At 37.9% G+C, this 72089-nt stretch overlaps 1 pseudogene; it reads right to left on the minus strand.

Annotated features, from left to right (window-relative positions):
* Positions 1 to 27139: 27139 nt before the first annotated feature.
* On the minus strand, positions 27140 to 29312 carry LOC110695138 (annotated as a pseudogene).
* Between the last annotated feature and the right edge of the window lie 42777 nt (positions 29313 to 72089).

Genomic DNA, 72089 nt, shown 5'->3' on the forward strand with positions numbered 1-72089 from the left:
GCAGCCGGAAGGGGCAACCAAAACGGCAGCTGGATCAGCCCCTGTCACCCGAGACAAACTCATGAGGTTCATGACGAGTTTCAAGGGTGAAATTACAGAGCTGATCACCAAAAGCAGGGCTGGCCCTAGTAAAGGTCAGTCGGCAAAGAAGACTCCTCTAGAGAAGGGGAAGTCAGTCAGAAACCGGCATCTCACTCCCCATCCAAAAGAGAAGGCAGCCGGGACCATTGATTGGTAAAAAATTCTCCTTCCTGGAGGGAACACCAATAACACTCGCCGGCCTCTGCAGCCGGTGAGAAGTAAAAAATCAACTCTTGATGCCCGGGAGAATATTAACCGGAAGAGAAACCAATCGCTGTCTGAGTCGGCTTTAACGTCGAACTTTCCAGACAGCTTCAACAACATCTCTGCAGGGAGTGCACCCTCCTTGCATGAGAGCCAGACATGCGGTAATACCATCAATTCTGGCCCTCATATGATTGGAGTCGTCCCGTATGTGCCTACTCAGGCTTACGGGCAGTATCCTCGTCACTTCATGCAGCCGACCTTCTTTGGGGGTCAGGCGGCGTATCCAAATGGCCAGCCATTGGACTGGCAGCTTCGCCTGCTGGGCCTGGGTGAACAACCTTCTGCGTTTACTCGGGAGATAACCGAGGCCGCTCAACCGGCCAAGGTTAAGAATGTGTTGGTTGGTACCTATGATGGTACCACCAATCCGGAAGACCACCTCATGGCTTACACCAACCTCATGTATCTGCAGGGGTTGGATTATGCCACTTGGTGTCGATGCTTCCCGACTACATTGAAGGGCATTGCCCAAAAATGGTTTGGCAACCTGCCAGCCGGGTCCATAGACAGCATCAGGAAGCTTGCCTTCCTATTTGCTTCCAACTTCTCAATGAACATCCCTGCTAAGAAAACAAGCCTTGATTTGAGCACTGTTAAGTAGGGAGAGAGAAAAGAAGGGCTGCGCTCATATGTCAGGCGGTTCAACCTGATCAGAATTTAGATTCAGGGACTGTCTGATGAGGTAGCTTTTACAGACTTTTTTAAAGGTCTGAGAGACGGGTCGACCTTTAAGTTCGACCTAGTCAGAAAAGGGGCTTTCACCCTCCAGGGCGGCCCTGAGGGAGGCGGAAAGCTATATTCAAGCGACCGACCTCTGCTCGCCTGGTAGCCAGTTGGACTCTAAGAAGTCTGACAAGCAAAGAGACAACCGGCCTGCTCAGCCGGCAAAAAAGAAAGAAGAGAGCAAGAAGAGAAAAAGAGGTCTGGCGGTTAGTGACTCTGACCAGCCGTCCTAGAAGAAGAAGAAAGAATTTAAACCGTACGTCCCAAAGTACGAGTTTTACAAGGACTGCAACTCCATCCTCGTGGAGATAAAGGACCGTCTGTCCCTTGAGAAGCCGAATCCAATGAAAAGTTTCGTTCAATCCTGGAACAAAAATAAATTTTGCCAATATCATGAGGAAGTTGGCCATGACACCAACGACTGCTTCAGCCTACAGCGGATGTTGGACCGTCTTGCTGACAAGGGGATGCTGAAGTCCTATATTTCAAAGTCCCCAGCCGGGGTAAAAAAGAAAAACAAGGGTCAGTCCTCCAAGACTACCCCCCAGCCTGCTAGTAGTTCGGATACCGACAAGGAGCCGGTCTACAATATAACAGGCGGGTTTTCATGTGGTGGCCCTACCATCAGGGGCACCAAGTGACATCTTCGAAAGATGGACAAAGATGATGATGAGCAGGCGGAAGCCAGCTCCTCCTTCCTAGACATCTTAATCACTAAGAAGGACAGGGGCAGCGTCCGCCGCCCGCATGATGACCCAGTGGTTATTGAATGTAAGGTTGCCAACCAGCTGGTTGGACGAATCCTTATTGACACCGGCAGCTCATCAGACATCATCAGCCTCCGGTGCTTGCAGAAGCAGAAATACAATATCAGCAGCATGCATCCGGTCACCCACCCCTTGGTTGGTTTTGGGGGTGGGATGGTCTACCCAGCCGGAAGAATTGATTTACCCATCCGTCTGGGAGAGAAAGGCTAGGGACGACATATTGTCATCAGATTCTTGGTCGTTGAGGAGCTGACCACCTACAACATTATTTTAGGCCGGCCAACCCTCAACGTAGCCAAGGCAGTAATCATCCCATATCTCATGCTCATCAAGTATGAGAATGATGATGGCACTGTTGGTTCCCTGAATGGGGATCAGAAGACGGCTCGGGAGTGCTACCTCTCAGCCGTCAAGGACACTGTAACCCCAAGTGTTCAGGAACCAATAGACCTTGACAATGTCAAGGATGCCGATCCAGCACCCGCCCCACCAGCAACCGGTAAGAAAAGAAAGGAACCTCTGCTGGTGGAGGTGAAGAAGGAGAAAAAATAGCAATCACTGACCGGTGAGTGGTCAGATGAGCTCCGTCCCCAACCGGCTGGCGAAAGCATTGATCTCGTCCTGGATAACAGTCGTCCAGAACGTACTGTTAAGGTTGGGACGGTTGCTCATTCTACTTTGGGTGCAAACTTGCACCTTCTATTGAAGGAATTCAAAGACATCTTTTCCTTTGAAGTGGAAGAGATGCTAGGCGTCAGCCCGGATCTCGCTGTCCACAAACTCGCCGTGGACCCCAAAAAGAAGCCCATCCGGCAAAAGAAAAGAAACCACGGCGAGGAAAGAAGTCAGGCGGCAGCTACCGAAGTCAAAAAGCTGCTAGACGCCAGGTTCATTCGGCCTTGTAATTTTCCCGACTGGGTGGCCCATGTGGTCCTTGTTAAGAAACCGAATGGGACCTGGCGCATGTGTGTTGATTACACAGATCTCAACAAGGCGTGTCCAAAGGACAGTTATCCGCTTCCAAAGATCGACATTCTGGTCAACTCTACAGCTAGTCACGCCTTGATGAGTTTCATGGACGCCTACTCCGGCTTCCATCAGATACCCCTGTGGAAGAAAGATCAAGACAAGACGGCCTTCGTCACTGATCAGGGGCTATTCTGTTACACGGTGATGCCGTTTAGCTTGAAAAATGCGGCGGCTACATTCTAACGGATGATTAACACTGTCTTTGTTAATCAAATTGGGAGGAATGTAGAGGCATACATTGATGACATGATATTCAAATCCAAACAGCAGACGGATCACCTTGCTGATCTCCGAGAAACCTTCACCACACTCAGGCGGCATAAGATCATGTTAAATCCTAAGAAATACGTCTTTGGTGTTGAGTCTAGGAAGTTTCTCGGATTCCTGATTGATCAAAGGGGGATAGAGGCAAACCTTGAGAAGATACAGGCGGTGAGTGACATGAAGTCACCCCGCACCGTCAAGGAAGCACAGAGACTAACCGGTTTCCTGGCCGCTCTGGGGAGATACCTCAGCCGGTCAGGTGACAAATGCCTTTACTTCATCCAGGCAATCAGGAAGAAAACCAAATTTGAATGGGGGGATGAGGCTGAGGCGGCCTTTCAACGGCTGAAAGAACACCTCCACTCTTTACCAAGACTTGTTAGTCCATTGCCTAGGGAGGTGTTATACATGTACTTAGCTGTCTCAGATCATGTCCTTAGTGTCGTTCTCTTTGCTGAGAGAGACGATGTTCAGCTTCCAGTCTATTTCATTAGCCATGTCTAAAAAAATGCTGAGCTCCGGTACCCCATGGTAGAAAAATTTGGCCTTGCCCTGTATATGGCTTTCAAGAAATTGAAGCCATACTTCCTGGCTCATCCGGTGGTAATCTACACCGACTAGCCCCTCAAGCGGCCAATGTCTACCCTGGAGTCATCCGGAAGAATGTTGAAATGGGTTATTGAAATGCAAAGTCTTGAAATCACTTTTGAACCTAGGAAAGCAGTGAAAGGTCAGGCGTTTTCCGACTTCATTGTTGAAATGACCCGACCGGTGCAACCGGAAAATCTTGACCAGGTTTGGAAAGTGTATGTAGACGGAAGCTCAACAAAGAACGGCTGTGGTGCAGGAATTATATATGAGTCCCCAGAGGGGGACAAATTTGAATATGCACTGCGGTTTAAGTTTAAAGCCTCAAATAATGAGGCAGAATATGAAGCCCTGCTAGATGGAATCCTCATGTGTAAGGCGGCAGAGGCAATGAAGATTGACGCCTACTCTGATTCACAGTTGGTCGTTAGCCAGTATGAGGGAACATATGAGGCAACTCATCCGGCTATGATAAAATATCTTCAGGCAGTCAAGGAAGAGACTAGGGCACTTGAGAAATTCCGTCTGAATCAAGTGCCCAGGTCAGATAACAACCAGGCGGATGCCTTGTCCAAATTAGCTTCATCCGCCTGCTGTGATACTCCTCGGTCGGTTTTTTGGGAAGTTCTTGAAAAAAGAAGCATACATGAAGAGCCCATTGGAACCTTAGACCGAGGCTTCACTTGGATGGATGCCATCCGGGCTTACCTTTCAGACGGCACGCTCCTTGATTCACCACAGGAAGCAGCCGTCCTGAAAAAGCGAGCCGCAAGCTTCGAGTTGAAAAATGGAGAACTCTTCAAAGCAGGATTTCTTAAACCCCTGGTGAAGTGTGTCACCCCAAAAAAGGGGAAGGAAGTTCTCGAAGACTTACACTCGGGATTCTGCGCCTCTCATATAGGCGGCAGGTCCCTAGCCGTCAGAGCTAGATGACATTACTTTTGGCCCACTCTTGAGGCAGACGCCAAAGAGTTGGTGAAGAAATGTGACAAGTGCCAAAAATTTGGCAAACTTAATCACCGATCGGCTACTGATTTGACGACCATCCACAGCCCAATCCCGTTTGCGAAATGGGGAATGGACATTCTAGGTCCTTACACGCCTGCTCCAGGCGGAAAGCGCTACATCTTGGTGGCTGTGGATTACTTCACCAAGTGGGTGGAGGCTGAGGCGGTCAAAAAACATCAAGACCTCAGACGTAATTTCCTTCATTTGGAAGAACATTATCACCCGGTACGGGGTACCTATGTCTATGGTGTTTGATAATGGTCCTCAGTTTGAGACGCCTCAGCTAAAAACTTGGTTGGGAGATCAGGGGATCTCAAGCTATTTTGCATCTATTGGCTGGCCCCAAGCAAACGGCCAAGTTGAAGCCTTCAACAAACTCATCTCAGACGGCATTAAAAAGAAAATAGAAAGAGCCGGTGGCTTATGGGCAGAAGAATTAATCCATGTCTTGTGGGCCATCCGGATAACAGCGAAGGGGGCAACCGACGAAACCCCATTTCTCATGGTATACGGTGCTGAAGCTGTTTTTCCTATTGAGCATTATGAGCCGACTCTCAGAGTTTTGCTCTATGATGAAGAGGCAAATTGGGAGGCCATGCGGTTGGCATTGGACTCCCTCCCAGAGCGTAGGGGCAATGCTGTCCTGCGCCATGAGATATACCGTCTGAGGATGACCAGAGCCTATAACAAGAGAGTGCACAAGCGTCCTTTGAAAGTTGACGACTTAGTGTTACGGAAAATGGAGGCAACCGGTAGGGCCAATGAGCTGGGAAAGCTAACTCCAAATTGGGAAGGTCCCTACCGGATCTTTGAAGAAGTAAGGGATGGCACCTACCGCCTGGAAACTCCAGAAGGCAGGCGCCTGCCTAGAACTTGGAATTTAGACAATCTAAAAAGTACTACTTCTGAGAATGTAAAGTTTTTGTAAACAGTGAGTCAATTAATGAAGATTCAGACTTTGTTTGCAAAATTGAGTTATCGTTTGATTATCCTTCCGGGTAATATCCAGGCGGATTCCCCATTTACCTAACTAAGTTAGACACTTAGTGAAGGTTACATTTGTTTATCCGCCTTGGTAATACTCGGATCTCTTGTTTATTTAAGTTTAATACTTTGTTTATTCAACTGCCTGACTATCCGCCTGGATAATACTCAGACGGATTCTCTATTTATCTAACTAAGTTTGATACTTAGTATGATCAAATATTTTCCAGTCCGTCTGGGTAATACCCAGACAGACTCGTTTGCTTTAAAAACTAAGTTCAATACTTAGTGTAAATTCAATACTCTGACTAAAAACTAAGCGCAAAAACGTTTAGTGGCTATACAACCGGTCTCAAACAAGGCCTGAGGCCAAAACGGCCGGATGGTTTCTCATTTTATAAAATCGCCTGTCCCAACATGGACAAAGGCGTCCGGCGACGTCCCTCCGGGTGCAATCGTCGCAGAGAACGGACTATTTGTCGGTTCTACCCATGCAGACGACAAAAATTGAACGACCAAATTGGTCAACTCATAGCCGTCTGACCAAAATAACCTAGGAAGAACGAGTAAGTTTCCAGATACCGGATGCCCATAGGCATCAGTCGGTCATTGATAGAGATTTTGGGTTATTTATTCCAAAGTTGCACTCACTTCCCCTATTGAGGCAAAGGATTGTGTAATGGCTACGCGTTAACCCCAAACGGAATATAACCGTCTAGGTAAGAAGCTCAAACCACCCGCTTTTATGGCCGGCTGTGCACTTGGTTTGGGGCAATCACCATTGTGATTGATTGGCCTAAAAACACTCCATACTTCTCCAAGTATCAAGTGTTTTCAAGCCAATCAATCAACCTGACATAAAACCAACCACACAGCCGCCCAGGGGCAAGAGCACCGGGATTGCAAATTGCCGCATGCTTTTTTAAGTTAGGAAAAATACTATAGAATTGCAAACAGAGGAATAAAAATTCAAATCGAAAAAAAAAAACTCAAGACATATATAAAATCCGACTGAGTCGGAATACTTCATTCATATAAAATGGCACAAAGGCCAGAATAATTGTTAACCAGACACATCCGGTGAAGTAAGAAAGTGGAAATGTTAATCCAACCCCATGGTTGGTAAAAAGATACAACAAAACACGGCATGCAAGCCGGTAAAAAACATGGGTGGCATTCTGCCGCAGAAAGGGGGAGGACCGCCTATGGCTTAGGTAGGGTCTTCTCCGGCTGAGCTTGGCTGGTTTGGCCCTCTTGCTGATCATCTGCCTGCTCCTCATCATCATTAGAGACTTCATATCCCTGCTCAGAAGCCCAATCTTTGAAGCAAGGCGGTAGAGCATCACCTAGTTGATGGGAATCACACACCTTAGTGGCGTAATCATACCTATGCTTATAGACCTTAAAGTCTATTTCAGGGTAAAGGAGGCCCCAGGTGATCTTCAGCCGGGCCAAGTTGTCCCGCTCATTCTCCTCGGTTAGCCGGGTTTTCTCCTTGGCCAGCTCATCCGCCTGCTTGTTGCGCAGGGTCATGAGCTCGAGCCTCAGGCGGCCATTGTCAGTCCGGAGTTGGGCATTCTCTTTGTCAGCATCCTCTAATGCCTTGAGATCAGACTTGGCATCCTTCAGCTGCTTGTCAAGGTCATTAGCCTGGCTGTTAGCTTCATCGTTTGCAGCCGTTAAACTCCGGATCAACTCCTCCTTTTTCAACTCTACTGCTTTAATCTTTAAATTACACATATAATTAGAATGTTCAGCAAAGTTGAGGTTTTCTAGGGCCCTCTGTTTGGCGTCATTTACCTCTTCCTATTTCCGCCTGAAGGGGCCCCAGAGACTGTCCACTCTCACCATGGCTTGAATCAATAATAGTCGGTTTATGAGTAAGTCAGGATAAAGATTAAAGACATCAAGATAAAGGAATCATGTACCTCAGCCAGAGAGCCCATTATCCGGTTGAAGTCCACGACCTGCAGATCAGGTATGGAAGCCTTCTCAGACCGGGTGAGGGTCCTCACCATCCGTTTCGCGAAGCCGGCGAGATCCGGCGGGTTAGGAAGCAGATCTGCATCAAAAGTAGTTCTTTGTGAGATAGAAGCAGCGTAGTTGGCATTCATTCGTTGTCGGCTGCTGACTGACCCTTTTGAAAAATCAACCTTGGTCTTGACTGTCATAAAATAAAGTGGCCAAGGTATCTCAGTTTGTTCCTTAACGTGAATTTCCGGTTGGGTCTCCGGATTGTTCTCCTCCCCAGTGGTTGCCGCACCGCCTACAACCTTGGGTGTCTCGCCACCCTTCGAGGCCGTAGAGGCTTCCGGCGCTTTCTGCTGTTCTGAGCTTTCACTCAGTTTCTTCAGAACAGCAGGGGACATGCCCCCAGTCGTTGGACGTCCGGATTTGGCAGAGTTTTGTTTTTTGCGAGGGTCCTTTCTTGCGGCTTTGGAAGCCGGAGTCTTTTCCAGACCATCTCCTTGCCTTTTGAGAAGCTTGGAGAATGACCGAGGGATTCTCTTGGCGGACTCCTGAGAAAGAAGCAAATATGAATATACCCAACCGGTATATATATATAAAAAAATGCCAACATTAAGTCAGGCGGTCTTACCCCGCCTTTCTTGTTGTCTTCGCTTCGACGGCTACCTTTTTGGCAAGAGCCGCCTCCTTGCGCAATAGCGCAGCCGATTTAGCAGGAGTCTTGTCTTGGTCAACCATCTTCAGGGCTTCTTCTGCAATAACAAGAATTCCAAGTTAGAAAGAATTAAAGCAAGTTTGCAATAAAAAGAAAATAACAATTGTTCCGGGTGAGAAGTATTCTACCCCTGGGAAACATTGTGCTCAGTCCGCAGGCGGACAAAAAGCATTCATCTTTGAAGAAGTCCGGGTTGGGGATCCGGTTCTTAGGAACAATAATGTGAGTCCCATCCCCCATGGGCTCAATTGTAGTTTCAAAAAATCCCGGCTCCATGATCTGCTCCCGGGCTTTAGTAGATAGTTCCGGGAGAGGGCATTTGCGTCCAAGGAGAGCCGGCTCAGTGTTGTACCGGCGCAGTGTCCGGTTGTGTCTTAGGGTAGGGGAGGAAATCAAATAAAACTTGTCCTTCCACCCAGACCATTTGGACACTTTATCCAAAGTCATTAAGTATTGGGGCAAGGTAGTCAGAGTATACCATGCCCCATAGCCGCATGGAGCCTTGCTCAAATAGTGCATGTGAGCAAAGGCAGTGAAGCTAGGGTTCAAGTTTTGGAACTCACAGGCGGCAATGTAACTTAAAATGTTCACCCACGAGTTTGGGGTGAGCTGTCAAACCCCTAGATCGTACCCCTTTAGGATTTTCCTAATCCCGGGGTGGAGGGGGAACCGGAGGCCGGCTTCTATTACCGCCTCATAGCAGATGAAGTAGTCGTCTGCATGATCAATGTCGTCCCCCCAGGCCATTACAGCATCAGCCAGAGGGACAATAGCTTCTCATCCCCTTCTAAAGGGATTTTTCTCCTTAAAAGCCCAGAACCCGTTGTTAAGAAGGGCAATGTTGCTCGGCAACATCCGGGTTCTCTTTGGGTTGGGATTGTCAGCTACTTTTGGTGGCTGCTGAAAGTCAGCCGCAAAATCCCCCTGGTCAGAGCCGGAAGATTCTGCTCTTGTTCCCTAGGCGGCCTCAGCATCGCCAGCTTCATTAGAGGAGGCGGCTCCCTCGCCGTCCACCTCTCTCATCCCAGAGCTCCCGGATGTAGAAGGAGCCTCTTCGTCGGATCCACTCTCCTCCAAATCCCTCGGATCCCCATCCGGGAAAACCTCATCGGAAGGCACTCTCATGGTGCGCCGGCTGTTAGACCGCCTGGTCGTTTGTTTTTTTCTGGCCATTATGTCCTGCACAGACATAGAGAGGGAGGAATTCGGAGATGAGAATATTGGTTCCGACAATCCAGAAGAGGCACCCCCTGTTCTAGACATAACCGTTCCTGGGGATCGGCTAAGTGTCCTAGGCAGTGCCGAGTGGGTGGATTGGGAACTCATTTATGTTCTATTAAGAAAGCCGGGTATGCAGGCGAAAAATGGTATGCAAATTGAAATGGAGAAAAGCTAAAATGGTACAGGCGGTTACCTTGCTTTAACTCTGGAAAATCTGAAAACCGCTACAGCCGGTGAGCCGGGTGATGAACTGCTAAGTACACGGAAGCTTGAAACTCGCTGATTATGCAGGCGGGAGCAGAGAAAAATCTCTCTAGAATCTCTCTTTTTCTCTCTCTAAAAAGTCAATGTAAATGTAAAGTGTGAATAGGAGGGGAGATAACTTTATATTTATAGAAAGTAAAAGTGGGGGGAAAATTTTGATTTGAAATTCAAAATTTTACCCCGTTACTGCTCACCTATGAGAGGTGGACACGTGTCACAGGCCCCACGTGACATGCACGTACAACCTGTGAGGGGCAAATGTTTAGGGTATTTTTACCCTAGACACGTGGACCAATGAGAGGTCGCCACGTGTCGAGCTTAGGATGGCCCATGTGGCTCAACATCCTCTTGACACTTGGCGCCCTCAGATATGTTTCCAAAATGGCGGCTTAAAGGCCCAAATTCCTAAGCACGCCGTAAAACGGCACAGCCTACTAAAATCTAGGTCAAGTGAACTAGGTAGGGGCGCATTTTCCAACGACCCTATAAATAGGGAGATATTTCCCCACTTTGGGGGACACATTGAATCATTAATTACACCCTTATTCTCTTACATTAGAGAAAGACCTGAGCTTGGAATCCGAGCAGATACCCACCTAAATTTCCGTTCTCTCTATTCCGTTTCAAGTTACTAACTTGTGCGTCGGAGGCGGAGCACCACCCAACCAGTGTCTCCGTTTATTTTGCAGGTACAGCTCACTGCGGATCAGTCTTCGTGTTGTAACTCTCCCAAGGGACAAAAACACCCGAAACACATTCCTAATTTCATTAGGAGTGATAAATCATATTAAGCCCTCCCCTAGATCATTAGGCCGCATATAAAGCTCAAACCGGGCCCAGTTTAGTAAATTAGCCATAACTTCCTCAATATTCATCGGAATTAGGCTTATAATATATCGTTGGAAAGGTCTTTGCAAGCCCCGTCCAACTACACTACTTTTGGACCCATATCATAAACCAAACAAACTGGATTGGCTGTTTTCTTAAAATAAGTTTTCAAAACAGAGAGAAGAGAAAAGATTTAAAAACTATCCGCAACACTAGACTCTCCACACTTTCGCTTCATTCGATTATGATTCGACGTGAAAGGTACTTATCACAGGGTTTTGTTTTGGGGAGACACAAATGGGTGTCTACAGACGCCCCCACTTTGACTAAGTTTGGAGAAACGCAGGTTTCAAAAACAAAAGCATAAGTATCGATAGGGACGGAGAATGATTCAGAATATTCTGCGATCCTAAACCAATCTTGTAACGCCGATACCTGCAAAACTGGCGTTAGTTAAACAGATAAAAGAGTTAAGAAACGCGTATCTTGCACCGTCGAGCACACGTCTCTGAAAGTAACCGATTGTTTTGATGACCTCCTGCAAGCTAGAGAATGCCATCCCGCTTGAAAACTGCGACGCTCGTAACTTCTTTCAAATATAGAAGATTGCTTCGCCTGAAACGATCCTCCTCCGCATTGATAATACTCCACGTCCAAGGAAATACTATCGAAGATTATTTCTCTTGAAACAATCCTCATCCGCATTGATAATATTCCACGTCCAAGGGAATACTATCGAAGATTATTTCTCTCGAAATAATCTCCAGTTGTTTGTGACAACTCTTCACAATCTAGGGAACGCCACCTTGTTGTTTCGACGTTCACTCGTCTTTGAACACAGAGCTTCTTTTTGATATATTCACCAATTTTCGCTGTCATAGTCTTCGAAAAGATCACTGCTTCTTAATGTTTGCTATGCCAGTACGTCGACGCTTTGCTGCTTGTGAACCAGTATGTCGACAATCCTCTTTTATTTGGGAATAGTTGCCAACACAACTCTTGTGTAATGTATTACAATCCGATTTAGGGAAAGTTGTCGATGCCACGTAACAATCCATTCTTGGAAATGTTGCCACGATGAAGCGACAATCCGTATCTCGGAAAATTTGCCAAAAATCCAATCTTTGGAAAAGTTGCCAATGCTTCGTAACAATCTTTCATAAGAACTTTGCTACGATCGACAATCCATGTCTTGGAATATAACTCTTGAAAGCAATCCACCTTGGAAATTTGCCAACGCTATGCGACAATCCTTTTGGGAAAATATTGCTACTATTGACAATCCGCGTCTTAGAACATTTGCAAAAAGAGTTGACCGACAATCCACTTCAGGAAAATTTGCCACTTATTGAAATGAATGACAATCCACGTTGAGGAACCTTTGCCGAAATTTATGATGAATAGAGACATACAACAATCCTTTGGGAAATTTTACCATATGGAACTAGGTGTATGACAATCCAATCTCGGAAAACTTGCCAACGAGCCGATGAATGTATGACAATCCGAACTTGGAAAAACTTTCCAAACAAAAAAGGAGCACGACAATCCACGCTTGGAAACTTTGCCAGAGATGACAATCTAATCCTGGAAAAATTGTCGTTGCACGACAATCCAGTTTTGGAAAGATTTTCAGTTAGGGATGACAATCTAATTTTTGGAAAACTTTGTCGTTTAATAAGAATACGCGACAATCCATATTTGGAAACATTGTCGTTTAAGTGCTTGCTTTTGAACCAACTGCAATGAGCCAATCTTTTAGGCGCTTAAGCTAAGTGAGACGATCTTTCGTAAGGTCGATCACTTATTGCAATAGTAATCAAACCGACTACTTAATCATGTCAAATTGTTTATAAGGGCTAACTGGCGTACCAAGGAACCCGAAATTGTTGTATGAAATCAAAATCACCTTTTGGAGAGGCTTTGAGATCTGTCACTACTGAAATATCTCTGGCGCCAAGAATTGACTCTGTCGCCGAACACTGTGATAGAGTCTTCCCTGTTCTGCTACACCTGTATTTATTTTGACTATAGAACTTTGCCAATCTTTTTAATTATCTTAGGGTTGACCTAAGGTTTAGCATTTCTTGACTTATTGACTTGACAAGACTCAAGGTATAAACTTGACTCGCTGTGATTGACTCGAGATTGACTCGACTCAAAGAGTTTGACACATGTGTTAGAATCAAATCAAAGTGATATGACACGACATGACTTAATGTGTAAATGACTCGTGTGTGCATAGTAATATGATTGTGCGACTCGAAAAATGCAAAAAAGCAAAAAATTTCCGTCATTTTTGTGGAGGGTACCGACTTTCTCCCGAAAAAGAAAGACACGAAAAAAGAATCGAAGTATTTAAAGGTGCATGTTGGATGAGCTTAGTTAAATGTCATTTGATACTATCTCTCAAGGTGCAAGGATTAACCCATCCTAGGCTATCTCAATGGTTGACTCAATGAAGAAAGTATTTAGGTAACTTTGGCACGGAGGCTAAGTACTTCATACTTCGTGATGCAATGACAATTATGATTGATGAGTGATGTGACAAGGCATGCTTCAGCGTTGTGTTAAGATTTCATGACAAATGGTTCCTAAGGGAAGTATATTTGGTCATGTATCTGTGATGTGTGTGAAAGGGACAATAAAGTTAGGCCGCAAGAGCTAAGTGTGTGGAAAAATATTATTTCTTGAAAGAGTCAAATGATGGTGACTCTAAGGCTAGGTAAGCTAATGATGTAGGGATCAAGCCCCCAAGTCTAGCTCTAAGTGAATGGGGATGAGCAAGGGAGATTCCTTGATATGATCATGGTGTGAGTGTGTGAATGTGAATATGAATGCATTTTCATTATGGTCGCACCTCGATGTGAGGTTGCCTAAGTATCCGTTAGGAATCAGGCCGAACGTAGCTCTAGCCGAACCTCGCAAAAGTGTGTGTATACCTCAAAAAGGTCTTTTTAAGGGTTGTAACGTGTTTAGGATAAAGGTTATAGAAGAAGGGGATAAAGGCTCAAGACCTTAGATAAGCCCCCAAGGTGTGCGACCTTGCTTTTGAATGCTTGAGTTTCTACTTTTTTTTCTCTTTTTTTTTTCTTTAGCATCTATTTTATTTTTATAAGTGTGGGCAATCCCGATCATGCGGTCTATCACTCAATTGGCATTCATCTTTCTTAGGCACGGTACCGAGCACTCGATAAGAGACGCAATCCGAGACGTGTTCTTATCGAAGATATTTTCATATCAAATACATTGGAACACTTGCCCTTTTGTACACTTTTATTTATTTATTTTTTGCTTAATTTTGCTATTTTAATTTTTTTTGAAGTCACTCAAGCTTTTATTCTTTGAAAAATTGCATAAGTTGCACACCATCCCATCCCAAGGTTAGGTAGATGTAGGTTTAAAAAAGAAGGGTCTATCATTAGACGAGGCTCAAAGTGGTTTATGAAGAAAGGATGTATAATTAAAGGGTGAAATGAGATATGATGTGGCTACAAGGGGTGCCTCAAATCATTGGTATACCTTGTGCTTAATTCGACATGGATTATTTTTTTTTTTTAATGCAATGTAATGTGATGATCATATATAAGGAAATAAATGCTCATTTTTATTAAAAGAAAATAAAGAATCTACAAAATTAATCTAAGGGAAAAGAAAAGGTGCCTATGCTAGACTTATTGGGGGAAAGAGTAAATAAAAAAGAAATAGAAAAAAGAGGTCACGAAATCTCATCGTTGAAGCTCGCCTGTTGTCTGGTGTCATTCGCTTCATCATCACCCAGTCTTCTCGCTAGCTAGAGGCAATGGGACCTTGTTTGCTTCTATGAGATCTTGAATGAGATTTTGAAACCTGTACCATTCATCAGTGGTATGACCGTTTCCTCGATGGTACTTGCAATAGGAGTTTGGATTCCATCTCGAAGATCGATTTTCTGGTGTTGGATCCTCGGTAGGGCCAATAGGTTTGATTAATCCTCGATCGTAGAGACGATCGAAAGCAGCATCGTAAGTCGTTTCGATGGGTGTGAACTCTCGCCTGGGTTTCCTTTTAGATCCTTGATTGTCCATGGCTAAGACACCACTATGGTCAAAGGTACTAACATTATTACTAGAGTGGGCGTTTTCGAAAGAAGAAGGATTATCGTTCTTCTTTCCTTTCCAGCCACCGTGGTTACTATTGTTAGTAGCTTTTTGCTTTGCGAGGTCATCTTCGATTTAAAATCCGATGTCATAAATGGCCTTGAAAGTATTCAAATTGTGTTGATATTTCAAATGCTTCGAATACTTCTCTTGAAGATTCTTGATAAACATCCTCACAGACTCCTTTTCGGTGGGGACCTCAATCATCTTGGCGGAAGTTTCCCTCCATTTATTAAAGAAAGAAGTAAAACCTTCATTCTCTATTTATCTTAGCATCTCAAGTTGTCTATAATCGGTTTCAACTTGAATATTGCACTTGTATCTATCAACGAAAGCGTTTACTATCGATTCCCAGGTAGAGATTTTCTCCTTGTCAAGGGAGAAGAACCATTTTTGGCAAACGGTTTCAAGAGATAGTGGGAACAGAGAGGGGAAAACCTTCTTATCGATACCCTTAATACTCATTATGGTTTCAAAAGCTCTTAGATGAAAGTAAGGGTTGTCCGTTGGCTTGAATTTTGGGATGTCGTTGGCATTGAACTTCTGCGGAAGAAGATCTTTATCCTCCGAGACCCCTTGTAATGTAAGCTCTTGAAACATGTAATCGCTAGACACCTTGCTTAGGCTCTCTTGCATAAGGTCATCGATCTTGAGTGCAAGAAGCTTCAGTGTCCCAATCACGGTAGTTAGTTGGTTCTTAAGATCATGGACTTCTTCTTGAGTTGCCATTATCTTCTTAGCCTTCCTCTTTTGACGAATCGGTTTATCAAAAAGCGAGACCTAAATAAAGAGGTTGTCCTTGATTAATCGCCCTTCTCTCCTTGACCAAGTACTGTGGAAAAGGAATTTGGGGATACTTATTGTTAATTATTTGACTCAAACTTTATTCAACATGCAATGGATGGAGGAAGTGAAGAAAGATTGGAATAGAATGTGAAGAAGATTTAGATGGAGGGATATGAAGAATTAGGAGTAGAATGTACCCCCAACTCAAATGACGGAAAGACCGACTCATGCATGAACCTAAGACATGGTCAAGGTGACATATACTCAAAGTGTATGCTAAGACTAGTGAGTGTAGGTGACATGTTGAGACTCGTGTCATGGCCATGTGGCTAGACTATGTGACTAAGACTCGACTAATGACTCGACAAGGTGGTATTGACAGCGAAAATTAACTGAATTAATTACCAAACTGGTTAATTAGACACTAGGTGATGATTCGACCAATAATCCGAAATGTCGGCAAAACAACAGGACTGGCGTCACACCATGGAGCTTGGCGCCAGATGAAAGAGCTGTCGTCAGGCGCTACACTTCATAGTGTGGCGCTACAGCTCTGACCTTGGCGCCAATATTGGAGCTTCGGTCTGGGACTGTTTTCGGTTTTATTAGTCAATTGGGGTATGCCTAAAGTCATACTAGGTCAATTCTAATTAAAATATTAGACATTAATGACTCAAATTAATTAATTAATTAATTAATTAGGCAAAGTTCTTTAAGCCATTAATTTATTTAGTCTCAACACAAGTCAAACAAACGGTTAAGAGAAACATAGAATATATGCACAACAAAATGATGCACAATTAGTCAAGTAGGCACAATATGATGCAATGAGTTTGCAACCTAACTATGGCTCTAGTTCTCTAAAGTTCGGGATATGGTTTAGTCAAAGAGGGTCCATGGTTAATTGTCCGGATGAACTGCGCGGAAGCCTAACCATGAAGGGTTGGCGCGAGTGGATGGGACACCGCGAGCTTTAGAAAAAACTCGCTTCCATGGTTTGGTGAATTCAACATCTCGGATGTACCCTTTGTTGCACGGAGCATTCAATCAGGTAGATGGAGCATGAATTCCCAGAGGGTTATGTCCATATGTAGAACACATATGGGTTTCAGAAAAGTGAGAAAAAATTCAATCAGGAAGTAGGATCGAGCAAACAATACGAAAAACCGGACGAAATTAGAACGCATATTTCTTGCTCGGTATTGGGGGAAATTGGCGCCAGCAATCAGAGACTGGCGCCAGCTTTTAACTGTAGCGCGTGGCGCCAATACTGGCGTCTGGCACTAGGACTAAAATGCTGGCGCCAAGCTTTGGCCCCTAACGTTACATTCCACATGCCTCAACAGCTTTCTGTGCTCGATAAAATTTTCCGGTTTCGCGCGGTGTTATTTCAGTCCTAGTTGTGAAAAACATTTCTCAAATTTCCTACATGTAAAATCCTATGTTTTTAACTCATTACGGATGGTCTTTCCAATGAGATATTTTTTATGCATATGAAAAAATGTTAATCAAAATTACGCACATGAAATACTTAGAACGTTTCGAGTCTCATCCACTCATTCTAAATCATTGCCGAAACAAATTCAGGAATTAAAATAGAAATCCTCCCTAGTGGAGTCGCCAAAAAACTGTGGGGAATAATTTCAAGCCTTTAAATCCCACTAGCTTGAACCCCACTGTGATCATACACTGAAGTACGGTGGCGTCCGAAAGGGAAGAAAATAGAGCAAAAGAGTCTCCAACAAGTTATAGGAACTTGTAAACCATTCACGAGGTGAAGGTTATACCCCTTAACGATCCAAGAGATCGTCAACTCCATAAGGTCTAGAACCAAATAAGGGTTCGGGGATGAAGGTACAAATCCAACCTAAAAGAGATTGAACCTGCAATCAATAGGATTAACTCTAAACCTGTTTATCTATGTTGGTTAAATATTAATGCACAAATAAATCTATTATTGGCGATCACTTGAATTATAATCAAATTAACCCTAACAAGATTATTAAATATCTTAATAAGCGTGATTACAAGTACAAATTCCTTTTAAACATGCATCAAAGGCGTGATCAAGCAATAATTATCATCAAGCAACATAATAAATAATCATAATAATAATTATAATAAATAAAATAATCATCATCAAAATAATGATAATAATATTCATAATCATCATAATCATAAGTTATAATAATTATAATCATAATCATGTTCATGTTAATATTAAAGCATAATAATAGTAAGATCCTAGGAATGATACTAACATGATTAATAACAAACCCTAGCATGTCACTAAGCAATTAAAATCAAATCTTTAACCCTAACATGATACTAACAATCATAAAGATTAGGAACAACATAGGAAGCATCGCAGGAATCATATTTAATATTAAAGTTACCCTAGACATGATACTAGGAATATCATAATAACAATATAAACATGATGTCTACCTCATAATATCAATAAATCAATTAAAGTACTTACTTTGATGCCTCGTACCTCTTTCTAATAACAAAATACACACGTTAGTAACTTCAAGGAAAATAACAAATGAACAATTAAATTAAATAATTGAAAGAGAGATTTGGGACCAAACCCTCAGAAATTAAAACCTTTCACATCTAGGGCGAAGGCAACCTCGAATATGGCTAGGTGTTTGTAGATCTTGGGAATGCGGAATTTTGTATGTACAAGCAAAGTTTAAAGAAAGAAAAAAAGAATTGATGAATGCTAATTAAAACTGATTGTAGATGAGTGTAGATGAGAATTGATGATGAATGAATTGGTGATAAATGAATCGGTGATGAATGAATGAAGAAAACGGAGTTTTTAATACGATATTTATAGAGAAAATCAGCCAAAAAGATAAATTAAACAAAACAGTCTGACGCACAAAAAACACAGCTGGCGCCAACCCTGGCTAGCTGGCGTCAGGCACCAACACTAGCTCCAGGCGCCAATGGCTAGCGCCAGGCCTGGCGTTAGGCACCAAGCTTAATTTTAACGCGTTTTCGAAAATCAGATAAGTTTGTCGTACTAGAGGATAAAATCATATAATTTCCTAGAAAATGCTATTTGATTTTGATTAAAACTCTAAAAAGTCAACAAAAGTCAATTTATCAATGCTAATTGAATTAGGATTGAAAAGAATCTTCTAGAAGAATCTAGAAGACTAAAACCATTCCTAATTGCATTAGGAATGATAAATCATATTAAGCCCTCCCCTAGATCATTGGGCCGCATATAAAGCTCAAACCTAGCCCAGTTTAGTAAATTGGCCATAACTTCCTCAATATTCATCGGAATTGGACTTATAATATATCGTTTGAAAGGTCTTTGCAAGCCCCATCCAACTACACTACTACTGGACCCATATCATGAACAAACCAAACTGGATTGGTTTTTTTCTTAAAATAAGTTTTCAAAAACAGAGAGAAGAGAAAAGAATTAAAAACTATCCGCAACACTAGACTTTCAACACTTTCGCTTCGTTCGATTATGATTCGACGTGAAAGGTACTCATCAATGGGTTTGGTTTTGGGGAGACAAAAATGGGTGTCTATACCTTAATATTTTTCATGACATACATACCTTCCATATTCAATTACACACAATCACCTTAATATCAAAACTTTCCTTAATTCTTTTACTCACTTCTCCAAGTAATCCCATAAACCCTACTTACCATGACTCTTCCCACATTTTCTTACCATAATTCTTGCATGAGATAGCCTATAAAAACCCCTTCATACCTCTCACATTCTTCACACCAATTCGCTTCTTTTCTACTCCTCAATTTTACACAAATCATCCCATTTATCTTTGAAGCCAATTTTTGGGAACTTCTGGTCAGTTTTTGGGGATTGACATTTCACAAAAGATTGTTTATCTCAAACAATTCTTGAGGTTAGGCTCAAGAATAACCCAATTCGGAGTTATATAGAAGGAGTTATAGCCTCTGCAAGTTCTTCCTATTCTTTCCGACGAAAATTCATTTCTCTTTTAACCTTTTCCTTTATCTTTTTCGTGGTTAGTTTTCCAAAATACAAATACCTATTTCAAAGATTTTATTTTATATAAAATTATTATTTTAAAAGAGTTTTATAGTCCATGCACATTAGATTTGATTTTATGTTGTGATAACCTTATGGTTATATTATTTGCAAGGTGTATTCGTGATTGAACCTTTGAAAGTGCGAAGTCTTGATTGATATTCGGAATCAATGTTCTTGAGGTTCTTTTCGTGAGGTTTTTCTATCAAGGATAAAGGTACGTTTAGGTGGCTAGATACCTTTGAAAGTGATTGGTTTGAATAACAAGTTTTACATGATTTGATTAGTGATTGAATTAAATTGATTTGAATTATGATTTTGAAATAAATTATGTTTGAAGGTATTGATTTTAAAAGTATTTTGAATTATTGGTTTTTAAATCATGTTTTGAATGGTTTGGATTACTTATCGTGTTTAAATAAAGGAATTGATTTTTAAATGGTTTGTTGAATTAAATAAAGGTTTTTCAAGGAAGAGTTGTTGATTTTGAAAAGTTATTAATATGAGATTTTATTCTCAAGTATTTATTTACAAGGTTTGATTTTGAAAGCATGTGGAATTAATTAAAAAGGATTTTGAATTATATTGGAACTATTGGATATTAAAAGGATTTATTGAACCATTGAATTATTATTATTAATGCTTTAAAAGCGTGTTAGTAATCCCACTATGTGGATTTAGTTTATTGATAAGGCCTTGGAATTTGTATGACCAGGTCTTTCCTCAAGAATAGCCTAGTAACATAAGGAGACTAGCTTGGGGGGTGTGCACACTTGGGTGAGGAATTGGATTAAAAGGAATTAGTTCTTAATAAGGGAATTGATTTTATAAACTATTATTTTGAATATTGAATCTCTAAAATCGATTTTGGAATAATTTTGAATTTATTGGATTAATAATTGGAATTGGTTTTAAAAGCATGTTTACAAATAAATTGAGTTTACACTATCTTGCACTTATCGTACATAGCATAATTTGCTAATCCGTATTTCTTATTTGTTTTGGTTCTTCTTGTTTACCGTAATGGTAAGCAGTGTTGACTATTTTTAGGTGGAGTCATGAATGGCATATGGGAGTCCCGAGATTTGCTTAACCTAGTTTAATAATGTTGGTTTTTTGTTTATTTTGATTAATCATAATAATGATACTATTTTTATAAGTATTAATAAAAGAAAGTTGAGTTTCCGCTACAAGTTTTGTTATTGAGTTAAGTAGTTTGAGTAGCCTTGTGTAATCACGCGGCAGTAATACGCCCAAGTCTATCTCTACGGTATATCTAGACGTATTATATTGGTATTTTCGTAGAGGGAGATTTGGGGGTGTTACACTTACTCAAGTGAAAAATCCTAAGTCATGCCTTGGGTATATTTATAAGAAAAGATAAGATTCCTCGTGAATTCCACTCATCTTTCAATGTGGGACTTTTTCACAAAAAAATCCCACATGAAAAGATTGTTGAATTCAATCCTTAGTTAAATATATTAAGTAACAAGTGTCACATGGTTAGGTGATGACAACTTCCTTACTTGCTCCCCAAGGCAACTCACATGCATTGTGATCTAACCATGTGTAACCCAACATTGAGCCCCAAGTTGGGGTGGTTGGGCCGCTAAGTTTTTTTCCCATGTTCATGACCCTTTACCCGATTTCACGGCTCATGCCACATGGCGCTGCCATCGTGGCACACTTCCAACGTGGCTACAGCCGCTAGGCGACTGCCAATGTGGCTGCTGTCACTTGGCGGCTGCCAACGTGGCTACCACATGGCACTACCTCATGTGCTTCCACATGGCTTGCTTCAATGTGCGTTTACATGTGGCAAACTCCTATTTGGTACGCTTCCCTAGCCTTTCGCGTGGCTAGGGTTTTTAATTGTTACTTGAAGCATTTTCTTTTCTCGCCAATTCCTAAAATTTGGCTTAACTTTCGTAGCTCGGATTCGACACTCCAAGCTCGAATTTCTGACGTCTAAATATTAATTACTCGAGTGACTATTTAATTCATTCTGAATTAATTTGTTGCGTTAGTTTGTTTGTTACTTGGGTGTAATATTAATTATATATTAATATTACTGATCGAAAGCGGCCTCCACCCAGACATTCCGATCACTTAACCTCACTGAATAATTAGCTTTCTAATAATTTCGAACCCCCCATTGCAATTATTCACTTGTTTGTAGCACACCATTCATTTCAACTTCTTCTAGCCTTAGTTGCTACCTGTCTCGAACATTTAGCGAATTGAGAATAATTTTGACATTCTCAACAATACTGAAATATTCCTTATTCTTAAGGAACTTCACAAAATAAATCTCGGATTTATTTGCTTAACTACTTTGATCATCACCTATTCTAGACTCGATCAAAGTGGGTAATAACTTTAAAAACCTACTTTTGGCCACTTGTCCCGAAATGGAAGTGTGATGATGTTACAAAAACTCGTTCTTCAAGCTAGATCAAAGTTAAAGTGATCATGGATTACGAAATGCATTAAAAAGTAATTTTAAAACTCATATTCAAGGACAAGTATTCTTAGAGCCTTGTCCGATTACTAAATAGGCCAAAAACGTGCTCTTACGTGTTTAAAATTGATTAGTAACGGACCCAAATGCGGCAAATGTGCTGAATTCAATCTAATGAATCTTACATTGTTGAAAATCGAGCTAAAAATATAAAAAAACCATAATAATATTTCCGTGCATGGAAAAAAAAGATGGATGACCTTTTAAAAGTGCTTTCCAACGGTATATAATAAGCCCAATTTTGAGGTAAAACGAAGAAGTTATGATCAAAACACTAAACCAGGCCCTAAAACCAACACCCTTACACTCCAACATCCATATCATGTGATGAACAAGATATTATAAACTATTTCTAATTGCATTGTAAAGTATACATTTAGAGATTTTCAATGATATTTCACACGCCTTAATCCGACTTTGCAATAAAAAATTATTGAAGTTTTAAAACGCATTTTCGTATAAGGCAAACCGCACCTGACGGAACTCCGTGAGTTGCGAACGCCACCTGATGGCGCAACTCTAAAACTAAAAACATAGATTCCTATACTTATAAATAGGGGTCTTCGTTCAACCTGAAAGAGGACAGAAAAATGAGAATTTGAACCCTATATTCTCAAAACCCTAATCTCTCAAGTTCTCTTACTATCATACTACTTTTGTTCTCTCTTAAAATACTCTCTTACTCTAATTGAATCCATTGAAGTCCTTGGAGGTACAAAGAAGAAAGAAAGTCCATAAACTTATTTAACGAAGATTTAACATAAAAGAAGTATGGTTAGTTTCCTAAGCATTTAGATAAATCCCTTTTCTTTTAATGTTTAAATAACTTTAAATTACATAAATAGTTTTGTTCGATCACTTTAAACATACTTTTAATTAATTTAATTCACATAATATTTTTTTGTGTTAATCAAGAGTAGAACTTGAATAATTAAATGATTGTTTTATCACCTAAGTTAAGGCCATCATTGTTTATTTCTTGTTCTTTTCACGAATTTGATCAAATAAAGAATAAAGACTTTTGCAATGTAATTCCCACGTGATTTATGCTTGTAAATAAAATCAATTAACTTACTTTTTAGGAGCCACGATGCATATATTGTTTGGTGATGAAATTGTGAAAAAGGAAGAGCTAGTAGAGGCCGTACTAGGGCTAGAATAGTGAATCCTCCCTAAACGGAACATTATTTTAGTACCCTCGCTCCCTAACTCATTTTTGGTACACTTAGACCAATCTGGGCATAGGTAAACTTACGATTCGTGCTAAATATCCCTTGAACTCTACTTGGGAGAAAGGAATGAATGAGGTTTATGAGTTTTCCTAAAATTCATTGGCGACTCCTACTTGTTTCTTACAAAAAAGCGTAATGATAGTTACAATTCTAATTCAAGGTCCCCCTAGCAATTAGGAATTTAAATCCTAATAGACCTTAACAAGTGTAAAGTCGTAGGCTTTTAAAGGGCCATGAGCATTTTAGGAGAAAGATCCCTTACGATGGGAACACCCACCTTGTAAATGTAATTCTTCCATAATCTCTTGCCCTTTCCCAAGGGTGATGCATCTTTCCACACACGGTGCCAAATGTTTCGGAATTTTTTTGCTCCCTTAGGAGAGTTACGTTACTAAGTCTGGATTCTTGCTATTTGTACCTTCCAAAACAATGGAGACTTCGGGTGGTTGGAGTTTCGCCTTTGACGATCAAGTTAGAATGGGTTCGGCCAATGTAAAAACGTGAATTGTGTGCCTTTGTCTTAGGTTTTAGTGACCTAGACATGTGGGCCGTGACGTTTTACAGCTGTCTTAGAAATTGGGCCTTGAAGGATGCTATTTCCCTTTGGGGGTATCTGCCTACCATGTGTCGTAATCTGATTGGTCCATTTGGTAACCTTCCAAGAGTGCCACGTGCCACACTATGAGTGGTCCATGTGGTAGGGTAAAAATACCCAAAACATATGGGAAGGGTGGACATTACCGAGAAAGTTTTTGAGATCACGATTTGCAAATCCAACACTAAAGATGCTGATGTTCTTATCTTCAAGTAATCCAAGTTAATTAGCTTCCATCGTAGCAAACCCATTGTTGGCAAGCTGGTTAATGTTACTCAAATTACCCTGATGCTACTAAATATGATGATATGTTTTTCATGATATTTATTTATATTAAATCGACCCTAAATTATTATACAATTAAGGCTTTATTGTTGTTTGTTGTTGTTGTTAGTTGTATCATGTTTTTAATCATATAATTTGTAATGTGTATAAAATCCTTCAGATAAAACGTTCCAAGAATAGAGTTTCTACTTCTGGCTATGTTTTGTGATGATAATTAAAAACTTCAGTTTTCTTGGTTTATAATTTCTGCTTGTATCCATGAATCACATTGAAGAATAAAAATAAATGATGTTTGTTTTAGTAGTAAGAAAGAATGATTATTGTTTTAATTTAATTTATTATTAAATTACTCATTATAATATTATGTTACATTTCTCTTTAAATCCTTTTCAACAATGCTAACACAAAGTAGCAGAACTTTAATTCCTTTTGATCATGGAAAATTAGTGAAGCTGGGTAAATTCTTGTGTTGATTGTTTCAATTCTTGAATATTCTTCCAACTTCTAAACTATTAATTTCTTGATGGATTTGGATTTTCGTGAATATTATATTGGCTGAGAATTGTGCTTGTAGTAACATCATATGTGTATTGATTTAGTTGAAGTATAATTACTAACTAATTATGTTTGATTAATTTGTCCGAGAATCCTATATTGCAACATGACCATGATTAAGAGATTCATTAATTTGAGAGTAATTAAGTTTATTAAGATACGCCATTAAACTTTGGTTGAGCTTTCTCAAAATTATTATTTCAAGAAGTGATCCTGATATTAAGTACGATGTAGATTTGTTGGAAATGGATGTGGAAGTTGAGAGAATTCTTGAATTCATATTCTATTATGAGGCTACTGTAACTTCTGAGATTCTAAGGGTTATAATCGATTAACTCGAAGAACCAAAATGTCTCCACTAGGTCCTTGTCTCATTCTTTCATGTGTTAGTCTATCAGATCATGAGCATATAATTGGCTTACTATGGTGTTTTCTTTTTGTCATTAGTTTCATCGAGCAATGCATAGAAAATTGTGGTTATCTACGCTAGTGAATATGATTGTTGGATTAACTATGAAGCAATGAAGATAATGCTCAAATCTCATAATCCGCATGAACAATTGACTAAAAAATGGTTTATGTAACTGTAATGGAGTATTTTTCCTTCTGTATTTTGTAGGTTGTTGGAAAAAGGGGATTGGAATCAGAGCATCACGCATGGTTTAACATGAAACATATGCCAGCAGTGAGGAAAGCATCGTTTTTGGCTTCATGTCTTCTAATGTTTTTCTTTCTGAAATAGCCGATTATGTCATATTGGGATTCTGCCTCCGAGAACTTGGTGACTTGTTGTTTATCATTAAAGTCGTGATGATTGTGAAGAACGCTTACAGGGTTGAATTAGGTGATGCGGAGGGGATGGAAGATGACAGTGAGGAGATGAAACTAGATTTACCTCTTTAAGTAGTTTCTACTTTGTATTTATTAATTATAGTGAAGTTCCTTGAATGTGGAATAGGAAGTGTAAGTAACTTTGTATACACTAAACAAACAAACTAGTAGTTTTTACTTGATAACAAGCTTTAAAATTGGTTTAGATAATCAGGTTTATGGTGCATTAAACATATGACGTGCTTGCTCAATGCATCTTTGTTTCGAAAATTTTAAGAATGTGATATTGTTCAATAGAGTATGACAAGTTGAGATATAGTGGTGTTCTTCATTTTGTTTTGTCCTGAAAAGTGATGATATTTTCTTATCTGTTGTAAAATTGTGATACTCTATTCAGTTCTATAGGACTATTAAATCTTAAACTAATTAGATATTCATGTGTTACCTAGTGAAACCACAGTCCTAAGTTTAAACACGCTGTGTAGTTTTACGAGACATTTTTAGAGCATTTGTCTTCTAACTCTGAAGTTTAAGTTATCAGCATTTTTTTTTGTTGAATTCACTAACATCCAAGGACCACTCTAATACAAAATCACTTCTAAGACCACCTAAATACCCTTTTCTCCCCTTCCATCTTAGTTTGTTTAAGTTTTAACTACCAACTCTAAAATATTTTACATTCCAGTACACACCCCACTGACTCTGCTATCTGTTTCAACAGAATAACCTCTACCTTGAATCCAACATTACCACAATACCACAACATATAATTTATATTTTGCTAAAGTCATGTAACAAACCACAAATGTATTTTGTTGATGTAGATAAGCATTCAATTCATAAATGGAGACATAAGGCATACTTGGATAATTTTATAATCAATAATCAGAATGTTGCCTTAGTTACCGATGCTATTCATACCCTAATGTGTCGTATTATATTCCACCAATTACGAACATGAGCAAATCAGATCTTGTCAAAGTTTGTGTGTTATTTTTGTTTGCTCTTCATGTATATATACTCATAGAAGACAATAAAAGGATTAATTACAACTCATTTATATAGTTGACATGATAACAATTTAAAGATTGAATTTTGCTGCATCTCTGCTCTAGGAAACAAACTAGAAAGAAATAACTTAAAGTAAAAGTTGTAGTATTAAGCTACTATGATATACACTCAACGAAAAAACACTTAAGAATATAGTCTACTCGGATCCACCCATCACATTGGATATGTGGATTTTCTTTCACATCTATCATTCACCTTTAATTAACCAAAAATTCCGTTCACCAAAAATCTATGTGGAAAACATAACAGTTTAATACCTAAAATTTCTTTGCTACATAATGTTTGTACAATAACATATATGGTCAATATGGATTCATTTGGCAGTGACCATATCTTAATTTGCTATCCAATATATATCACCAACAAACTAGTGGAATTTATAGCCTCCAGTGAGTTTAAGAAGTTTTTTGTATTCAATTCTATATATATATATACCTGGCATGCATAACGAAGTGGTAAATAAACATAGAGGTTTCCACTGCCTTCATTATATTAGTGTAGCGATTCTAGTGGACAAAAAAACAAGGATAGAGAGCGCTTTTTTCATGCCACAAAGACCTTAAGAAAACTAATGCATTCCTTGCAATTGATCACATGTCTGAAATATATAATAGCCTAACTTGGTGCATGCATCGTCTCTATCCAACCTTTAGTAGGAGATTGAGTAGAGAGCCTAGAAATTAATCTTGTAGGGGCACATTCAATAACTGTTGGAGCTTTAGGGTGAAATAGTAGTGTGCATGAAATTGTAAGGTATTCTATGCCAAACTTTGTCCATCAAATTCCTGTGTTCTGCAACCCAAGTGTCAAAAGACTTTAAGTTCTGGTAGAGTTCTTTTGTCGGGACTTTTTCTCTTATTAAAACCTCATTTTAAGATGATAGGAAGCCTATGTCTTGCTCAAACACCTTACTATGGAAGCTCTAGCGTGGTCAAGATATCTTGAAATCCTAGTCTAGAAAACTTTTATTACCAAGCTAAGAGATCTCCCTCGCATTTGGTGGTGTTTTTTGGGTCATCCACACCCACAAGACTCCTTCATAGTCTCCCAATTAATAAGTCCTTGTACATGCTTGTTTCAAAACTGTGGCTCTTGCCGGTAGCTGTTAATGAATATTTATAAAAGAAACTTTTAAAAAGCCTACATTAGTAAGTATGGTATAAAATGTTTTTCTTTTCAGTATTGACCTGAGGTATCTTCACGCATTTTCCTTCGCCTTCAAATTGCCAACTATGGCATAAGCATTCCAACCTCCAATCAACCAATTTCCCTTCGAAAAGCTTGGCTAGCCTAAATCAAGAAACACACTATATTAAGTTCACGGATACAAGTTTGGAAAAACTAGTTTAAACAATTCTCAAAAGTTTAAATTCTAGAATGCTAGTATAAACTTTCAAGTACTCTATATGCAGTTTGAATTATTTGACGTACAATCATATATTGAGTCCATTAATTAAAACATCATTTGTTTGGTGGGAACCCTAATTCTATATCTATATACAAATATACAATTAACTTAAGCACTAGTAAATATGTAATTAATTGGGAGAACCTTGCCTTTCTTTAATTAAGGTGATGTCTAACGTTAGTTTAACTACTTGAGTCATTTTGTTAAAAAAATTAAAAGTTAAAAACTTTTCAAAAATTTAATTCACCTACTCATCACTCAAACATAGAAATTCCACCCCAACATAAGTTATGAAAGTACTTTAACGTCCAGAATAAAACTGCACTAAAATCCACAATTTTCAAATAACTTTCTAATTGTAGCCAATCATTTCTTGATTTGGTAACATCATTTCTCAATTAAAAATGAAAACTTTATGACCCAATCATCTCATAATTGAAATGAGAAAATATAAAATAAAATATTAGAGTCAGTAAAAGAAAAGATTTGATCTTTCAAATAAAATATTATCTAATGATCAATTGTAGCTAATCATTTTCATGAATTGATAGCATTTTCTAAGGCAAATTAAAAAACTTCATTACCCAAAATTTTCATATATGAATAAAATGAGAAAAAAAAACAAGAAAATAACTATTAGTGTTAACATTGAAATGATAAAAAAAATGTTCAATAGTAGTGTTAACACTTATAAAGATTGGATCTTATTTATGAGAATTGCAATAACAACAAAGTCGGCCTTTTAATTTTGGTTCGGCTAGACATGAATGAATGTAATGAATCAGAAAAGAAGTAATGTTCAATTAAATTACCTATGAGGACAATGATCTACATAGAACCTGAATTTACCTAAAGCATCACTAAAGAGTACAAGTTGTTTATGGAAGACGGTTAATCCCAAAGAAGCATCATCTGGTGCATCTTTTGTTAAGTACAGTGGATACCAATCCACTATTTAATCATAATCCACCACATGTCTTCCTTCTCTTCTTACTTGTTCTTGACTAGTGGGTCCCACGAACACATCACTTTCCTCCTCTTCTTCTTCTTGTTCTTCTTCACAAGTCTTCTCTTCTTCTACTATAGCAGCAACAGAAGCAACATCATATATTGTAATTGCACGAACTTTATTTTATGATGATGATGATGATTATCTTAAGGGGTTTGTAATTGCATATACAAGATGATTATGAAAGTGAGAAAATTTGATGAAGGAATTTGTGAAAGGCAAAGTAATGGGGCGGTGGGTATAAAGAAGATGTTCGAGAAGAATACAGGTTTTGAACGAGAATTGTAGTATGGAAGAAATGCTTGCAACATTACCATGATTTTTGGTAATATTTTATTGATTTTTACAAACCAGAAAATGTGTAAATGTGTTAGTGCTATATTTATGATTGAGAGTGAGTACTATGTGGTTGAGTTTGTGTGGAAAGAGGTAGAAAATGTGGGAACATTTTCAGAGAGTAATTGAAAAGTAATTGAGTTTGATGCAGGAGTTTTGGCCAAATGTGTGGGAAGCTCTTTTTAGTTTGTGTTCAAATTTTATTCTTACATATGTTTTGGTTAGATTTAGATTTATTTTTTTAGACTAGTGTAGGTTGCATGAATCAAAAATATTTTTGCTCAATTTGCAATTTTGCACCGTTCTTTTATTATATTTTGGAATTGGAAAAACCAACCTCAATCTTATGTGTCGAGATTTTTATAATATAAATACATTGGTCACTTTTTACGCTAACTGCATTACATTGAATTGAATTGTAATGTAAAACACAACTAAATTAAAAAATAGTTTTAAAGAGCAAAAAGTAACATCCTATACATAACTTAGTGGAACAATAACATAGGCTAAGACGCTAAGTTCACACTCATACTTTTACATATACGTTGTATATAACTTTTGATAGGAATGGTGTCCCTAGAATAAGTGTATTTTTCCGATAAAGGGTTAAGAATTATTAGAAAGCTAATTATTTAGTAAGGTCAAGTGATCGGAATGCCTGGCTGGAGGCCACTACCAATCACTAATATTAATGTATAATTAATGTTACAGCTTAATTTAAGCCGAACCCTACGTGTCACACCCAATCAAGTATCCGATCCGTGATGACGAATTGATCAGAAAGAAATTAATGAGTCATTAGAATATTATGAGCATGGACGTCGAAAGTCGAGCTAGGAGCGTCAAAATTGAGCGTCTCAAGTCGAGTCGAATTTAGGAATTGACGAGATGATAAATTAAGCAATCAATAAGTCCAGTCGATCATGCCTTATGTGCAACACAAGGCTTGGCAGGCTGACAAAGCATGCAAAGCAAGCCGTAACTCTAGCCGCACCATCGCAAGGCCAACATCACACATGTGCGTGCTTGAGCCTCGCATATCGCTGCATGGCTATGCGGGCTTGCTAGCAATGCTAGCAGCTCTAGTTGCACACAAGCACACTAATATCCGACATTGCATGCTTGGCTTGATGCGTCCATGTGCGGGCTCGTGAATGGCCATCAAGTTGTGGTGCGCATGTGCCTACACAACAGAACCCAGCAACCCGCATCAATACGTTGCTTGCTAGGAAAGGCCGCCAAGGCTTGCGGCCAGCAGCTTGTAACCACGCATAGCGTGCTGGGCCTAAGCGCTGCCAGCCAGTAGGCCTAACCAAGGGGTAAGTTGCCAACGTGGCATCCTTAGCACCCAAGGGTGGTTGCGGTCGGCTAGTGTGCCATGATTGGTTCTTAGTGTGAGGGGCGGTTTCGTGAGGATCCTTGGGGAGAGAGGAAATGGTCCTCTCCCCTTGATGGTCCTCACCTACCCCTTCATTCTTGTTATGCCACTTGTTGATTATTGATTGCTTTGCCTTTCTTTTTTTATTTTCGATTTAAATTTAAATAGAAAAGGGGATTTTACCAAGTCTCCCACATTGATGAGACAAAGGAATGTTCATGGGATTTTCTCTATAAATACCAAGTTTTCGGATTTAATGAAATCCAATTTGAGTTGTGGGCTTGAAAGAATCACCAAAAGCGTGAACACTTTCGCTCATAATACTCTAAGCACTTTTGGTCTAGCCCTTGATAATCTCCGGGTTAGGGTTCGTACGGGTCGTGCTTTTGGGTAGACTTCGTAGGAGGTTCTCGCATTTACGAAACTCGAGTAGCTTTTGAAGTACGAGCTCTTTAAGGAGTGAAGCACGCTACAACGGTAAAGTCTTGGGGTTAATTAATTAATATGATTGTTAATTATCTTATCAATTATGTTAAATAATATGCTTGATTATGTTATCAATTATGTTAATTAATATGCTTATTTTTAGTTGCATTTATTATGTGCAAGTCTTGGGGTTGGGTTTTTTTTCCGCGTGGTGTTGGACCTCACGTAACCCAACAGTGGTATCAGAGCCTTGCTCATTCAAATTTTGTAACTATTTTTCAAGGTGATTTTAATGGTTTTATATTTCTTGTTATGCTTGATTCCTCGGATTATCACCCACGCAAATTCCTCGGATTGTTAGGTTGCTTGTGGAGCCCGCATGTGGCTGCCAAGGGTGCGGGAAAGTGCATCGGTTAGGTGTTGCTCGAGCCATGTGTGTGGAGCATGTGCATGCTTGGTGTTTCTTTGTTGCTGATAGTGTGACGATGTGCGGTAGGCTACTGTGAGGAAGCATAGGCCCGCACAGCAGCAAGCCCGTAGTTGTCATCACGAGCTAAGTCGTCACGAGCACGCCTCGTAGGCAGGTTTACGCGTATGCGGTGCTGTAGGTTATGGAGGGACGCTTGCTGCAGCCGTGGCTGTGTAGGTGAGCCCGCACAAGAGCACCCGAGCCCTTGGTGCCTAGCACACCGAGATAAAAGGATTGATGCTAGACACTAGGTCGTTTAAGGGCTATATAATTATATGTTATTTTGCCGATTTGATAAATTTAATTGTGTTTAAATTATTTTAATTAAAAATGGAGGCTAGACCTCGAGTTATGAGCGGCATTTGAAAATATTTTATTTGGTAAAATTACGGGTTTACAATTTTAATTAATCGAATAATAAAGATGGATGCGAGTGAGATCTTCATTGTTTATTGCGTTTAATCACGTAATTGATTAATAACTTTTACTAGTTTTATTAGACTCATTAATCGGATTAACCACCTTAATTAGTTACTATTTTACGTGAATGTTGCATTGTTACTTGTTTTTGTTGTTAAATGCATGTGCCATTCACATATAGTGAATGGATGAATGGAATGTATATTCTTTCATTGAATTTTATAAAAAATGGAACCTAGTGGGGCCCGATTAGGATAGAAAATATGGAATGCGATCCATTATGTATTTTTGTAAATCTAAATATGGTCTGCGAATTGTTGCGTATACTTGTACCATCATGTTTAGATTAATCCTAGTCGTAGTTACTAGTAGTTGCATGAATGATGGTGATGTTTTGAAGATAACGTTTCTTTGAAGACGAAGCCTTAAAGTTGCAATATAGACCCTTGAAGACTTAAAGATTCAAGGGCTCATGCTAAGTTCCAAATGCATCTTTTTCTTAAGCTTTTAACATATATTTATGCTTAATTATATATGAATGATATGATAGATACATGTTTAGGATTTCGAATGTTGAGATGATTAATTAAGTTCACTTAAATCAACTAACATAGAAACCCTAGGTCTCTAAAATATTGAGTCAAATTCGCTATTCCAAAAATGACAATTACCGAACAATTGAGAATAGTGATGGGCTATGCCAAAGAGAGACATCACTACTTTCCTAGGAACGTGAGGTATACACGGAGTACATGTTGATTTTTGGTTAAACTCAACAATACCAGTAAGGAGACCTTAGATGTCATGACAATGGAGATAAACGACATAAAGCATTAGATGCGACGTAATATTGAACCATGAATAGCTTAGAGATATTAGCAAAGAGTTTCTTACCTTAGAATAATAAGTGTTTAGAAAAGCCAAAGCATGCTTAATCACTCATCTCATTGATTCTTTGGATCTTAGACTCGTTTTATTCTCGCCAAATGGGGAAAAATTTAATGTGTGGATAAAACACATGAATGCTTTAAAATCCAAACTTATACTTTCATGAATGTTTTTTCATTTCAAATTCTTTCAATGGTAGAATCATGTCTTTAATTAACACCGACAACTATTATATGTGCCTGGAACTCCAGGAGAAATAGGCATTTTGTGTAAATTTGACAAATTTCAAGGAAAGTGAAGAACAACTTCGAAAAACTGTTTAGAATTATTCCATGGAGTACATTCCTAACACTCCCATTCCAAGCTTCTTTGCCAAGGGTATCATGAGTAATGAGACTCATGAGAGTTGGCCCTTGGATGGTAACAAGGTGACACTTTGACATATATTTTTGCTTAATTATATATGAATGATATGATAGATACATGTTTAGGATTTCGAATGTTGAGATGATTAATTAAGTTCACTTAAATCAACTAACATAGAAACCCTAGGTCTCTAAAATATTGAGTCAAATTCGATATTCCAAAAATGACAATTACCGAACAATTGAGAATAGTGATGGGCTATGCCAAAGAGAGACATCACTACTTTCCTAGGAACGTGAGGTATACCGGGAGTACATGTTGATTTTTGGTTAAACTCAACAATACCAGTAAGGAGACCTTAGATGTCATGACAATGGAGATAAACGACATAAAGCATTAGATGCGACGTAATATTGAACCATGAATAGCTTAGAGATATTAGCAAAGAGTTTCTTACCTTAGAATAATAAGTGTTTAGAAAAGCCAAAGCATGCTTAATCACTCATCTCATTGATTCTTTGGATCTTAGAATCGTTTTATTCTCGCCAAATGGGGAAAAATTTAATGTGTGGATAAAACACATGAATGCTTTAAAATCCAAACTTATACTTTCATGAATGTTTTTTCATTTCAAATTCTTTCAATGGTAGAATCATGTCTTTAATTAACACCGACAACTATTATATGTGCCTGGAACTCCAGGAGAAATAGGCATTTTGTGTAAATTTGACAAATTTCAAGGAATGTGAAGAACAACTTCGAAAAACTGTTTAGAATTATTCCATGGAGTACATTCCTAACACTCCCATTCCAAGCTTCTTTGCCAAGGGTATCATGAGTAATGAGACTCATGAGAGTTGGCCCTTGGATTGTAACAAGGTGACACTTTGACGAGGAATTCCGTTCCGGACATACTCCGTAATAGTCTTAAGGATCTTGTCATTATGTGTAATGAGAGTGTTCCCTTCGTAGGGGATTCTTCTCCTTAGATGCCTATGGCCCTTAAAAAATCTAGGACTTTACACTTGTTAGGGTGTAATAGGATATGAATACATGATTGTTTGGGAGACCTTGAATTAGAAAAGATACTCTCATCACACGTTTTTGTAAGAAACAAGTAGGAGTCGCCAATGAGTTTTAGGAAAACTCATAAATCTCGTTCATGCCTTTCTCCCAAATAAAGTTCAAGGGATAATTAGCACGAATCGTAAGTTTACCCATGCCTGAATGGGTCTACAAAAACCAGAAATGAGTTCGGGAGCGAAGGTACTAGGATAACGTTCCCTTTAGAGGCGAATCACTATCTTAGCCCTAGTACGACCTCTACTAGCTCTTCCTTTTTCACAATTTCATTACCAAAAAATATATGCAACGTGATACCTTAAGACTTAGTTAGTTAATTTTATTTACAATCTCTAATCACGTAGGAATTACATTGCAATAGTCGTTATTCTTTGTTTAATCAATATTCGTGAAAAGAACAATATAAACAATATTCGCCTTGTCTTAAGTGATAAAACAACTATTAATTATCAAATTCTACTCTTGATTAACGAAAGAGTACTATGTGAATTAAATTTATTAAAATTTAATTCTAGTCTTGATCAAACAACACTATTTATTCAATTAAAGTTATTTAAACAACAAAGGAAAGGAAAAATTGCCTGGAATAATCCGACCTTTGCCTCATCCGCCCAAAATAATCCCACCTATCGATTATTTTTTAATAATCCGACCTGTATAGCTCTTCCGCTTTAAATGGTCCCAACTGGTCATCTAACTTGTTATTACAAGTTACAAGACACGTGTCCGCCTACGATTAGTTACAAAATTAAAAATAAAAATAAAAGAAAAACAAAAAAAACCCAAACCCAGATCCCGGCAGCCCAACCACCGGAACCTACCCAATTCCGGCCACGATATCCCTCTCCCTTCCCCTTCCCGATTCCGGCCACCAATTCCCCTCCCCCTTCCTTATCCCTGCCAACCCCTCCCTCGCCCTCCCCGTTTGTGCCAGCATCAGCCCGCAAAATTCAGTCAACCATGTCCCTTCCGCTCCCCATTCCGGCCACCAAATTTGTTCCCCGTCCCGATATCCCATTCTCTCCCCTAGTGCACCACCGAAACCAAATCCCTAAACCAGCCCACCGTTGGAAACCCCACCTACTTCCTTCTTCAGTCCCAGAATTAATTCCATCCTTCCCCTTACATCGCCACTTCGCCAGAATCGAGTGAATCACCAATTCGAACAACTAGCGATATGGTAACCGTGGGCTGGGTAGAGGAGGTGGTCTGGTTTCGGTGGTGGGTCTACCGAAAGCCAGAATCAAGTAAATCACCAGTTAGACGTCTGGGTTTTTGCGACGGTGGGTTCGTTGGGTAGAGGAGGTGGTCTGGTTTCGGTGGTGGGTCTACCAGGGAAGGTGGCCGTGGGTTCTATTTTTTCAATTTTTCAATTTTTTTTCTTTTTTTCTTTTTTTTTAATATTTGATTAATTTTGTTTTTTATTTATTTTTGACCAATCGCACGGTGACACGTGTGCAACATAATCATAAGTCACAAATGGTAACCTATTAGCCGGTTTTAAGTCACTTGGGACCATTGGTAGCGAATTGGGTATAAAGGTCAGATTATTAAAAAATAATCGATAGGTGGGATTATTTTGGGCGGATGAGGCAAAGATCGGATTATTCCGGGCAATTTTTCCTAAAGGAAAAATGATTTATCTAAGTGCTCATGAAACTAACCGTTCTTTTTTTATGTTAAATATCCGTTTAATGTGTTTATGGACTTTATTTCTTCTTCGTACCTCCAATGACTTAAATGGATTCAATTAGGGTTGGAAATTATTTGGGAAGAGAGAAGAAAAGTAGTATGATAGTAAGAGAACTTGAGAGATTAGTGTTTTGGGAATGCTAGGGATTTAATTCTGATAATTGATCCTCATAATGTCAAATGAAGACCCCTATTTATAGGCATAGGGATCTAGTTTTAGGGTTTTAGAGCCGCAACGTCAAGTGGCGCACGCAACTCTCTGAGTCGCTTTGGGTGCCGGACGCATCTCAATGAATCGCGCGCGCCATGAGCACGCAACTTACTGAGTTGCGATGTGGTGTGCTTTGTCTTATACAAAAACACGTTTTTAAAACTTCCACAACTTTAATGTAAAAGTTTGATTTAGGAGTGTGAGATATCATTGGAAATCTCTAAATGTCTACTTTCTAATCCTGTTAGAATTAGGTTAAAATATTTTATGGTTCAAAAGATATGGCCTTTGGAGTGCAAGGGTGTCGATTTTAGGGCCCGGTTTAATGTTTAATCATAACTTCTTCGTTTTAGCTCGCAATTGGGCTTATAATGTACCGTTGGAAAGCTATTTGAAAGGGATATCCATCTGTATAGGCCATGCACAAAAATATGATGTTTGTTTTATCTTTTTGGCTCGGATTACAACAATGTAAGATTCGCTGGATCAAATCATTGCATTTGACGCATTTATTGGGTCCGTTATTAATAAATTTCAAACATGTATGAGCACGTTTTATGCCTAATTAGTAATAGAAAAAGGCTCTAAGATAACTTGGTCTCAAATATTGGTTTTAACTTACTTCATAATGCATTTCGTAGTCCATAAACAGTTCAATTTTGATCTAGCATGAAGAACGGGTTTTTGTAACATCATCGCACTTCCTTTCGGGAGAAGAGGCCAAAACTAGGTGTCTAAAATTATCCCCCACTTTGATCGAGTCTAGAATAGATGACGATCACAGTAATCATGGAAATAAATCCGAGACTTATTCTGCGAAGTTCTTAGAGAATAGAGAATCTTTCAAAAATGTTATGGATGTCGAAACGATCCTTGAATCGCTATGTGTTCGAGACAAGTAGCTATTAAGGCATGAAAAAGTATTTTCTAGTTTTAGTGCGCTAAAGAGTCTAGATTAATCCTTTGCAATTTGTAGAACGCTCTTTATAAGTAAAGGTTTTCTGCGTGATGTCACGTCAGGAGAAGATATCGGTTTAAAAAATATTAAAAGTGGATAATTTCCTCCAAATCATGTCATCATTGGTCTAAAGTCCCTCGATATGTCATTGAAACTTTAGTAAGATTTTAAAAGGTTTGAAAAGTTGATAAAAGAGTGTTTCGGCTTTCGCAGCCTTTTGGCATTTGCAGCCTTAATGTTTCAGCTTTCGCAGCCTGAATAAAGTTCTCGACACTTTGCTTTTTAAAACGCAATACTCGGTGTCCACAAGATAAAAATACATGTCTCAAGACTGGAGGCATATATCCAAATCCAGTGAGAGGGAAGAAAATCGAAAACTCTATTAGCAGTTTTGTCCACAAGATGAGTACACGTGTCTCAGGTTTGAGGCATGTGCCTACATAGGTGCGACATCGTCTCGCCGCTCTTTCTACAGGGGGTGGACGATACCCTAACTGTCTGGTAAGCTACTAAACTCACTCACTACCATATTTGCTTTCAATAAAGAAGTGTATGTTCCAAAATGGTTCGGCGCGCCTGTCGACTCGTGAGCTAACGCCTAAAGTAAAGTAATTCTACCTTTTAGTTCTGAGAGGTAGATCTTGCAAAGCTGGAGAAGAGGTGAAATTTTTCGCAACACCTACACCATAGAATTTTAAGCTGTATGATAACGCCTTGCATTTTTAGGCTACCTAATAACACCTTCCTTTTTGCCGTGGACGTGAAAAAAGAAGAAAAATCGGATATTTATAACGTATGTACAGTAAAATGACAAACTTGTCTATGGGAGCTTTTGCGTAAAGCACCACTACGGAACGTCTTAAGACACTCTTACAAAAAATGTCCAAAACGTATGCTTAAGGAAGGCACAAAGCACGTTGTGGATGCCCGATGATGCAAAAAACTATCAAAGAAGAAAATAAACTACTAAATGCAAAGCAATTTTAAATGATCTCGATAATTCGTCCATTATTACATCTAACAACGTACAAAACTGTTGGGAAAAATTCAAAACAGATCGAAATCTGAGTACTGGTCTTTTAAGTGATAAGTGTCCGTGCGCAACATAGTAAGTCGCGTCGGCCAGGCGCGCGCAAGAAAATGTTGTGTTGGGATGCCACGTGCAACTTGATGAGTTGCGCGCAACATTTGAATTAGTAAAAGAGTTAAAGAAGCTCGATCTGCAGCTCACTTTCTTTTTCTCCTTTTTCTCCAATTTTTATCACTTTCCATATTTTGGTTATCGTTTAAAGCTAATGAAAGTCAATCTTGCTCGTTTCGTTTTACCAGACTTTGATCTTGGTCGATTAAATGGAGAAATCGAAGGAAGAATCCTAACTCTAAGTTGGGGTTTTCATGAATTTGTTTGTTTGTCGTTGTTTTATGAAATATATTGCAACAAATTTCATGTGAAGCGGTAAAGTATTGATTCTGTATGAGCATATACAAGCATACATGTGTTTGTTTGTTTGGTTTTTTTTTAATTTTTTTTGTTCAGTCTAATTTTAAAGTTGTGCTTGAACTTTATTTTTCTTTTTTGCTCAAATAGACTATACTTGTTAATTTTAATGTAAATTGAATTGTTAAGAACAACAATTATGCATTAAAATTATAAATGAAATTTTGAACTTTGATAATAGCATGAATATGTTCTTGCGAATCATGTTTTTTTTTTAATGCGTAAGTTGCAAAATTGGCTTTGTCAATGATAAAAACAGGCGGTTATTATTATTCATTTATAAAACTGTGATTTCAAGATTTGCACAAAACTATTTAGTTTAGGAAAATCTTGAACACATCATCGAATTAGAGCAGCTTGGTTATATTTTGGGTTCTTAAGCCCCCATTTTATATTTTCGAATGTTGTAATCCCCTGTTTTTGGTGACTTTGATGATTTGTTTGTTGTTAATAATTAGATCCTTTCATGTTGCTAGAAATGGGTCTAAAAATCCTGTGTTTTTTTCTTATGATGATAACAACTAGGATCTTGGAAACAATTAAACTAGTGTGTTTAAATCATTTTTTATCATTCATAGTTTTAACAAAGGAAATTTACTAAGTCTAGTAATATTGGTCATTCATTAGGACAAGTGAGAGGAAAAATGAAATGTTGTTCAAAATTTTCGTCTATTCTTGCTACTTTTGAATTCTTTCTTTTGAGTTCAAATTTTGTCACTGTATTGAAGCTCGAGAAAGTAGATGTAATCCTCCTTGTGAAATTCCAATGTTTGCAACAATGGATAATAATTTTAAATTAAGACCCTTTAATTTAGAATTTCGGAATCTTTTGTTTATCAAGTAACATAATTAATTATCTTGGTCAAATAATAGGAAGTGGTATTCTTCCCTTTGTCATTTAAAGTTATTAAGATAGTTCGTAATAAGCTTTGTGTGACATTGATTTTGCAACATAAATAGCGTGTTCAAATCAGTAAATAGATAGAAGTGGGGATGTCCTGGAATTTTTAAGCCCCCTATTTAAGACAAAGAGTGGAAAATTATTTTATTTTTCGAGTATTTTAGTTGCCAATTTAGAGGGATCATCCCGACTTATCCCCTTAAAAAGAAATGAACAAAAAATACGGATTTGTATAAAAAGGAAAGGGAATCAAACTTTCATATGGGAGAATAAAGAAAGAGAATTAGATATGTTTTGGAAAGCGAGGATTATTAACTTAGTATTTGAATCATCGTGATGACTTAGCAGTGAGGTATACGTGTGATAGTGATAACGATCATTTTTTCATGTAGCGATCATGTTCAATCAATGTTCCTCGCTTGGAGAAGATGGAGATATCCTATGCAGGCGGACATATTAGTTGCTCATGATAAGTTAGAAGACCAATTCTCAAGAGTTGTAAAAGACATCTAAAGTTGACATCGAGGCTAGGTTGTCGATATATCAAATCAATTTATCGTATTAACTCTTTTTCTTTCTAGGCAATGTATATAGAACTTGAACTACCTTGGTAATAAATAGCCCTATTATTAAAAGAAAATAAAATGATTGTTTTTTTTATATAGTCATCTCATTTTTCTTTGCAAAAGATAAGGAAAACATTGAATTTAGTTTGATTCGATTGCCAATAGCTATCAAATCATCCAAATCATTTGATTTTTTTATATGAATTTTTAACCATAACTAACCACTTCCTGCATTTTACATATGGGCATAACCACTCAATAGTAGGTCCATATGTGCGAAGGCCTATGATCGACCATATTTCCGTGGAATGATGAATTTGATATATGGTTATGGTCTACCCCAAGGAGGGCCTTTCCAAGGTTGTAACGTGGTTAGGCTTGGGGTTATAAAGAATGGATAGGCTCAAGTATACTCCCAAAATCCTTTACTTTTAGCGCTTATCAAATTAAAACCTTTCTGCTTTGTATGGCCACTTTATAAATTTGGTGCCTTTTCCTTGTCCTCGATCTCTGTCTTTTTTCTTTCTTTTCTTTTTTTTTTGCAAAGTTTTGTTTTGGGTCTAGAATGATTTTTTCTTTTGTATTGGGTATTTGGGATTAGACTAACTTTGTGTCCCCCTCTTATGATTCATTCCCCCAATTTCCTATTTGTATCTCTTTGCAACATTTCCATCCCAAGGTATGGAATAATGTAGGTTGAATAACTAAGACTCAATTGACAAGGCTCAAAACGGTTGACAAAAATATGGATTTTCTCGAAGGTTAAGAACATGGGATTATATTTATGGAGTTTCAAGTTGCCTCCTCTGTTGGTGAAATCATCATATACTTTCTTTGTGGGCCTAAGATGGGCCTCTTTTCATTCAATACATATTCTAAGAAAAAGCTCATCAAGATTCTTAAAGTGTTGAGTATGTATGCCTTTTTTATATTGCATGTTTGTATGTATATGTTTCATTTAATTCAAGTCAATAACAATAACGAGATTGAAAAGAAAACAAGATAGACATACTTGAAAATAAATTTTTTTATTCATTAATTAATGAGAGTACAAAATAAATAGATATGACAGCATGAATCTCTTAGTCTATCATAAAAAACAAAGGAAAGAAACAAAACAAGACCTAGGGAACTACATCATGAATTGTTGACAACTTCTTGATATTGTGTCTTCGAGCTTTGTCCGTTTCCAACGTAGGTGAAATCCTCTCTAAAAATCAAGTCCATTTATATGATTCATGGTTTCATATATCAATCCCTTTCAATTAATGTTCCCATAGACTTTTTGAAATGTGTCTAAACCAAGGTATTGTAAATGACACTTGTATAGTGGAGACATATTGTCTATGAACTTCGGGACAAGTTCATGATCCAGAGGTCTTTTTGAAATAAGAGCAACCTTTTATCGCCACTTGGAAACGAAGTCAATGAAGCCTTCTTTTTCCCCTTACTTAAGCAATTCGAGATCGCGCAAGGTAGTTGTGAGTTTGATGTTATCTCCATATTGTGTTAAAAACGCTTTTACAACGTCACTCTAAGTGGAAGTTTGTTTTGCATAGAGGTTATAAAACCATGATCTAGCAGTTGGGTCGAATGAAAGTGGAAAAGTACATGCATATAGGCTTAGCTCAACCCCTTTCAATGCCATAATTCCAATAAAGCTCATTAAGAGAGTCCCAAGATTGTCTGTAACCTTAAAGGTTGGCAAATCCGTAGTCAAGAACTTTTCTGGGAGAGTCTTCCCACTAGGTTTTGGTGCAAGCTCATAATTGAAGTACTTATTCCCTGAGTTAGCTCAAAGGAAAACTTTCTCCATGGCCTCTACTCTTTCGGCTCATGCTTTTTCTTGCAGAATGTTTTCTTTTTCTTTTTCTGCTTTTATTTTAGCCTTTTCTGCTTTTTTATGAGCCTTCATTTGGGCTTCTTCTTCTCGTAGGGCCTTTAGGTTTTTAAATTCCTATCTAAGTTTATCCAATGTTGCATTGTCACCCATGATTGGACTAGTATGCGAATGTGGAAGATGATCTAGTAATGTGTGTCACGAGAAATTGAGTACGTTCACTTAAACCTTTTCTGCCAAGCATTCAAAAACTAAATCAAAGTCAAAATGGTTGTTTTATTTCATTTTTTAATCCTTGTGATACGAATTCACTTTAAGCAAGTTTGTTGATGAACAATGTCAAAAAATTCATGAACAATCATTAATGGAATGTCACGATTTGTGTTGACGTCAACAAGGTAATCATCTAAGGATTATACTTTAAATGAATTGTTTTTTAAAAAGGTAGAAGAGAAAGACAAGAAATTTTGTATTGAAAATGCTCATAAAATTTTAGGAATATTAATCACCCCGAACATACTATGGTATTTGTTGATCACTTAGATTGCAATAGAGATCTATATCGTTTTTATTTTTTTTTATTTTTTATTTTATGATTCTCATATTTCTCACCTTTAAAGGATAATATTTTACTATTTGTTTAAAAAGAATGATGGCCTCCGAATGTAAAATCAATGAAATAATTAAATCATTCTCTCGGTTTTATCAATCATTATCTTCTCTCTCTTTTTTTTTGAGAATTATAATAATTTTTTATTTGTATCATACGTGTTTTTTTAAAGAACATTTTTTTCATTCTATTTCTCTTTTTTTTTTTTGTGTGAGGAAAACATCCCAAGTAAGGTTCTCGGGATTTTCTTTTAAACCATAGAAAAGGTAAATAAATTATACTCTTAAATAAAGGTTAATCAATTACAACTAAAACATGATGAATAAGAAAATAGGCACGTTTAGGAATAAACATATTGATAACATCCTATTAAGGGATGCAAATTTTTTATGACGAGCCTCATAAGAAGTAATGTCATTAGTTTGATTATGAATTATGTAAACGAATCATCATAATAAAAAATAGTATCGCGCACAATTTTCTATCTTGAACTAAGGTGGAAAGTGCAACTTTTTTTATTTTTTTTTGCGAAAACGTAAAAAGTTTGATAAAAACATTTTTTTTTTGATTTTTTTTCTTTTTTTTTCGAAAACGAAAAAAAGAACGGTAATTTTTTTTTTTTGAAAAAACAAAAACGACGATCAAAGTAAAGGTAACTAAGTTAGACAACGTTGTTAGCCAAAGAGATATTTATAGCACCTACTTAACGATTAACCTTGAAGCGGTAATATCGTTTTCTTCTTATGATACTGCTCGTAACGAGTCAAAGTCAACGTTGAAAAGTGGGCGCGCGCAAGACATAGAGTTGTACTAAGGTGCCGCACACAATTTCTAAACTTGCGCTTGGAGAGTGCGCGTAACTTTGACAGTTGCGCGTGCCACCAGGTAGGTTCGACAAAATTTTATTGTTTTTGTCGATGTGCAAACAACATTTTTTTTGTCAACTATAATTTTCGAGAATAATATCTCTAGGTAACTGTAGACACCTAAAAATGTCTCCCCAAAACCAAACCCGATGATGAACAACCTTTCACCGCCATTATTGGTCGGGTTGGGTATTTAATCTTGGAGTGCTTAAATTCATATTTCCATTTCATAAACCAATCCAACTTCTATCCCATTTCCCCAAACCATAACTTATTTTCCTTTTTTCGTGCCTTTAAACCCAAAATCATTCATTTCGTGTCCTTTTTATAAAAATACTTAATCCAGTTTATTTTGGTCCATAATCCGTGTCCAATTATTTAATAATTGGATGGGGTTGAAAAGTGTTTTCCAACGATATATTATGAGCCCAAATCCGAGTTATAACGAATAAGTTATGGCCAAAATATTAAATTGAGCCCAAACCGAACCTGAGCCCACCTTACCTACGACCCAATGATCATGTGGAGGGTCCAAATTATTTAATCCCATTCCTAAACCAATTAGGATTAATTGGAAGCTTCTATAATTTCTAAAAGATCTTAATTATCCTTTTAATTATCCTATTTGAAAAGATAAGACTAAAGAGTTTGAAATTAAATAAAACTTTTCTTTTTGTAGTCCTAATTTTATTCGAAATGAAAGATGTTCAAAGATAGACAGATATTATTTTCGGGCCTCATAGTTTTTATCCAAATTTTATATGGTTGGATAACTAAAAATATATGAATAAAATGTCAAAATCTATCCAAAACTGACACCGTCTCACTATTTCGGCCATATCTTTTATTCTACAAAATATTGTAATCTAATTCCAATTGGTTTAGAAAGTAGACTTCAAGAGTTTTCCAACGATATCTTATTCATCTTATACCGATTTTTGGATCAAACGATATGATAAAAACAAAAACCATAAAAACTGTTGTCTATCGCAAGAGTTTTATCCGATTCGAATTCTTATCTTATTTTGATTCTTCGACCCTTCTTTTTTCTCTATAAATAGAGGTCATATCTCCCCTATTTTCAATCATCAACAAGCTTGATCATCAAATCCTTCTCTCTTTCTCTCTTTTACACCAAAAATCATTCTCTTCTTTCTCTCCCATATTCTAAGCCTTAAATCTATATTCCTAATTACACCATTCTTCCCTTAAGCACTCCAAGGAGTCTATACTAAACCCGAGGTTCCGTCCTTAAACCAAGGCGTGAAACGTATAAATAACTGAGGGTTTGGACCAAATCAAATCTATTTTATTTAATTTAATTTTCATTTTCTTTATATTGTTTTTGAAGTTACTAACAGTTTATTCATGATGTAGCAATTTAATGGAACACGCGGAATGTGAGTAATTAATTAATTTAATAACTCTTATTTTATTTTAATATTGCTAGTATCATGATTAGATTATTTTATATTTGATTTGACTAACGCTATTAATGTTGAATTGCTTTTAATATTAATGTTTATTCTATTATTTTTATGATTACCATATTGAATGTTTAAAGAGAATATGTAATTGAAAATCACGCCTACTAAAATAATTTAGACAACCGGTTTAGGTTCCTTTTCAATCTTGTTATTAAATCAAGTGATCACAAATATTTTAGAATTATATGTTGCATTAATATTCAACCAATTTAGCGTAATAATAGTTTGGAACAAATTGAATCTTTGTTTGTATGCCTTTGAGATCGCAGGAATCACTTTTCACTATAAGAATCGAGTAGAGGCCAATACGGGCGAATGTGACTCCATGACTCACTTCGTACCATCATCCCCGATCCTCCTTTCGTGGTTCCGAACCATATGTAGTTAGTAATCTTATGGGTTATGAATGGGGTGTAACCTTCACGGGTCAATTGTTGTTGCCTATCGTTGTCCCTTAAAAACTTGTTGGCGGCTCCCTACTTTGCTTTGTCCCTAATCGTTGTCGCTAATCGTAATGTCAATTTCCACTTCCTACGAGTGCCAAGAATATTCACCACATGATTTAACGTAGGCGCATTTCGAGCGACGCCTACAATTTGGCGACTCTAGTGGGGAGGATTCTTGGTTATTTATCGATTTGAGTGATCGGTATTTAATTGAGATGAGTGGATGAGACTTGAAAGATTCTTGAAAAATATTCCTGTGATTTAATTGGCATTGTCACATATGCATATGCATTTTAGCTTACCCATTTTGCCACAATAGTACGTGTTCTACGTATGTGGCTAGCCCGGGGGATTTATGCTCTATCAACCCGAAAACGCTCATGGCAACAAGGGTTCATCCGAGTTTTTAAATCCACCCAAACCATGGAGTCGAGTTCGATTTCATCACGAACTCGCGGAGCCGCCCGTTGGCATACACCCTCAAGGGAGGCTTCCTTGCTAACGCGTCCAAACTCTTAACCATGGTACCCTTTGACACCCAAAAGCTTAACCATAGTCGAACATAGAACTTGACTTTAGGTTTCGAACTTCATTGCATCATGCGTGACAATATGCTTATATGTGCATTTTTTTATTCAATTTTTTTAATTATTTTTTTTTCTATTATCAAATCCTTTTTTTTTTTTTTTTGAGTCGAGTCATAGATTTTTTTTTAAATTGAGTTAACCCGGATTTTTATTCTCGTGTCCTGCACAAGAGTTAACTTGTTTTGGTCATAGCTCGAGTTCTAGAAAGAGTTACGTGTTGTGCAACCTATGGATCTGTATCCCTGAGTTTTATCTTTCATTTGGAGCTGGTTTCGTCCTAATCAAAGCCACAGACTAAAAGTTATAACCGAGATACGACAGCCTGTCCAGTTTAGGTGTCTTTTTAGCGTTACCTTTATTTATTTATTCTTTCTTTTTAAAAAAAAATTTCGTGTCAAGCTAGTCTTAGCCAAGTCCTTTAATCCTTTTCAACTCATATAACATAGGATTATAGATTTTTAATTTTATTTATTTATTTAATTTTTAATACCCTTGAGTCCTAACTCTTCTAGAATTCTAGTCCTCTTCCTAGTGCTAACCTTAACATGTGTTATTTGTCTTTGATTATGGTTCATCTTATTTATGACTAATGATTGCCAATAGACCGTTTCACCTAGTAAATAGCATTAACATTAAAATTGGACAAAATTAATCAAGTTAGTTTGTCTTCCATACTATTTGGTCATTAGGTCCTTTGTTTTTCACAACGTCCTCATGTTTAGCCATGCGATCATACCACGAGTCTTAATAAACTCATCTAATCACACATGTTGAATCATTGCACACACTTTGTCTTCGAGTAATGCAATATATTGTTTATGATCGTATACTAGGACCATGCATGCATCGTTTTCCGTCGTAATAGGAATGAGTGGAGTATTTCTCATCGATTTTCAAAATTCTTTCATACACTCTTCTTTTCCAATCTGAGTATTGAGTCAAAGCATTAAGTGAGTTCATTTTGTTCTATAATACTCGAGTTCAAGAATCACTAGTTAAGAGTTGGAAAATAAGGGGAACGTCATTTCTTCCTTCTTTTCTTCCAATCAAAGCATTAGCAATAACAAAAGTCTTGTTCCTCTTAGCGGTAACAAATAATTCATAACAACCACGAAGACGAAGCACAAGACAAGTCTCTACACAAGATTTCATTTTTATTCTTCTTTCGTTTCATCCCTTTTCTCCTAATAAGTCTAGCATAGGTTCTCCTTATCCTTATGTCTTCATGTCATGTTTCATCAATGAGCATTTCTTTACTTTACATTCGATCATGTAATTAGCAAAAAAAAAAAAAAAAAAAAAAAAGCATTGCCGAACTAAACACAAGGTACACCAATGATTTGAGACACCTTTCCAACCTTGTCATTCCCTATTTAACCATTCAAGCACATGTTCCTTTTCTTCATTAACCACTTTAAGCCTCGTATAATGTTTGGCCTTCATTTCTTCAACCCACATTCACTTAACCCTAGGATGGGAAGGTGTGTAATTGTATAACATTAAAAAAGCAAGTAAAAAAAAAGTAGCAAAGCAACAATAAAACAATGTCTAAGGGCAAGTGTTCCAATGACTTTGACATGAACATGTCTCAAATTGCGTCTCTCATCGAGTGCTTTGTACCGTCTCTGAGAAACATGAATTCTAAGTGAGTGATGGACCGCATGATCTGAGATTGCCTACATTGATTCAAAAGAATGAAAAAAGAAAAAATATATATATATATATATTTATATATATATATATATATATATATGAAAAATAAAACTTGCAAAATTTAAAATTTTCAAATTCACAATTAAATGTCTTAGGGATTCTCTCGGGTCTTGAGCCTTTTACCCTTTTCTTCATTAAACCATCAAATTAAAAACATTACAACCCTCACTACAAAAAAAATGAGAATAGGCAACACTTAAGATTGCAACACTTACAGAAATGATACTCTTAGTAATCTAAAGCAACAATATTTATTTGTTACCTTGAACTAAAGTAACAGATAAAAAAGTGTTGCTCTAGAATATAAAAGGCTACAATCGCTTAAAGTGTTACCTTTTTCTAGTCTAAGACAACAAACATAATAATTGTTGCATAAAAAGATAACAATAACAAAACTATTGCTTGAAAATTTAACATTAATATCTATGTTGCCATCTACGGCAACATTTATATTAAAAAGACAACATAATTTAAGATATTGCTTTTATGGCAAGTGTGTGTAACACTACGTGAAAAAAAGACTTTGGCACCGGTTCAAACCCGGCCTAAGGCACCGGTTTGAACCGGTGCCAAAGTGGGGGGGTGCCAAAAAGGGGTTTCAAAAGGCACCGGTTTGGGGGAGGAGAGGGAAAGAGGAGAGGAGGGAGAAAGAGGAGAGGAGAGGAGAGAGTATAGGCTCATTTAGGGTTTGGGGGTATTTAAATGAGCGGGTTTTTTTTTTAATAATTAAAAACCGGTTCGGTTAGGCACCGGTTCAAACCGGTGCCCTTTTTATTTTTGGCACTGGTTTGAGCTGAACCAGTGCCATTTCTCTTTGTTTAAAAACCTGCTCATTTTTAGGCCAGTTTTTGGCACCGGTTTGGCCTGAACCGGTGCCATTAAGGGGTTGCCTAGTTGTATTTTTCTACTAGTGTAATGTGTGAGATATATATATATATATATATATATATATATATATATATATATATATATATAGTTATAGTTTGGTGGAGTTGGTGGTGAAGTCACAAGTTCGAGCCCTACAACCTACTAAATGCTTGGGAGTGGCAACATTTAGAAACATTTTTGAATTGTCTCCTTAGATGGCAACATTTTTCATTTGTTGTCTTTGTAAAAGTGTTGCGTTATGTATTATTTTACCTTGGTTTTCAAAATTGTTGCCTTTGAATAAAAATGTGTTGCCTTATGAATAGACAACAGGGGCATATACTTCGTCTCATATGTGTTGCCTTAGCTACAAAGCAACACTTTTGTTATATTAGGCAATGATTTTTCACTGTTACCTTTGCTTTATTTTGTTGTAGTTCCTTGAAAGACGTCTTTGAGGAGTACATACACTTGTGCAAAGTTCGATTAGAGCTACGTTCGGCCTAATTCCTAACGGATACGTAGGCAACCTCACATCGAGGTGCGACCACCTTCATATTCATATCCATGCATGATCGAGTCAAAGAATATCCAATGCTTACCCCTACCCATTTAGAGCTAGACTTGGGGGCTTGAACCCACATCATTTAGCCTACCCAGCTTAAAGAGTCATCATCTTTGACTCTTCTCACATCTCTTTCCATCCTATAACCCTTGCAGCCAGCCTTAGTATCACATTCACACACATCACTCACACATCCATATCCATATCAATCATCCTTCCCTTTACGACCCATTTATCATGAAATCTTGTTTCAACACTGTGCATGTTTCATCATATTTAAAGACAACATTCATTAGAAGAAACATTGTATACTTGATTAGCTTCCTAACCTGAGTAATATTTATTGTTTCATGCATTGCATAATGTGTCGAGAAAAATTTATATATCAATGATTTGTAATCATACAAAGCATATCGTTCTTAGCTCCTTGACCTAAGCAACATTCATTATGCAATAATCACTTCATCTATATACGTGCTTAGCTTCCAGACCTAAGTGACGTTCAAGATCGTTTCTTTACACCATATATGATGCTTAGCTCTATAACCTAAGTTCATTCATCTATTGTGTCACATGATGTAATTGTCCTCAGCCTCCTGGCCTAAGAACATGCATCATGCATAAACTATTTTCAAGACAAGCAATTCAATCCATACGATTCATTTCATCTTGCTTAAGGAGGAAGTTCAAACCTTCTTCCCCTTTTTCATTATTTTCTTTTGGGGAAGTTCAAAAACTTTTTCAAATTTTTTATCGAGGGAAGTTCGAAAACAAAACTTCATATTTCACGTCTTTCTTTTTCGGGAGAAACTCAGTTCCTTCCACTCGTCTCATGACAAAAATGACGGAAATTTTTTGCTTTTGCATTTTCTGTTGCTTGTGTTTGCACAAACACACCATATACACACATACCACAAGTTATACACATGTCATGTCATGTCATGTCAGGCTTGGTCAATTCAGTTGGTCAAGTCAATCATAGTCTGTACGAGTCCCTTGGAATTTTTTTTTTTTGCAGGTCTTAATTACAGCACACGTCCGGGGACAAGCGGACCATCTACATCCCACGTTCGGGGACAAGCAAACCATTTACAGCCCACGTTCGGGGACAAGCGAACCAACTACAGCCCACGTCCGAAGACAAGCGGACCATCCACAACCCACGTTCGGGGACAATCGAACCACCATCATTTCATGTTGCACGGTTCTCGATACAGAGAGACTTGAAATCTCATCATTTTTCGACTTTCCTCAAGCATGGAAAGTATTATCCAGTGGATTTCTTCAAGCATAGAATACGGCCGAATTCCTTTGTCGGCTTTCCTCAAGCATGGAAAGCATTATCAGTGGATTTCTTCAAGCATAGAAAAATGCAAAAATCATATGTCAACTTTCATTAAGCATGGAAAGTGTCATCCGGTAGGTTTCTTCAGGCTTAGAAAGCTACCAAACTCATCTGTCGGCTTTCCTCAACCATGGAAAGTATTATCCGGTGGATTTCTTCAAGCATAGAAAACGCCAAAATCATATGTCAACTTTCCTCAAGCATGGAAAGTGTCATCCGGTAGGTTTCTTCAGGCTTAGAAAGCTACCAAATTAATTAGTCGGATTTCCTCAGGCATGGGAAGCGTTTCAATGAACTTCATCCAGTGGATTTCTTTAAGCACAGGAAGATACCAAACTCATTTGTCACAGATACACTGGTGTCAGATAAGCGTTCTATCCCTTTACTCTTTTATCTGTGGAATTAACATTTTTTGCAGGTATCGGCGTATACAAAGTAATTTAGGATCACAGAACGTCTTAAATCATTCTCCGTCCCTATCGACTACTTTGACTATCGTTTTTGAAACTGATGTTTCTACAAACTCAGTCAAAGTGGGGGCTTCTGTAGACACCTAAAAATGTCTCCCTAAAACAAAACCCGATGATGAACAACCTTTCACCGCCATTATTGGTCGGGTTGGGTATTTAATTTTGGAGTGCTTAAATCCATATTTCCATTTCATAATCAACCCAACTTCTATCCAATTTCCCCAAACCATAACTTATTTTCCTCTTTTCGTGCCTTTAAACCCAAAATCATTCATTTTATGTCCTTTAAAATCATTCATTTCGTGTCCTTTTTATAAAAATGTTTAATCTAGTTTATTTTGGTCCATAATCTGGGTCCAATGAGTTAATAATTGGATGAGGTTGAAAAGAGTTTTCCAACGATATATTATAAGCCCAAATCCAAGTTATAACGAATAAGTTATGGCCAAAATATTAAACTGAGCCCAAACCGATCCTGCGCCCACCTTACCTACGACCCAATGATAATGTGGAGGGTCCAAATTATTTAATCTCATTCCTAAACCAATTAGGATTACTTGGAAGCTTCTATAAGTTTCTTAAAGATTTTAATTATCCTTTTAATTATCCTTTTTGAAAAGATAAGACTAAAGAGTTTGAAATTGAATAAAACTTCTCTTTTTGAAGACCTAATTTTATTCGAATTGAAAGACGTTCAAAGATAGACAGATATTATTTTCGTGCCTCATAGTTTTTATCCAAATTTTATATGGTTGGATAACTAAAAAATATGAATAAAATATCAAACTCTATCCAAAACTGACACCGTCTCACTATTTCGGCCATATCTTTAATTATACAAAATATTGTAATCTGATTCTAATTGGGTTAGAAAGTAAACTTCAAGAGAATTCCAACTATATCTTATTCATCTTATTCCGATTTGTGGATCAAAAGATATGATAAAAACAAAAACCGCAAAAATTGTTGTCTATCGCAAGAGTTTTATCCGATTTGAATTCTTATCTTATTTTGATTCTTTGACCCTTCTTTTTTCTCTATAAATAGAGGTCATATCTCCCCTATTTTCAATCATCAACAAGCTTGATGATCAAATCCTTCTCTCTTTCTCTCTTTTACACCAAATATCATTCCCTTCTCTCTCTCCCATATTCTAAGCCTTAAATCTATATTCCTAATTACACCATTGTCCCCTTAAGCACTCCAAGGAGTCTATACTAAACCCGAGGTTCCGTCCTTAAACCAAGGCGTGAAATGTATAAATAAATGAGGGTTTGGACCAAATCAAATCTATATTTATTTAATTTAATTTTCATTTGCTTTATATTTTTTTGAAGTTACTAAAAGTTTATTCATGATGTAGCAATTTAAAGGAACGCGCGGAATGTGAGCAATTTAAAGGAACATTAATTTAATATTGATAGTATCTTGATTAGGTTATTTTATATTTTATTTGACTAACGCTATTATTGTTGAATTTCTTCCAATATTAATGTTTATTCTATTATTTTTACGATCACCATATTGCATATTTAAAGGGATTATGTAATTGAAAATCACGCCTAATAAGATAATTTAGACAACCGGTTTAGGTTCCTTTTCAATCTTGTTATCAAATCAAGTGATCACAAATATTTTAAAATTATATGTTGCATTAATATTCAACCAATTTAGCATTATAATAGTTTGGATCAAATTGAATCTTTGTTTGTATGTCTTTGAGATCGCAGGAATCACTTTTCACTATAAGAATCGAGTAGAGGCCAATACGGGCGAATGTAACTCCATGACTCACTTCGTACCATCATCCCTGATCCTCTTTTCGTGGTTCTGAACCATATGGAGTTAGCAATCTCATGGATTATGAATAGGGTGTAACCTTCACAGGTTAATCGTTGTTGCCTATCGTTGTCCCTTATCGTGGTTGCCTTTCTATGATATGTGAACGGTTTACAAGTTCCTTAAAAACTTTTTGGTGGCGCCCTACTTTGCTTTGTCCCTAATCGTTGTCGCTAATCATAATATCAATTTCCACTTCCTATGAGTGCCAAGCATATTCACCACATGCTTTAACGTAGGCACACTTCGAGCGATGCCCACAGTAACAAGTTGAAATTAGTTAGATTAGACACGAAGCATATACTAAGGTAGTCACAAAGCACATAAAAGCATACAATTCCATTCTAAGGTCAAGACTTGGGTGTCCAAAGGTATCTTATCTTAAGGGATGATGCACGAATCAATCACTCAACGTTTTGACTCATGACGTAGCCCTCCCAAAATTTTGTTTGGGATAGGGTGGGATGATTGTTATTGATTTCGGGATAGAAGCCTTGTGTTGGAAACCCCTAGTCAATGAGCTAATCCCCAAAGGTTAAAGTATGCTATGGTTATGAACGATTTAATGTTGCTTTTTTGGATAGTACTTTTGTGAAAAAAGGAATAAATTATGCGTTCAAGTCTCGCTCTTTAACTAGTGATTATCCAAGTTAATTCTCGTTACAATCCATAAGCAACCTAGTGTTGGAAGCCTTGAAATGTAACTATAAACAAATCTTGTAACCACTAAGTCCCTAGAAAAGTCGCCACTGTAAGAAGGGTGTTCCCATCGTAGGGGATCCTTCTCCTTAGATTCCCATGGACCTTTAAAAGCCTAGGATTTAACACTTGTTAGGGTTTATTAGGATTTGAATCCTGATTGTTTTGGAGACCTTGAATTAGAAATGATACTCTCAACACGCTTTTTTGTAAGAAACAAGTAGGAGTCGCCAATGAGTTTAAGGAAAACTCATAAACCTCGTTCATGCCTTTTTCCGAAGTAAAGTTCAAGGGAATTAGTACAAATCGTAATTTTACCCATGTCCAAATTAGTCTATATAAACCAGAAATGATTTCGGGAGCGAGGGTACTAAGATAACGTTCCCTTTAGAGGGAAATCACTATCTTAGCCCTAGTACGACCTCTACTACCTCTTCCTCTTTCACAATTTCATTACCAAAAAAATATATGCAACGTGATACCTAAAGACTAAGTTAGTTGATTTTATTTACAAGCATTATTCACGTAGGAATTATATTGCAAAAGTCGTTATTCTTTGTTTAATCCTTCGTGAAAAGAACAAAATAAACAATATTCGCCTTGTCTTAAGTGATAAAGCAACAATTAATTATTAAATTCTAGTCATGATTAATGAAAGAGTACTATGGGAATTAAATTAATTAACAGGTTGTTTAAATTGATCAAACAACACTTTTTATTCAATTAAAGTTATTTAAAGTGATTTATCTAAGTGCCCAGGAAACTAACCGTTCTTATTTAACTTAAATCTCTGTTTAATACGTTACTGGACTATCTTTCTTCTTTGTTCCTCCAAGGACTTCAATGGATTCAATTAGGGTTGGAAAGTATTTGGGAAGAGAGAACAAAAGTAGTATTATAGTAAGAGAACTTGTGAGATTAGGGTTTTGAGAATGCTAGGTTTTTGTTTCTGATTTTGCGGTCCTCGTAATGCTGAACGAAGACCCCTATTAATAGGCGTAGGGATCTAGGTTTAGGGTTTTAAAGTCGTGCTGTCAGGTGAAACTCGAAACTCTCTTAGTCGCGTTGGGTGGTGCGCACATCTCAATAAGTCGTGCTCGCCAAGCGCTCGCAACTTACTTAATTGCGCTGGTGTGCGGTTTGCCTTATACGAAAACGCGTTTTTAAAACTTCCATATCTTTTTATTGTAAAGTCGGCTATAGGCGTGTGAGATATCATTGGAAATATTTGAATGTCGAATTTTTAATGCCGTTAGAATTAAGATAAAATATTTTATGGGTAAAAAAATATGGCTGTTGGAGGCAAGGGTGTCAGTTTTAGTGCCCTGTTTAGTGTTTTGATCATAACTTCTTCATTTCAGCTCGGAATTGGGCTTATAATATACCGTGAAAAAGATATTTGAAAGGGATAACCATATGTATAAGCCGCGGTTTTTTTATCTGTTTGGCTCGGTTTTCAACAATGTAAGATCTGTTGGATCCAATCATTAAATTTGACGCATTTGGGTCCGTTATTAATCAAGTTTAAACATTTATGAGCACGTTTTAGGCCTAATTAGTAATAGGAAAAGGCTCTAAGATAACTTGGTCTCAAATATGGGTTTTAACTTACTTCATAATGCATTTCGTAGTCCATAAACACTTCAACTTTGATCTAGCATGAAGAACGGGTTATTATGACATCATCGCTCTTCTTTCCGGGACAAGAGGCCAAAAGTAGGTGTCTACACTATGTCTTACAAGAAAAGGGACTTGAATGTTCATAACTTGATCAGGTGATTTATGAAAATGAAGATAAAGATCATGGAGGAAGGTTTCCTAGCTAAAGTGTGGACTAACGTCCATAGTGCTAGACTTAGACCTGGAATGCCTCTTCAACCTCATGTGCTCCGAATAACTAGGTTGTTTAAGCACTTGTAGATCATTGGGAAGCCATTGGAGGATGAAAAAGCGGCTCATATGCTACTACGCTCACTCCACTTAGGCTATGTTGCATTGAAAATGCATTTCACAACCAATCGAGATAAATTCTCGTTGATGGAGGTTGTTCAAGAGCTTCGTTGAGCCAATTCTTGCAAGGGTACTAGGTTTTCTCTAAGGCCTAAGAAGAGGGGTTTCAAAGATCAGGCAAAGATGCGGTACATCTATTGTAATAGGCAAGGACACTACAAAAGGGAATACAACGAGTACCTAGAAGTTGAGGCGAAGGGAAAAGTAGTTTTTATCTTAGGTATATTCTTTGTAAAAAGTCACTTGAATGTAAGAAATTCATAAGGTATTAGATGCCATAAATGACTCACTATATGCTCCTATTTCAGGAACTAAGTTAGAAGAGCTTCACAATTGGATGTGCATTTACAAGCGGAAGAAGAAGACAATCTTTCCATCAAGCTTGTAATTACATAGTTTGTCTTAAAATAAAACTTATTCTAGTTTTATTATTGAACATATTTTAATATTTTTGCGTTGGACGTCGAGTTGTTTGATCACAAGACTATAACAAGTGATTTTTTTTAAGGGCTTACTTTTATGTATTATGGCAAGACATGTTTATCCGAATGTGTTATCTTTAGACAAAGATGTTTATTATGTTAATGATACCACCAAAAGACCTAAGATTGTTGTGTCAAATCAGACATACTTGTGGCATTGTCGTCTTAGCCACATTAACATCAAGCGCATAAAGAAACTTCTACATGGAGGTATTCTTGACTGATTTGATTTACAATCATTTCGAAATTGCGAAGGATGATTGTGTAGGGAAGATGATAAAGCATCCATTCTGCAAGTTGGGATAAGGGCATTTGACTTTTTGGGCCTATACACACCGATGTATGCGGACCAATGAGCGCACCCGTAAGGAATGGTCATCAATCTTTCATCACCTTGACGGACGAATATAGTAGATATGGATATGTCTATCTTATATTATGTCGAATAAATCTGAATCATTTGAGAAATTCAAAGAATTTCAGAGTGAAGTTGAATATTGGCTTGGCAAGAAAATCAAAGCCCTTTGATCGAATCGAGGTGGTAAATTTTTAAGGCATAAATTCGATGATTACCTGAAAGAACATGGTATTCTTTCAATATTGACACCTCCAGGAACTCCAAAATGGAAAAGAGTATCCAAAAGGAGAAATCAAACCTTGCTAGAAATGGTACGATCAAGAATGGGTCTTAGTGAACTTCCTATCTTTTTCTGGGGACAAGCACAAACACTGAACCGTGCTCCGTTAAAAAGCTATCAAAAAGACTCCATATGAATTATGGACAAAGAAACCTCCAAGGTTGTCGTTTCTTTAGATATGGGGTTGTGAATCATATGTCAAGAAATTAATTTCTGACAAACTTCACCCTAAATCTGACAATGTTTCCTTTATGGGCTACCTAAGAGAAACCAAAGGGTATTACTTCTACAACAAATCCGAGAACAAAGTGTTTCTTGCTCCTGATGATGCCTTTTTGGAGAAGGAACACCTTTCCAAAATGACAACTAGAAGAAAAATAAAACTCGATGGAGGACGAGCAACAAAGTTAAATTGACAATCAAAGTGCTCAAACAACATTTGTTGACATTGGTCAAACTGCCCAAAGTCAAACCTATAATGCAAATGCTCGGTCCATTACACTATGTAGGTCACAAAGGCCAAGGTCTTAACTAGATAAATATCTCGGAGTTATATAAATCGAGGATCAAGAAATCCTAGTTATGGATGGAGATGTGCCTACAACCTACAAGCAATCTATGACGAGCCCGACTCTGCCAAATGGCAAGAAGCCATGAAATTAGAGATGGACTCCATGTTTGAAAATCAAGTATGGGACTTAGTTAATTTGCCCAAAGCTTGCAAATGGATTTTCAAGATGAAACCCAACAAAGATGGAAATGTATTTATATACAAGGCTAGACTGGTAGCAATAGGTAAATTCACGGTGTTAATTATGATGAAACCTTTTCTTCACTTGCAATGCTTAAGTCCTTCTAGATTATCCTAGCAATTACTGCCTATTACGATTATGAAATATGTAGATAGACGTCAGAACCACTTTCTTAAATGGTATTTTGGAAGAAACTATGTACATGACGCATCTCGAAGGTTTTGTTGATCCATATAATGCTGGGAAGGTATCCAAGCTTAAGAAATCTATTTATGGGTTGAAGCAAGCAATCAGAAGTTGGAATCTCCGATTCAATGAAACCATAATAAATTTTGGTTTTATCAAGAACCTAGACAAGTCTTATGTTTACAAGAAGGTCAGTGGGAGTGACATAGCGTTCCTCGTCTTATAAGTCGATGACATATTACTAATTAGAAACAACATTCCAATATTAGAGTATGTAAAGGCTTGGCTTGGAAAATGTTTTTAAATGAAAGACTTGGGAGAGGAAAAGTACATAGATCGATAAGGTACTAGAATAATTCAATATGCAGGAGGCCAAAAGAGGTCACCTACCCATGTCACATGGCATAACCCTAAGCAAGAAGTAGTGTCCTAAGAGACCTGATGAGCGAGAAAGGATGAATTAGATTCCATATGCTTTGCTTATTGGATCGATAATGTATGCCATGATATGTACTATGACGGATGTATCATATGCTTTGAATTCTACAAGCTAATACAAATCATACTTAGGGATGTCAGTGCGGCAGGTCGAGTAGGAGACCCGCCCTGCCCCACCCATCCCACCTTGTACCCGCCCTATCCCCACCTCATACCCACATCTATATATCTTTTGAAAGAAAAATTATATACTTTTATACTATTTTATTAAGTAATTACATGAAATCAAACATTAATTATAAATACTTTGTACTACAATTATATTATAAACAAAAATGTGTGAAATCAAAAAGCTTGTTTATGTTGCGACTTATTTATATCATTCAGCTTGTTTATGCTGCGACTTATTTATGTCATTCAGCTTGTTTATGCTGCGACTTATTTATGTCATTCTGCTTGTTGAATGCATGCTTACTTCTTTTTGTAAGGGTTTACTGCTTAACTGTCTTCTCCTTTCTTCTCCCCCCCCCCGAAGAGATGGGCTGAATGGGACTAAGAGAACCTTAGTGTTGCCCATGTAGCTCATCTTCTTCTTTTCCTCTATTCTCCCCTGCTCAAGCTGAACATGTCAGGCTCCCCCTCAGGCATCCCCGAGGTGGTGCCCTGTTTTGCTTTTTACAAGTGAAGTGAGGTTTTAAGGAGGGATGCTTTCACTTTGTCATTTTGCGCTAGAGTGCTTCTTGCCTCTAACACTTTATTATTATTCTTGTTTGATTTCTGCATGTTAGTATATGATGCTTGGGCATACTATATTAAACAAATTTATGCAACATACTCCTCACGCAGAGGCTTGTATTTCATTGAACAAAAATGGCTCAAATGCCTTAATTAACATAACATGGACTGAATAAAGATTTATCGACTTGAAACAGCTATGTTTTAGGCTATTTAAACAAAATATTTCTTTAATACATCAGCATTGAAACTGTTTCTTAAGACCTTCTTGATCTGCAAGGAGGAACGCGCCTGGTCCAACCTGCTCGTGGATGATGAAAGGGCCTTCCCAGTTTGCTAACAGCTTTCCATGGTGATTTCCTCTTCCAACTGCTGCTGACCTCCTGAGGACTAAGTCTTCTAGCAGGAGCTCCCTGTGCTTGACCCTTTTGTTGAAACCTTTTGAGATCCTGCTCTTTTGGGCTGCAAGCTTAAGGGCTGCTTTAAGCCTTACTTCTGGCAGGAAGTCTAGCTCTTCCAGCATGCGCTTTTCATTTCCTTGCTGCTCATTGCAAATACCATCAAGGTAGAGAGCATACTACCGAGAGTTGTTGGAAGCTAAAGGAAGCCATCCAACATTTGATCGATGATAACAAGCTTCCCATACCTCCATTTGGCAAGAAGGCTGAGTGAAGATAAAACACAAGACAGAAGAAAGGATTCAACGACAAGATTTCATGCCCTTGTTTTTTCTAATAAATCTAGCATACGCACCTCTTATTTTCCTTAGATTTATTTTAAAGGTTTTTTCTTTTTAATAAAATGAGCATTTCTTTTCTTACATATGATCATTGCATTGCATTAAGTAATAAAAATAAATAAATAAATAAATACACGCCGAACTAAGCACAAGGTACACCCATAATTAAAGGTACCTATTGTAGCCATATCATATCCTCTTCACTTTTCAAATACACAGTCCTTTCTTGATAAACCACATTGAGCCTCGTCTAACGATATACCTTTCTTTTTTCAACCCACATCTACCTAACTTTGGGATGGGATGGTGTGCAACTTATGCAATTTCAAAAGCTTGAGTGATTTCAAAAAGATTAAAATAGCAAAAAGCAATAATAATATAAATGTTTGAAAAAGGTCAAGTGTTCCAATGTCTTTTATATGAACATGTCTTTGATATGAAAACATCTTAGATTGTGTCTCTTATCGAGTGCTTGGTACCGTGCCTAAGAAACATGAATGCCAAGTGAGTGATAGATCGCATGATCGGGATTGCGCACACTTATCCAAATAAAAAACATGATAAAGCAAAAAAAGAAAGCAAAATATAAACAAAAGAGAGTTCAAAAGTGATGAAATATCAACCATCCAAATACAATCAAAAGCATGGTTGCACACCTTAGGGCCTTATCTATGGTCTTGAGCCTTTATCCTCCTCTTTTTCGACCTTTATCCTAACCACATTACAACCCTTAAATGACCTCTTGGAGGTATACACACACTTGTACGAGGTTCGTCTAGAGCTACGTTCGCCTTGATTCCTAACGGATACGTAGGCAACCTCACATCATGATGCGGCCGTAATAAAAATGCATTCACGTTCACATTCATACATGATCATATCAAATGATCTCCAATGTTCATCCCTATCCTTTTAGAGCTAGAATTGGGGGCTTGATACTTACATCATAACCCTACCTAGCCTATGAGTCACCATCATTTGACTCTTCTCAAAATATATTTCCACACACTTAGCCCTTACGGCCTAAGCTTAGTACACATAATGTATACATGACCAAATATTCCTTCTCTCAGGAACCCTTCGTCATGAAATCTTTACACAACGTTGAAGCATACCTTGTTATATCAAAATCATTCATCATATGTTATCATCATTGTATCGCAAAGTATGAAGTGCTTAGCCTCCGTGCCTAAGTTACCTAAATACTTTCATCGTCGAGTCAACAATTAAGATAGCCTAGGATGAGTTAATCCTTACACTATGAGATACAATTAGATGCATACATTTGACCAAGCTCATTCAAACATGCACCTCAAACACTTTCTTCTTTCTTTTTATGTCTTTCTTTTTCAGGAGATGTTGAAACCCTCCATAAATGACGGAAAATTTTGGCTTTTTTGGAATTTTCGAATTGCAAAATCACAATACAATGCACACACGAGTCATATACGTAGATTCATGTCATATCGAGTCATCACTGAGTCGAGTTTGCTCCTAAAGTCGAGTATAACGCATGTGCTAGAACACATCGACTCATAATAAGTTAAATAACACCAAGCCTTAGGTAGATCAACCCTAAGAAAACACGCGCAAAATTCTATTGTCTAAAATATAGAAGCAGGTACTGTAACTCCAAAGCTGGACGAGCAGAAAAAATCTCTGACTTGGATTCAAGTACATTGCAAAATAAACAACGCAACACGATTCTCCTTAATGCAACGCAATACACCTTGGCGCAATGCGATGTACTTTAATGCAGCGCGACATACCTGTCACTGCACGACAGCATTATCGTTGCGCGATGGCTCTGATTCGCACACGTCAGCCTTTGATGGTCTCATAACTTTGATTGGTTGGTCCCTGAATAATCCATTTGAGCCTCTTAATGAGAATTTGATTCTTATTTGATTGGTACTCGGCCCGACTACAACCTGATTTAGGATCGCCTGATGACGATCATATCAAATGAACATCTTTGAAATTACACCTTTGATTAGTAATCAGCCTAATTACAACTTGATTGATGATCAGCCTGATGACGATAGAATGAAGTAGATTTAAAAATTGATTGAAAACATTTGAGTAGTGATTAATTACAATAACAAAAAGATTCCTAAGATGGAAGATTTCTACAAATTATTTTGAAGAATTTTAAGAATCTTATATATGGTTCTTAAAGAGATAGAAAAATCAATTACTTCTAGGAATAAGGACAAGAAAATTTGAAGACTCAAGATGAAGAAGTCTTCGTCAGGGGTGCTCTTATATTAAAAGTTTCTTGCTTGGATTTGAGAAAGACGTTTTAGATAAAGCGATCTTCGATGGATTTTGCTAAGATTGTAGAGGTTTTCATTCTATTTGAGAAGATGGCACAAGATGGGTGATATTCGATGTCTTTCACTAAGATGAAGGATGTATTCATTTGATTTGAGAAGATGGCACAAGATGGGTGGTCTTTGATGGATTTCGCTAAGATTGTGGATGTTGTAATTTTATTTGAGAAGATGACACGAGATGGGTTATCCTCGATGGCTTTCGCTAAGATTGTGGAGATTGTCATTTGGTTTGAGAAGATAGCACGAGATGGGTGAACTCGTACTATCTTCGATGGCTTTCGCTAAGATGGTGGAAGTTGTCGCCTACATTTCAGAAGAACGGTTTGTTATGAGGCGATCTTCGACGACATTCGCTATGATTGTGAAGGTTTTCACCTTGATTCAAGAAAATAGCTCGTGATGCATCAGTAATGATAGATGATGTTCCCTAAGATGTGGAAGATTGTCACAACAAAATTGAGGATCATTACAAGCAACGGTCTTCGACGATGGCCCAAGGTATAGAAGAGACTGTCTACATCGGTGAGGTAGTGTTGTGGCGAGGTACTGCCATAACCCTGAAGATAGCTACAGGCATCAATCTTCAATGATGTTCCCGAGGTACTTTGGAGGATTATCATAAGCAAATGAAGATAACGAGGCACTGTTACCTTTAGATGGCGCTCACGAGGCACTCTAAAGGTTGTGAGAACAAAATGCAGCAGCAAAATAGGTTATCCTAGAGACGTGTGCTCGACAATGCAAGATACGCATTTCTTAACTCTTTTATCTATTTCACTAACGCTAGTTTGCATGTATAGGCAATGAAAGAATGACTTTTGATCGCAGAACGTTTTGAATTATTCTCCATCCCTATCGCTACTTTGACTTTTCTTTTCAAAACATGCATTTCTCCAAACTTAGTCAAAGTGGGGGCTGAAAGGAATGGTCTAATTCGAACAAGTGTATTATTCCGTTAGTGGGTTCAGAATTATTAGAAAGCTAATATATTCAGTGAGGTCAAGTGATCGGAATGCCTGGGTGGAGGCCGCTTCCGATCAGTAATATTAATGAATAATTAATATTACAGCTTAATCTTGACTCAATCCTTTGGGTCACACCCAAGAATTCAACAAACCGAAACGACGAATTAATTCAGAAGGAATTAATGAGTCGACTAAGTAATATTTATTTAGACGTCGGAAATTCGAGCTTAGAGCGTCGAAACCGAGCGTCGGAAGTCGAGTCAAAAAATAGTGAAAGACGAGATAAGAAATAGTAATAAATCAACAAAAGACCAAAATACCCCTAGCATCGGAATGCCCAAGCAAACCGAGTGCTTAGGGCGTATGGCCTAGCATGGTGGCTAGCATGCGCACCAAGCCGAGCCTAGGCTGGCTGGTGCGTGCTAGCGCACCCATGCTAGCATTGCAAGGCTAGGCGCTGCCTAGTGCTCTTGCATGCTAGGCATAGCCTTGTGCACGCAATGGCTAGCAAGCCATGCCGCAACAAGCTACAGCAGCTAGCACGTTAGGCGCGCCAGCTCGCCACAGCTAGCAGCATCATGGCTAGGCCATTGCTTGCTGCCTAGCAGCGCTGGCCAAGGCACAAGGCCAGCAGCAGCCCGCACAAGCATGCTGGGCTTGCTGGCCAGCAGCGCCTGGCAGCCCGAATGCGAGTGCTGGGCCTGCTGGGCTTGCTGGGCGTGGCTGCCACGGACAGCAGCACATGGCAGCCCACCTTGGCTGCCTTGGTGCCCAAGGGTGGGTTCCATGTGGCTTGTGGTCCTTGAGTGTGTGTGGAGTGAGGTGGCCGGTTATGGAAGAGGGAGTGGGGAGCAAGTTTGGTCCCCCCCTTCTCCAAGTGGTCCTCACCTAACCACTCACATGAGCTTGCCACTTGTTGATTTATTACTAGCTTGATTATTAATTTTATTTTAGCTTTAAAATAAATTGGAAATATCATACTATCCCACATTGATGGGAGAATAAATGATACTCCCATCATTTCCTATAAATACCCAAGTACGGGCATTGGGAATGATCTTTGAGTATGAGTTGGAAAAGGCATCACAATTAGTGAAAACCTTTGAACTCAATATAATTACTCGGGTTTTATTGGTCGGGTCTTGCTAACCCCAAGACATTGGACCTAGTCGGCTTTGTTAGTGCGGGTGGACTTTGTTGGAGGTTTCCGTGTGAGCGGGACTTGAAGCTTTCAAGTAAGAGCTCATTTTGGAGCGAAGCACGCGTCAAAGGTAATTAGCTTATCTTAATCTTGTGATTAATTTAATTATGTTTATGGTTTTATTTATTGTGAGTGCGGTCTTGTTTTTGGGTTTGTTTCCGCAGTGAGTCGGACTCACCAAACCCCAACAGTGGTATCGGAGCCTCGCTTGTTTATTTTTAAAATCATAATATTTTTAAGGTGTTTTTATGGCTTAATTTTTCTGGTTTTAAATTGCTAATTAGATTAGTAACTCGTTTTTCCAATTTTTACCTCGTATTAGAGTTGTCTTCAGCTCATGAACCCAGATTTCGACCCAAAAATAGTGAATTTTGGGTGGAAAAGGCGTTCTGGAAATGGTTTTACCCTTTCAGAACCCAGATTTTGAGGGATTTTTCGTTTTGACGAAAAATTTGAAGTCTTTCTAACCTTGAAAATTAATTGCATATTTATGGTGGTTATGTATTTGGTTCTTTTCTTAATTTATATGCAATTTTAGACCACCTTAAGCATGATTACTTGGTAGTTATTGGTGCTTGAAAGTTTGGTTTTATTTTTTCACATAATTGCAAATTAATTGCATTAAGTGTGAAATTGTTGTTCTTTGTTGCTTCCAAGTACTAAAGATTCAATCTTTATTTATGATAAGTGATTGAAACTTTGAGTTACTAAATTCCATGAATTTTGGTTAAACTTTGTTGATTTAATCATTTTTTAGTTAATTGGAATCATAAAGTTTAAAACTTGTGATTGAAATTGGTTTATCTTCATATTGGAAGATATTATTTTTCCATGGAGTCACAAGTATTAAAGTCGGAGTCTTTATTGAACTTATGTTCATTTTTCCAACTCCCTTTTATTTTGTCAAAATCTCAAGATTAATTTAAAGTGATTAAATTAATAGTGAGAATTGCCCTAATTTATTTCATTACACCAAGTTAAACAAATTTTATTAAAGAGTGGTTCTTGGAAATAAATTTGGTTAATTGCTTTTGGATGAATTATTTAAGTTGGACTTGTAATTTTTTAATTTTTCATTTTTCTCAAAATTAATTCTAAAATTAATTTAGAAAAGATTTATAATGTCACACACAAAAATCAATAATTTTCGAAGCATTAGCACGCAACACGAGGCCTAAGAGCCCCGGGCTAACTCTCGGCCAGCTGGGCTGCTCACGCAACCCATATGTGGCTGCCGAGGCTGCTGGGCGCTTTGTTCTTTGGTGCGTGGTGCTGTGCGTCTGTGTGTGCAAGGAAGGGCGTGGGCTGCTACTCGCTGCCAGCTGCATAGCGCGCCAGCCAGCAGTAAGCAGCAGCATGGCGCAGCAGCAGAATAATGTTGTGCGTGCTGCTACGCTTGGCTGGGTTGGGCGTAGCACATGCGAGGACAAGCAGCCCACATGCATGCTTGGTGTTGCGGGGGTGCGCATGGGCATACTACGTGCTTGTTGTACGGTACGTACAATCCCATAATTGGCACAATAACCCCGGGTTATTAAGGCGATGCTATTTTAATGTTAATTTTAGTGTTGCTTAATATGTAAATAAGAGTATTTTTTGGACTCCAAGTCTTAGTTCTAGGAACTTAGACATTTTGGAATTCGTAATTTTGCTTAAATTGTCGTTTTAATTATTTTAATTATTTTGTTTATTTAATTAAAAATTTTGGAGGCTAGGCCTCGGGTTTTGAGCGACATTTGCAAAATTAATTTTGGCAAATATTTGGGTTCACCGACTTAATTAATTGGATTAGTTAAGTTGGATGCGGAATTTAGTGGGAGCGTCTCTTAGTTATTTCCATAACCGGTTAAAACAACTTTGACTAGTTTAATTAGGCGTGTTAATTGGATTTACCACATAGATTAGTTACTAGTTCTCGCGTGTTTTATGCATTGTTACTTGTTTATCGTTGTAAAATGCATGGGCCATTCACAGATAGTGAATGGATGAATGGAATGTAAAATTCTCTCATAGGTTTTATGAAATGGCAACTAGTGGGGCTCGATTAGGATAGAAAATACGGATTGTGATCCGTGATGTATTTTTGTAAATCTAAATACAGTCTGCGAACCATTGAGTATTTTTGTACCTTAATATTTAGATTAGTCCTAATTGTAGATACTAGTAATTGTAATATTTTGGTCAAGTCTTGAAGACGGGGTTCTTAGAAGACAAAGTCATGAAGTTGCAAATGAAGACCTTTTGAAGACTTGAAGATCTCAAGGGATCATGCTAGTTGCCAAATGCATCTCTATTTATGTTTTCGATATATATTTGTGTTTATATATATATGAATTATAAGTTAGATGCATGTTTAGGATTTCGAATGTTGAGATGATTAATTAAGTTCACTTAAATCAACCAACATAGAAACCCTAGGTCCCTAAAATATTGAGTAAAACTTGCCATTCCAAAACACACTTACCAACCGAACGAGGGTAGTGGTTGGCTACGCCAAAGCGAGGCATCACTACTTCTCCAAGGAACGTAAGGCATACCGGGTATGCAAGGTGGTTTTGGTTATACTCAACGATATGAGTGATGGAGTCCGAACATGTCGTGGAAAAGTTAATAAATTGTTTAGAGAGCATTGGATGCGACGATTTATTCAACCAAGAGTGGCTTGAAGCCATTAGCAAAACGTTGCTTACCTTAGGAGATTGAGTGTTAAGACAAGCCAAAGCATGCTTAACCACTCTTTGTTTCTTTGGATCTTGGAATCGACTTATTCTCACCTAAAATGGGGACAATCTTTAATGTCTGAATAAGACGTTTTAAATAACTTTGATTAAAATGCATGAATTCAATCTTATTTAAGTATAATGAATGGTTTTTTATTTCAAATTTTTTCAAATGTAGAATCATGTCTTTAACTAATGTCAACGACCTTATGCTCCCGGAATTGCCCGAAAAGTTGCCAATTTCTCTGAACTTGGTAAACTTTAAGGAATGGGAAGAGGAACTCCGAAAGACCCTCCAAAATTGCTACCTAGAGCACATTCTGGACACTTAAATCCCGAGTTTTTACTCAAAGAGGATTATGAGTGATGAGGCACATGAGGTATGGAGTGTGGATTGTAAAAGAGTTTCCAAACTCATGGCAAACTCCATCCCGGTAAAATGGAAGGGGAAGTTCTCCAACTATTTTCTGGACATGATGCTCAAAGATCTAGAAGATGTAGTCAATTTGAGAGTCACCAAAAGTACCAGAGGCAATTATGATGGACTTATGGAAGATGTGACTAGGTCACTCTCGAACATGAGGATCAATCCACCGCAAGATGGGTGTCTCACGAAAGAGAGACAAGAAGTATGGGCTAAGGTCTATAATGCAAGACTTAGACCCGGGATGCCACTTCAAGCTCATGTGCTCAACATGACAAGGCTATTCACCCATCTGGAGCTAATTGGCAAACCAGTGGACGATGAGCAAGCGGCTCTCATGCTACTAAGCTCACTCCATTCGGGGTATGTTGCATTAAAGATGAGACTTACGGCCAAGCGGAACAAACTGTCCTTGATGGAAGTTGTTCAAGAGGTCTAGAAAACCTATTCTTGCAAGAAGGCTAAGGTTGCTCTGAGACCAAAGAAGAAGGAGTTCAAGAACAAAGCTAAGATGCGTTGCTTCTATTGTAGTAGACCCAGACACTACAAAAGAGAATGTAGCATGTATCTAGAAGATGAGGCGAAAAGAAAAGGAACCTCAATCTCAGGTATCATCTTTACACTTGAACATAAGCCATTTATAAGGTATTAGATATCGGAAAATTGGCTTACTATATGCTCCTGTTTCAGGAGCAAAGTGAGCGGTGCTTTTCAAGTGGATATGAGTACACAAGTGGAAGAAGAAGATAATCTTTCAAAGAAAGCTTATAATCTCATATTTTGTCTAGATTTAAAACTTGTTTAGTTTTATCTACCATATTTTGATCTTGTGGCGTTGGACGTCATTTTGAACTTGATCACAAGACATATCATCTTGTTAATATTTATGGAATGACACGTTTGTGTCTTTAGACAAATTGTTTATAATGATACCAAAAGTGCTAAGAACATAGAGTCAAATCAGACTTACTTGTGGAATTGTCGTCTTGGCCACATTAACATCAAACGCATCAAGAAACTTCTACAAGAAGGTGTTCTTGACTCTTTCAATTTAGAATCGTTTTGAGAATTGCGAGGGATGTTTATTAGGCAAGATGATTAAACAACCATTATTCAAGTTGGGAGAAAGGGCAAGTGACTTATTGGGTCTTATACATACCGATGTATGTGGACTGACGAGCTCAACCACAAGAAATGGACATCGATATTTCATCACTTTCACAGAAGACTATAGTAGATATGGCTATGTCTACCTCATGTCGCATAAATCTGAATCATTTGAAAAGTTCAAAGAATTTCAGAGTGAAGTTGAAAATATGCTTGGCAAGAAAATCAAAGCCTTTCGATCGGATCGAGGTGGTGAATACTTGAGCCAAGAATTCGATGACCATCTGAAAGAAAAGGGTATACTTTCAGAATTGACACCTCCAGGAACTCCTCAATGGAACGGAGTATCCGAAAGGAGAAATCGGACCTTGTTAGACATGGTACGATCAACAATGGGTCTTAGTGATCTTCCTATCTCTTTCTAGGGACACGCACTTCTAACTGTGGCACTAACACTGAACCGTGCTCCATCAAAAGCTGTATAAAAGACTCCATATGAATTATGGACGAAGAAACCTCCTAGGTTATCTTTTCTAAAGATATGGGGATGCGAAGCATATGTCAAGAAATTGATTTCTAACAAACTTCATCGCAAATCTGACAAGGTTTACTTTGTGGGCTACCCAAAAGAAACCAAAGGGTATTACTTCTACAACAAATCGGAGAACAAAGTGTTTGTTGCTCGCGATGGTGTCTTTTTGGAGGAGGATCACCTTTTCAAAATGACAAGTGGGAGGAAAATCAAACTCGACGAAGTTCGTGAGGATGAGCAACAAAATCATAATGACAGTCAAAGTGCTCAAACAACATCTTTTGACGCAAGTCAAAATGATCAAAATGTGCAAAGTCGAACCAACAATGCAAATGCTCAACCCATTACCCTCATTGGTCTCAGAGACCGAGATCTCAACCTGATAGATATCTTGGTTTAGTATTAACCGAGAATCAGGACATCCTGATTATGGATGGAGATGAACCAGCAACCTACAAGCAAGCGATGGCAAGCACCGACTCTGCTAAATGGAAAGCGGTCATGAGATATGAAATGGATTCCATGTTTGAAAATCAAGTCTGGGACTTGGTTGACTTACCCGAAGGTTATACACCTATCAGATGTAAGTGGATTTTCAAGTTGAAAACCGACAAAGATGGAAATGTACTCATTTACAAAGCTAGATTGGTGGAAAAAGGTTACAGAAAAGTTCATGGTATTGATTACAATGAAACCTTTTCACCAGTCGCAATGCTTAAATCCGTTCGGATCCTCTTAGCGATTGCTGCATATTACAATTATGAAATATGGTAGATGGACGTCAAAACCGCCTTCCTTAATGGATTTTTAGAAGAAACTGTGTATATGAAACAGCTTGAAGGTTTTGTCGACCAAAACAATGCTAGGAAAGTTTGTAAGCTTAAGAAGTCCATTTATGGATTAAAGCAAGCAAGCAGAACTTGGAATCTGCGATTCGATGAAGCCATCAGTAAGTTTGGTTTTATCAAGAATCCAGATGAATCTTGTGTTTACAAAAAGGTCAGTGGGAGTGACATCGCCTTCCTAGTCTTATATTTCGATGACATATTGCTCATTGGAAACAGCATTCCGTTGTTAGAGTCTGTAAAGCCTGGCTTGGAAAGTGCTTCTCAATGAAAGCCTTGGGAGAGGGTCAGTACATACTAGGAATCAAGATCTATAGGGATAGATCGAAAAGGATGATTGGATTGAGTTAGAGTACTTATATTGATAAGGTACTTGCTCGGTTTGGCATGGAGGAGGCCAAGAGAGGTCACCTGCCAATGTCACATGGCATAACCCTAAGCAAGAAGCACTGTCCACAGACACTTGATGAGCGGGTAAGAATGAATAAGATTCCATATGCTTCGCTTATTGGATCGATCATGTATGCCATGATATGTACTAGGCCAGATGTATCGTATGCCTTGAGTGCTACGAGCCGTTACCAATCAGACCCAGGAGAGCCGCATTGTACTGCGACAAAAAATATCCTAAACTACCTGAAAAAGGAACAAGGATAAATTCCTGGTGTATGGTGGTGTAGAGGATTTAGTTGTGGAAGGTTATATCGACGCAAGCTTCCAGACAGACAGAGATGATTTCAAATCGCAATCTGGATATGTGTTCTGTCTAAATGGAGGGGCGTTTAGTTGGAAGAGCGCAAAGCAGAGTACAACTGCAGATTCTACAACTGAAGCCGAATACTTAGCAGCTGCTGAAGCGGCTAAGGAGGATGTTTGGATTCGTAAGTTCGTTGGTGAACTTGATGTTGTACCCTCTATAAAGGGTCCAATAGCCCTCTATTGTGACAACAATGGAGCTATTGCTTAGGCTAGAGAGCCTAGGGAACATCAGAAGGTCAAACATGTCAAGCGGCGATTTCACATGATTCAAGAATGGAAATCAGATGGTGAAATCAGAATTAGCAAATTTGGAACGGATGATAATGTAGCCGATCCACTTACTAAACCTTTGCCTCAAGTGAAGCACAACAAGCACGTTGAGGCAATGGGAATCAAGCATGTAGGAGACTGGCTTTGATTTCCTTGTTTAGTGTTTTAGTTAATTTTGAAAAAAAATTAATGTAAGACGCTAAGGAAAACCATTCAAGTTTTGGAGTAATATAAAATTTCATGCAATATTTTATTACTCCGTTATGCTATTTAATTGTGGTTTAGGATTAAATAATGAGTCCATTCAATTCTAAGAATATTCAAAATAGGGTATCAAGACCAGTCTTGGTAAGGAAACACCTATTAAGTGAACATTGAATATTATAATCGAAAATTATCCCTAATCAAGATCATTTAAACGATGGACGATTAATGAGCAATTGAGATTAGTGTGTAGTTTGATTTATAGCACCGTTTCATGTGCTACAAGGACATGATTGTCATAAATCATTTGCACATGTATTGGTTTAGAACCATACTAGATCGACCTATGAGAATACTTTAAGAAATTAAAAAATTTGTCATAAATATACTTCTCATTATGGCTATCGGAACCTATTTCCTCGACCATGAGTATTGTGAGTTCTCTTGTTTGATTACTAGTTCGCTTTGATGTTGTCAAACGTTTGCCGTAATAGGGGATTATAACGGCAACACTCGGGCGACTAGGTCCTCTTAGTAAGAGGAGCTACATTACAAGACTGGGAATGTCCCCCTACTAAAATAGGGAAGATGTATTTGTTGTATATAAGCCCTCTCGTAGAGCGAGACTGTAAAATGCATGGCCGTGCTCGGATGGATTTTAGAAATCATATGTTTATTGACACTCGGACTCGGAATCGGGAAACACTTCTGGACGTAATAAGGATGACAAAATAAATCTTACCTTATAGTTCATGAAGAGACATTAAGCGACATAGGAAAAAGGCTGTACACAAAATGCGCACTTGTCCGGAAGGACAAGTGGGATATTGAGAGGAATGGTGTCCTTCGAACAAGTGTAATGTTCCGTTAGTGGGTTCAGAATTATTAGAAAGCTAATATATTCAGTGAGGTCAAGTGATCGGAATACCTGGGTGGAGGCCGCTTCCGATCAGTAATATTGATGAACAATTAATATTACAGCTTAATCTTGACTGAGCCCTTCGGGTCACACCCAAGCATTCAACAAATCG

The sequence above is a fragment of the Chenopodium quinoa genome, unplaced genomic scaffold (genome assembly GCF_001683475.1).
Source record: "Chenopodium quinoa cultivar QQ74 unplaced genomic scaffold, ASM168347v1, whole genome shotgun sequence".
In the NCBI taxonomy this organism is placed as follows: Eukaryota; Viridiplantae; Streptophyta; class Magnoliopsida; order Caryophyllales; family Amaranthaceae; genus Chenopodium; species Chenopodium quinoa.